Source organism: Cupressus sempervirens, chromosome 9 (assembly GCF_028749045.1).
Source record: "Cupressus sempervirens isolate cs-2001-9-10 chromosome 9, ASM2874904v1, whole genome shotgun sequence".
NCBI lineage: Eukaryota > Viridiplantae > Streptophyta > Pinopsida > Cupressales > Cupressaceae > Cupressus > Cupressus sempervirens.
In genome coordinates this window covers 619,714,926-619,787,014 of record NC_143126.1, presented here as the reverse complement: position 1 = coordinate 619,787,014, position 72,089 = coordinate 619,714,926, and positions in this window count along the sequence as shown.

The window sequence follows — 72,089 nt, the reverse complement described above, 5'->3', positions numbered from 1 at the left end:
ATGTCACCCTGTTAAAGAATTTACAAAATGGCTATTAAACCAACCTAAGTCCATAGTATTTTTTCCTAATTGATACAATTGCTAGAGAGTAATAATAAGGGCTTTTGATTTGATATAACTCACAATATAACTTGTAGATTTTGGATCTTAATTCAGTTCTCAAATTTTCCTAGCTTTTAGTCTTTGTAGCTCTTATAGCTTATCCTCCTTTCAAGCTTTGTGTCCTTGAGTCTCCATGCTCATTGTACCAATGCAATCACCTTTGTGGTCACCTATTGAAGCAGAGTCTCTATACTATGTTCTTCGCTCTTGATGCCTTCTCCTTGACACCACACTCTCTCTCCAACCTCTTTGTTTATTGACCTGTAACTCCTTAAATAGAAGTTTGGAATACTTTTCTTGCTCTTATTTTTGGTTTGAATGGATTAGGTAAGATATGATGTATCTTTTCATCTAGAAACATCATGTGAAATCCACCTATATTCGCATAAAATTGGTTAACATAGAATTCTGTGCCACCATCTCAACATTCTTATCTTCCATTTGGTTCAAAAAATTCAAGGTAACAATCTTGTTGACTCAGATCTGGCGAATCTTTGACTTTTGAAATAATGCAACAACTTGACACTATTGAATTTTTGATTCTCGGCACATACTGTGTTACTTGAAACCTACTGTGGATTCACTTGGCATCAACTAAGTTTTACTGATGCTCAACACCTATTAAATTTTATCTAGCTCAACACCTAAACTTGCTTGGCACCTTTTGTTTCACTTGACAAACACTAGGTTTTGCATTTTCTTGGCACTTACTAATAATCTGCTTGGCATGAACTAACTTGCTTGGCACCCACTAATGAATTTAGTCAAGCTTTGTAGACAAATTTGTTATAACTTATTCTTCTAGAGTTTCTAAGTGTGGCCAAACTCTATATCTTCAAGTGTATTATCAATACATCATTTTGCCATTGTGTTAACTAATCCTTGTACTTCATTACAAAACCATAACTCAACCTTTCCCTTAGGTGCTTTTGTTACATCTTATTGATTAAATCCTCCTCATCAATCAACTAAGTGATAGTACTTAACTCTTATAAGAAATTTTCATTCCAAAAATTAGTAGGTTTAACATCAGTGACAAAATAATGATTGAAAACATACTTTATCAACAATCTCCCTTCTTCAGTAATGATCTTTTCAATCAAATTTCAATGGTTTAGATCTCTGTTTAGCTTCTGATACTTATTTAATGTCTGGCCTCCATTGTCATCTCAATCTTAGATTTTCTTGGCAATCCTTCAAGAAATTAGTCTTCACTTCTTCTCAACTAAATTAAGCCTTTTGCTAAGATTTTCTAGTCAACAACTTTAGTAATAGCTCTAACTCTCTAGAACTCCTTCACACATGCACAACCTCTTTGGCCATTATTGAAAGTTTTCCTCGGTATATCTTTAAATAGTAAATTCTAATCTTTTCCCTCTTAATCAACACTATAGATCTTAGTTTTCATGATTCAATCTAGCAGATACAATGTATCTAATCACCATTCTATTTATCTCTTCTTTTCTAGAAACTTCTCCTTGAATTTATCTCTTAGATCATTTTCCTTATCCTCTCCTAAAATTAAAAGATCCAACTCATTGATCCTTATCTTCAACACATTTTCCATATCCCAAGAAATCAACTTAGTTAGATGGAAATTATGATTCTTCCCAAACAGGTAAAATGTTGTTCCTTGGCCAACACTAAGTTTTGACACTTGGTCATCATTGTATTACTCAGTCTCTATAAAACATCTTGCTCAGCATCAACACTGTCACTCAATTAAGACTAATGCTCGGTCAACACTAAGTTTTCTTGACACTTACTATGGCTCAATTTTCACTAGAATCACTAAACATGATCATGAAAATTCCTTAGTCTTTTACTTTGTTACTCGATCAAGCCTATGATACCCCATATTTTCACCAAGCTGAAATTTAAAAATTTTATGGTGAAAATATTATTAGAAAAAGAGTGTTGTGATGTTAGGGTTATATGTTATTTGTTTTCATCTGCAAAGGAGAACCCTAGCATGTGTTTTTACCCTAATCCAATTATTTTTTATTTGCCCCAAGTGTGTAATTTGGTGCCCTAGGGTTTTGTTTCCATTTGATATTACTAGAAATCTTCATAAAAATAAGAGTCTAGCACTAAACCTAGGTTTTATAGCTAAGCAGGTCTATGATGTTACAACAAAGGGGTTAGTAGAGGATTGCAGTGAAATGTTTTAGTTTCCTGAACTTTAGATGAGCAATGTGTTGTAATATTGTGGATGAGAAAGTTAAAGTCCCCGATCTTACTATTTTTCTTTGTATTGTATGATCGTATCATGGTTTGAGTAGTTTACAATTCTTCTTCTATGATGTTACAAGGAAGGTGAATGGGACATCAGGGACTGAGAAAGAAGGTGCTACAATGTTACAATGCTATGGGCATCATAAGGTGATGAAGGTAATGTTTTGATTTTGTAATGCTACAAGACACTTATGATTGTAGGATCATAAGGTGATAAATGATAGGGAAAAGTGACAGTATGCTATCAGACAGGCGATAGGTGTCTAGTTCTGATTGACCAATTGTGAAACATATATTAGGTAGATACTTAGTTGGACTAGTGGGGCGATATTTTTATGCCATATAAGTTTTTTATGCAACACAATGCGATCTTCAATTTTATGATAAACAATTTATCATAAAATCTTAAGCTAATAGATAAAATTCTCTGATGCTACAAAAAAGCCGTGATCATAAGATCATAAATGTAAAAGATAAGGTCCACGATGCTATGATAGAGAAAGGTAACACTTTCTTCTAGTATTGTAAGAGTTTGAAGGGTAACTTGAGATGTTATGAAGTGATAGATGATCGTGATCATAAGATCATAAGGTAAAATGGATTGAGGTAAGATGCTATGCCATTTCAATGTGAGTTGCCTATCATAATATCATAAAGGAAGAAACAAAATGCTCCAATATCACGATAACTAATGTGCCAAAAGGTCATAAGGGGTTTTCCTATTGGTTCACGATTGCTTGATAAGGGTTTTTTTCCAAGGTTTCATAACATCAGGGAAATATTTCTTCATCTATAAGATAATATGAGGATTTTTTCCTTCAATGATGATCATAAGATCATAGACCCTATTTTGACATAAAACATTTTAGTCACTTTTCAGAGCTGGAAATGACAATGAGCTTCTTGGCCAATGAGATTTGAATATGGTATAAAAAATGCATTGTTGGATAGTAATGGCGATGCTCTCATGAGGTGATAGAATAAGATGATCTTATGTTCCAAGTATGCTAAAAATAAATGCAAAGATGAACGCTAATAGTATGCATTGAGCTATAAAGTCTTTTTTATTTGTCAATTATAGTTCATTGTTTATAAAGAAAGATATTTTGAGTAGTTGCAGAGTTTTCAATGTATATAGATAATTTTTTTCATATCCTAAGAGCGGAGTCCATACTATAGTTTTCCAACATATTATCAGGATTTCTGATAAATAGGTAGAAGCAATTCAAGCATTGGATGTAGGGGTTGCAGAGACTTCAACTTCTAAAGTGAGAAAATTGCAACAAAGGAAACCTAATAGGTTTATTGAAGAATGGATTAAGTTTTTCCCTAGTTCCTCCAATGCCAATGCTGTAGATGACCATGCTTTTATGAACCCATATGCTCTTTGTAGAGATAATGTATGCGCTGGTGTCACTAGTTTTGAAATTTTCAAGTACTTCTACTATAACATAGAGAAGAAGATTCCTGTGTGTAATCCATGGAAGAAGAACTTGGCTAAATTGATATTTGCAAACATTTTTGTTGACGTGAAATTGATGAAGGCCCTATTTTGTTGCTACAATCTAGACACCAAATCTTTCCATAAGAAAGATGGAACTATTCTTTATACACTTGACCGTGAATCATTCATTGAAGCTTTTGGATTGGATGGAGCCATGGGTTAGCCTATAGATTTTGAAGGATTTGTAGAGGAAATTTGAGGAAAATACCAAGGCATCTACTGGGAAGTCAATGCTACAGAATATTCCCATGGATTTAAAGAATGTGGGTGATTACCCTAAAAAAGTAGAAAAAATGATGCCTTTGGAAAAATTTAAAAATTACTTTGTAAAAATAGTATATGGTGCCCACAAGGTGATTGGCAAAGATGGAACCGACATGGTATATGGAGCTAAATTCATTATTGCTAGAGATGTGCAAGAATCCTATCATGGGGGGAGTATGAATATGTAAACTACATTTTGGAGGTGATGAAAGAAAATATTGCTTGAGCTCAAAGTGGAGAATTAAAATATTTCAAGTTCCATCACTATTCACTGTTGATGCACCTGATCCTCTACAAAAATGTAGGTTATGTGAGTTCTGATTTCATTGATCATACTTCTAATGCAAATGGAGATCTATTAGTTTAGTTGTGGACATAGGTTTGGGACAATAATATCATTTTTCTAATTTTGTTTCATTCTTTCCTAATTTTAGTGCTGTAATAATGACAATGTTAGATCTAGGTTCCTTTATGACACCTGAGATTTTAAAGAGCCTTTTAAGACCAACTCTACTTCTTGAGGGTAAAAGATTAGATCATAATTGGGGGGCCATTTTCTTATTTCCAATTTTTTCTTGAATAAGAGTCTATGGTTGTCCTCAACCACCCCATATATTACCAAAGTTTATCCCTCCTAGGTTGGGTATAATAGAATTCATATGACAATTGTTTATGGTCAATAGGGAGTATCTAGGACCCAAAGTGCATAAGGGAACTTTCTTGTGTATATTTTTTAGAGTGGGGGATTTTACAGTTGGAAAAGAGGCCCTTAATTAGATCTATGCTTTCCTTCACCATTACAATATGTCAATTGGTCCTTATAGAATGTATGATCTTGACAATTGGATGAGGGTCACCCTTAAAATGATAATAAATTATATACTTCCCAGCACCAAGGAATTAACCCATGAGGATGTTATTCCAAACATAGTTGTAGAGGGTGAGGTAGGTGATCGATTAGCAAAGCTAGATGATGTCTTGAGGGTGGAAAGAGAAATGAAGAGAGCAGATCCCCAATTTATGGGATTTTATATGGATATCCCCTATCCTCAAAGGATTAGGAAGATGGTCACTAACCATGGTGAGATTATGGCCAAGATTCCTGAAGGACCTATAGGAGAGGAAGAGAGGGTATGCCTACACAACCTTGAACTTGATGTGACCCTAGAAATAGAAGAAGATGATGTCCCTAAAGTATCATGGGTCACAAAAATAAATAAAAGATAGAAAGTTGTCCATATCCCTACAAAAGTGAAACAGAGGACTTTGTAGATTTTACCTGGCAATAGTCAGTATTTTGCTGACTTAAGGTAGAGCTACCTCCAAGATAGGATTAATGTAGTTGAGAGTACACTCATTAACATAGAACTAGCAACAACAAGGCTGGATGATAGGTTCATCTAGGCCCAATAGTTCCTAGAAGATGATGAATTCATCAAATCTACTGAGTTCAAAAGTTTTCTATACAAGATAAAATAGAGTGAATTGGTGCTGAAGATGAAGCTAGGAGAAGCTAGAATTGGTGGAAAAGCTATAGGCCTATGATCTTGAGAGTGAAAAAATGACTCTAGAGGAGGCAAGAGATCTTGTATAGAGGAATGGCATGTTATTAGTGCATGGATGGTATCTGGAGCAATATTTTATGCTTGATCAAATAATTAGGCAAGAAAATGCCATTTCATATGAAGCATTTGGTGCTAATGGATTGCAAAAAGGTACATGTTTTAATATAGATACCAAATCTCTAAGACTTTCGAGCATGGCTCCATCATCAAATAAACCAAAGTTAATGCATGTGTAAAGCATTGAGTAGGGTAATATGATTTTATAGACTCTACAAGGCACCTCTGCCACATAGATTTCTAAGGCCATGAAACATTTTTCATTTATGAATGAAGCCAAGGTAGAGGAGATTGAGACTAGACTTTCTAAGTCCATACATGATTACATTGATGTAAGAAAGCTTTATGAAGATGAGCTTAGAAAGAGCCATGTATACAAAGAGAATATTGTAGAGCTTGAGGCCAAGGTCCAAGCACTTGAGAATGAGGTTGCATCTCTTAGAGAGGAAATTTTATAGGTAGCATACGTAGTTGCTATAAGATAGGGACAAAAACATGAAGATCAACATAAGCCAACTAGGAACACAGTTGAAGCCCCAACACAAATAGATGATTTAGGGGAAGAGGATACTATAGAACCAAGGAGAAAGAGAATTGATGCTCCATCTACTTAGCAAGGAGATGAGATAAGGATAGTTGTCCTTATGAGCTTGATGAGCTATAGGAGTGAAATTTTGAAAAATATGTGACAAAAGACTCATAATTTTTATATTGCTTTACAAAGTGTTGAACAATTTTGTAATGATGCACTTTCATGGCTATCACCCACATTTAATCTTTGGGGGCTATACACACAATTCTTGGAGAGGCTCATTGTACTAGTGGCTAAAAAGCCAGATTTGCCTGAAAAAATAATCATAATGAAGAAGGGTTTGGAGATAGTTAAGGAATTGATTTGTTTCTTCACTGGTAAATTACAAATTATACAAGTAAAATTAAAAGTTTTATCTCAGGGAGTACAACCCTATATACCATCAATTTTGGATTTCACTAACATAGTGATAGATTGGTAGGAATGGTCCGATTCCTTTGGTGCTATTTTAACTCAAGAGGTCACAATGTTAGTTTTTGAAGATACTTCTGATGTCCCATACAATAAATTAATTGATTCCTTTTTTAAGGTAGAAATATATTTGAATAAATTTATTGTTGAATCTAAAGCAATTATGGATGCTAGGTGGACCAAAGCCACTCATGATTTACAAGAGGTCAAAACTATAGAGTGACCCAGAAAAAGGGAGATTTATGTTTGGGAGGTGGTAGGAGAGATTAAAGCTCTAGTAATAGGAAGTATTTGAGATAATTCTCATGAAGGAAAATGAAAGACAAAGAAGAGAAAAATAAAAAATTATGACATAAATGTTCACTTATTATCTCAACTACTTTTCTTTTTTTGATCGATCTTTTGAGGAATGTTCTATATATCTTTTTGTTCCTATCTTTCCACATTTTTGTATCCATTCTTGTTTTGACATGTGTCCTCCTCTCATCTGTAGCTTGTTGCAATCCTATATATGTATTTCCAAGATGAGGAATAGAGGTTGATCATCTGTAGAATTTTCTCATTATCATGTTTTATTATGCAGTGCATCCATTTATTCTATAATTATGTAAATGAGTTCAGTTCTTGTATACTTGAATATACAAAAGTGAGCATTTGGTACTAATGGCTTATTTTTTGAGTTGTATTATGAGTCTTTGTTAGTATTAAAAACATTTTCAAAAGAAGGAATTTCCCTTAAATATCATTGTCTTTGAGTTTTTTCTCCTTTCTCATACATTCATAATCTTGAGACTAATATGAACAAGTTTCATTCAGTTTAATGCAATTCACACAAATTGTATATCTCTTATTGATTGTTGCTAATTTAAAGAATTAGGTAATTTCTTTTTGTAGTTGATAAGGTTTAGGGTTTGTGAAAATGATATGGTAAGAATGAAACTTAGAGTTTAATGTTGACAATTTTAATCACAAGTTGATTAAAAGGTTTAGAATCTACTAATCTTTGAATCTATATTTGGATGGATAAGACACTGGTTTACAAAAATTCAAGAAGAAGCTGATGATTCACTTGATTATAGGAAATACATAACAAACAAATCAATTTACCATTTTATGTACTAAGAACTAAATGTGCTGGTCATTACTTATTTGCATTTAGTTTTTGGTTATAGTTAGCTACTATGTCCAAAAAATTTATTCAGCAAATCATAGAAGAATATTGACCATTTCTATTGTAGGGAATAATATTTGAAGAACACAAATATCAAATTAGCAAGATTAATCCCTAAGTTTTTCTTGCCTTGACCTTGTAGAGCCTAAAGTGAAGTGAGTCTTGATGACTCTGTTAATGTTGGTCCATAATTGAGATTTAGCCTTGTTGAATATAGGATTTAGCTGATCCTTAGGTTTGTCCCTTTCTTATTATTTCCTGGTATTAGGTTTAAACCCACTTGATATGTTCCTTACCAGTAAGAACTACAATAGCCTACACATTTGGTCTATCTTTACTCACACTTCCAAGACTTGAACATTACTATCTTCTCCTCTCACAACATGATTTAAACAATCACTTTGTCTTCTTAAAGTCTAACTAATGAAATGTCCATTTGTAGTTTCCTCTTCATAACTCAACCTTTCCTCTAGATGATTTTGTTATGAACAACTTCTTAAATCCTCTTCATCAATCAAATAGATATGACATTTAGATCAGATATAAAACTATGTCACCAATAGATTTGACATCAATGACAACACAACAATTTTTTCGATTGTAGTTTCCAACAATAGGTTATTCATTAGTTTCCTAATTCCATACGATTCTTCTCAATATTAAATTCTCACCATGCTTACGTTCATTAGGTGATTCAAAAACTTCTTCACAAAACAAAGTGTTTCTGCTACTATGTCCAATCTTTTTGCTATATTGGTATATCTAAAGGCTCTATGTCCTTCTTCTCCACATTTAAAACAAGTGCCCTTAAAAAAAGGTCTTTCTTCTCTCTTACCACCATTATTCCTAGACCAACTAGTACAACTAACTCTAGAATAATTACCCATTTTTCCAATAGGTTCTTATTTTCATTATATCTTTGTTAGGCCCAAAATCCAAGGAGAAAAACACACCAACTATTTTTTTAAAGATTTAAAAATGAGTTACACGCATACTAACACTAGAAGGTTGTAATTAGATTAACGGTAAATAATTTTTTAAAAGTTTTCAATGTGGCCAGGCTTTAGATTCTAGTTAACATTTACATCTAGGTGACAACCTTGTAATGAGGTGAATGCATGTTCAAAGAATCTCAATTTTGTTTCCTAGGTTTAATTATAACATCAAGTTCACTTTAACATTTCACTATATTGCACGAGTCTATTTAAGAAGACATAATTGAATAATTTTGATAAGCCATACATGTCATTGCTACAGGAACATATGATGATCAGATTTAAACTACCCATTGTTTAAGTTTCAACAATTGCTTGATTATTAAATTAAACATGAAATATAGCTAGGATGTAATTAGTTTTAGGTATAAGACAATAGTTTAAGGTTCATGTAATTTACATATTTAGTAGTGCCTATAAGGTTACCTATAAAAATTGATTAGATTGTATATATATATATATATATAATGTTATTTTGATTAAATAATAAACACTAAAATAATGGGAACATTTTATAGTATAAGGTGTAATTACTATCAGTAAAAAAAACTATATTTGTTAGGTTTAATCTAAACACATTAAAACTAGTAAAGTAACTCAAATAACTCAACTATAGGCTATGTTAGAATTAGTAATCTTTCCTTGGTTGTATTTATTTATTAAATGGGATAAACCAAGGTATCCCTTATGTTAGTTGTCCTCTAGTCCACATGTGAGGACATGTCACTCGCTTGTCCTATTGTCCATGAGCATAATTTATTTTATAAGGAAAATAGTTATTCCTCCTTAGGAGGATTATGACACTTGTTATGCACACACTTATGAGTGTGGCAATCATTCACATGGGACTTACTAAATAACTCCTCTTCTCATCTCTTTATAAGAGATGCTTCTCTCTCATTCTCTTAACATATAATCACTATGTAGTTCCTATAATGAGCCTTTGGCTCCACATTATCTCATTGTCTCTTTCTCATCATTTTTTAGGCATTTGCCTCATTCATATAATTCACAAAGGGTTTTCTTTGCTTTCCCCTTTCAAAATCTTTGTCTCCTCTATTGTGTTGATCTTGGAAAGCTCATGTAAAGTATGGTAACTATTTTCATTACAAACTCTCTTGGATTAGTTTATTATTCTTCTTTTAGTTCATTTCAATTTCATTATTTCTAACATGGTGTCAGAGCTAACTAATCCTTGTTTTGAGGTTTATGTGATGAAGGTTGTTGTTCGTTGGAGCACACCTTATTAAATAATTTCTACCTAGGTAACCTTATTAAAAAAAATTAATTTTTTTGCTCTTGTTTTGGAAGGTGTGGCACCAAAACAATTAGCATTTATCAATTTTTATTTTTAATAACATTTTAAAAATTATAGTGTGTAATTTAATCAAAAAAATTACACCAACACACTATATTATTATTAATTTTTGATAAAAATTTTAAAATCACAAAATTAAATTAAATTATCCTTTCCCTAACACTTTATTGTAGGGAAAACTTAAAACAAATAATTAAATTCTTATTCAACTTCAATTAATAGGTCAAAACCTATTCTTTTAAAAAAAATAAAATATTGTCACTAATTATTTTTTTGAAAAATACTATATTGCAATATTGCTATCAGGATTTAATTATGTGATTTTTGAGTCAAACTCATTGACCCATGTTTCATGAGTAGTGATTCAACATGAATCCATCTCTCATGAGAATAAATGGAGCACTTAGCACTCAATGGATCTAGGTTATGCTTATAGGGGTGTAGCACTTGGACTTCCTAGGAGGTCACCCATCCTAGTACTACTCTAGCCTGAGCATGCTTAACTATGAAGTTTCCTCCATGGTTAAACCCAAAGCTTGCAACCCCATTTGCAAAACCTTCACCAAGTGTTCTACCTTATGAACCATTCATTAGAAAGCCCCACAACACTTGGTGAAGGTTTTACAAATGGGGTTGCAAGCTTTGGGTTTAACCATGGAGGAACTTCATAGTTAAACGTGCTCAGGCTAGAGTAATACTAGGATGGGTGCCTCCTGAGAAGTCCCAATGCTTCGCCCTTGGGAGCATCACCTAGATCCAATGAGTGCTAGCTATTTGATTTATTCTCATGAGAAATGGATTCATGTTGAATCACTACTCATGAAACATGGGTAAATAAGTTTGACCCAAAAATCACACAGTTAAAACCCAATGGGAATATCGCAATTTGACTTGCTATGGAAATTATCTCCTACTTATCAAATATAATATTTTTCTCACCTTTAAAAAAAAGATTTAATCCTAATTTTAAATTCTTTAAGAAAGCATGAACATTTCTATTTTGATCTTTCCTTAATTTGTTTATCTTTCTATTTTTAAACAGTTTTTGTTAGTTATTTTCCTTTTATCTCCCTTGTTTTTCTTTGCTCAACTTCATTTAATTAAGATTGGGTCTACATTCTTCATTTTTTTGGTGTTCAATTTTTTCAGAGCTGATTGCACTTGCTTGCTGTTGCTATACTTCTCCTTGCTTTTGCATGAGTCGACCGATTGCCTCTCTCTTTTCTTGTTTTGAGTGTTTTTTTTTGGATTTTGATTTATCCATGTGAGTTCCTTGTGGCTTCCCATCTCCCCCTTACAACTGCTATTTTTTTGCTGTATCGATATCTTGGGAACTCTGGAATGAATCAAGCTGAGTTTTTTTTGCATGTCAATTGTGAACTGTAAATACTAAGATTTAGAAGGCATCATTAATCATATTTTATCTCCATCTGCCAAACTCTACCCATTTTTAAAAAACCATCATTAGTAGAGATCTCCTTTGCAAAATTTGGACCTACTCCATTCCAATTTTGCCCCATTATTGAGTAGATTTCTTTGTTTTACATGTGTGTTACTCTTTAAAGTTTTTAAAAAATAGTTATAAATTTCAAACCTTCCTTAAATTCATATTCTCATTCTCTAAAAGCAATGTGGTTCTCTTGCAAGGTTAAAGTCCTATGAGATAATGTATTTTATATTTGTTTGACTTTCCTTTTCCTTAAAACTTAAGCCACGTAGTTCTTCATTATTTAATCTACTTTAGAAAATAAGTCATTCAAACTTTTTTTAATAAAGTCTTTATAAAAGTCTTTTGGTTTTTTTAAAACTTTGAAAAGTTATTTGTTAAAATGTTTTTTCTATATGATTGATAATTTTTTTTAATATTAAAAAAAACATTTCCTTATGTAATTTTTTTAAAATTTCATGGGTTTACTTTATTTTTTCCTCAAGTAATTCGTTCTAATAGGACATATCTTATTTGCTTATATATATGGTATAAACATATAACTTTCATTCTGGAAATTAATTAGCTTAATCACACTTTATTTTTTTTAATTCTAATTTAAAATTAAAACTCTTTGAATAGATAGTCCTTCCATCCTTTCTTTATATTACTTTGAGGTATAATTTTTTATCTTTGTATTCTGATAACTTTTTCTAAATCTAGTGTATATCTTTTTACTAAACATAATATATACTAAAGTTTTAGTTTAGCTTCTTAATTTTTGAAAATTAATTGATTGTACCTTTTGATATTCCTTATACTTAAGTTTTGGCATAAATTATTATTTTTATTAATTTAAATTGCAAATTTCTATGTATTTTTCTTTTACATTAGATAAATCCACTTTTTATCATCATTTCTACCTTTAGAGGAAATTTATTTCAAGCCATTCCATTTCTCACTTATTTGTGTCCCCTTGTAAGTTTCTACAAATAAATCTTTCACTTATTTTTGCTTGTGCTATACAATTTTTAGAGTTCATCGTGTTTACTAACATTAAATGTCCCACATTATTTATACTTACCATTTTTGAAGTTTAATTTCTTCAGAGCTTATTATTATCCTAAGGAATTCTCATGCCTTATTCTTGAAAGCTTATAATTATAACCATGTGACCTCACACTATGTATTTGTAGGTAGATTTATTCAAGTATATATGGGTGCACACATATATATAGACAAATATACAAACTACTGTGACTGTGATAGTTAGTAAAGTCTCTTAGTATATAATTATGTCAAATAAACATACTTCAATTAATAAATAAATTAAGTACCCATGTTTACCCTCAATGAACTTTTCTACCTGATACCTATACATTGTTTATTACTCATCAATCTTCCTTGGATCACTACATTTACCATAATATATTTTTTGGATTATGAGATATCTCACACATTTGCCTTCAACTTTATTATGATCTATTAATGTGCACATAGTTGCATCTTTATGCTTTTATAACATCATTTTATGCCCATGTTGGCACTTTATGGTTTTATACCATTGATTTATATGAATTTTTTTTTAAAAGTTGCATAGGGAGCCAATTTTTCAAGGTTAACTATGAATGTCCCATTAGTTATATATGATTCATATTATGAACGTCCCCTCAGTATGACTAATACATAGTTTCCTTATCTAGCCGATGGAGTATCCCTCCATCCTATATTGGTGTGCACTCATTTTATATGGAGTTTCCCTGCTTTTGGTTCTATTTGTTCCACTTTGAAAGGATGATATTTATATAGAGTTTCACTCCATTTGGTTCTATTTGTTCCACTTTGAAAGGATAATATTTTATATGGAGTTTCCCTCCATTTGGTTATATTTGTTCCACTTTGAAAGGATGATATTTATATGGAGTTTCCCTCCATTTGGTTCTATATGCTCTACCTTGAAGGTCAACATTTGTGGAGTTTCCCTCCATATTGTTCTATTTTGTTCCTAATGAAGAGGATGTTATTCTTGGAGTTTCCCTCTTATTTAAGATGGTTTGATCCAATTTGAAGGCAATATGTTGTTAATTCTCATAATCCTTCCCTTTAGTAATCTACAAAAATCATGATGTGATAATACTTATTTGATTGTCTCTCATTTTAATTTAATTCTTATACTAATGTGATAATGCTCTACATACTTTATTGCTTAGATCATGAGTCATGTAAGTTATGGTGCTAGAGCCCATTAACTTGCAGTGGGATGATTCATTAGTGGACTGTCTATATCCATGTGATTGATGCATTATTCATGAAGGTATCATTAGTTGGCCTTTTTTGTGGTCATTTATGCATTGGTATATCTTTTTTTCATGAGAGCATTGATCAATACCTTCATCTCTAAATTGTTATTCTCTTGATATTTTGAGCACATGATTTATCTTGATATCAGGTTAACTCCCTTACTTTGTGGTGACATGTCACATTTTCATCTCTATCCTATTTTTTCTCTATGAGAATTTTCTTATCCTTATTCAAAAGGATTTCTAATTTGAATATTAGATGAGATCCTCCTTGTGGATAGTTGTCTTGTTTCTTGTGTTTGTTTTTTAGGTGATCCATCCAGGCACATACAAGATATTATTTTTTGGTGTACACATCCTATGCACCATGATTCAACTTGTCGATGCAACTCATTCAAATGACCTATCCACTTCTCTTGGTTCTACAAATATCTACCCACACTCACAAGAGACCTCTTGCACAATTGAAGACATTCTCAAAGATCAAGTTGTTGATATTTTGACAAAGCTTCCTTCTAGAGAGAAATTAGAATTTCATTGTAAAAATTTGGGTTTAATACCCTTTGATGTAATTTCCCTAAGCAAATATTAAAGGGGGATTCTAGAATTAGTAATCTTTCCTTGGTTGTATTTATTTTTTAAATGGGATAAACCAAGGTATCCATTATGTTATGTGTCCTCTAGTTCACATGTGAGGACATGTTGCTTGTTCTATTGCCCATGTGTGAGGACACTCTTTTTTGTAATTCCTTTATAAGAAAAATAATTATTCCTCCTTAAGAGGATTATGACACTTTTTATGCACACACTTATGAATGTGGCAATCATTCACATGGGAGTTACTAAATAACTCCTCTTCTCATCTCTTTATAAGAGATGTTTCTCTCTCATTCTCTCAACAGATAATCACTATGTAGTTCCTATAATGAGCCTTTGGCTCCACATTATCTCATTATCTCATTCTCATCATTCTTTAGACATTTTTCTCATTCATAATTCACAAGGGGTTTTCTTTGCTTTCCCCTTTCATAATATTTGTCTCCTCTATTGTGTTGATCTTAGAAAGCTCATGTAAAGTATGGTAACTATTGTCATTACAAACTCTCTTGGATTAATTTATTGTTCTTCTTTTATTTGATTTCAATTTCATGATTTCTAACATGCTAACTATATACAAATAAAATAAAATAATTTAATCTATAGCAAACCCAACAATATAAATACATTAAATCATACAGTAACAAATTAAATATCTTAACTATGAAACTTCCTTGATAAATCACCTACTAACTAAACTAATAGCTTACTAACTAAATAAATGCATTCACTAACTAACATAACTATATATACAAGATGATTTAATTACCTTGATAACTAATCAATTTACTAAATTTACTAAGAAAATGAATTTAATTACATACCAATTAAATCCTACTTGTCCTTAACCGTCTATCCCTACCTAATCCTACCCAACATGGGAAAGGAAGGACTGAGGTGGTTGGAGGGTGGTGGGGCCCATGTGGGTCAGATCCCCATCCCATCCACTTGTGAATTTAATTAATATTTATTATTTTTTTATTGATAGGTCTAAAGGGAATTTTAGAAGTCTTGTGTCTATTGATTTTTATTTGGTTTTCCTTTAATATAGAAACCCATATTTTGAAAGGGTAATATCTTATTGGAATATTCTTTGTGGTAACCTTATGGGGATGAATTAAGTCCCTCCCCATACATTTTCCTAATTTTCTCTCCCAGAAAATGTATGGGGTATGTTATTTTTCTTTATCTACTTATCTCTCTTATTTTGGCTTATATTTTTTGTATGCCAATGTGATTTATTTATTTAGGAGGTTTTGAGATTTTAGTATAATGTATTACTAGTGACTGTTTTTATACTTGCTCCAATATATTTACTTTGTAAATTTAATCTAATGGTTAAAACTATAGAAACATGACTTGGTGCATATGATATTCACTTCTTCAATTTAAGAATGCTATTGGGCTTAATATCCTAATATAAATACATTATTGGCATGGATAATTTTTCTTGAACAAATAAAATGACATAACCTCTTATTTGATAGGGTCATCTATTCATTTGCAAACTTTCTTTATATCATATATTGAAAACTAAAATTCAATAAAAACTTTACTCTTAATACACATATTTTACAACCAAATCAAATGCAACCTTACTCATTCCATACACTATATATCACAATGAAATTGGAATCCTTAAATATTTAAGGCATAGTCGTACACTTTTATTAATGAAACATGTTTCCATCCTTTCACTTCTATTACAAAAATAAAGAGATTCACATAAGGATTTCAACCAATGATATCAACAAAATGCATCTTTATTTCAAATTAATGATTCATACAATGCAAGAAGATTAATATATGGAGTGAGATTTTCATCACTCAACTCATAACAATACGTGGAAAATAAAAATAAGAAATGAAGGACTCTCTGACACCAATTTGGCTCACAAAATAACCACAAACTTTTTCTTCACAAGGCTCCAATAGGAGGTTCAAAGATTCCCAAGCTATCCAACATGAATCCACAACCAACAAATAAGATAGAGTACAATCATGGAGATCTCACCTCCCAACCTATGCCTAGGAGACCACCCACCAATCTTGGATAACTAAGGAAAAATGGGTCACAGATACGAACAAGTAAAAAATGCAAGAACATCATAAGAACACCCAATCTAAGGATTTATAATGGGTTTCACCTAATAACCCATGAATAAGGGTGAAGGTGGGCTGATAAAGAAGGAGATGCCAATGCCACATTAAAATTTCATGCCTTCAAAAGGGTCATAGTAATCACATTTATTCCATACACACTCTCCCCTTATCAACCCCAAATGACATCAAAAATTATTGGCAAAAAAGGGCCCATATACCTTGCTTATTTTCCCTCTTCTCCATGAGAAGAGACTCTACACTACAATGGAAGCCAAAACTAACCCCTTCACCCAAGGCTACTTCTTCCCTCCCAAGGATGAGTAATGTTTTTACACCCATAAGAAAAACCCTCAAATAAAATTGCAAGAAAAACAAATTTCAAAATCATCATTCCCATCCCTTCTCAAGAACAATAACAACAATACATAAAATGCATAAAATACATGAACAATTATCACAAACATGCTAATTTATTGAAAGAATTAAGAAAAATCTTGGAAAGAGCCACCAATCTTTTTAAAAATGTGATGGAAATTTATAGTTGAGAATAAAAATCTCCTTTTTTCTCTAATCTTCAAACCCTAATTACTCTAAAACTAGAGAGTGGGTGAACACACACTACTTTGTCCAAGGCTCTTTGAAAAGGACTCAAAATCCAACCCACCCATTGGCAATAATGTTTTGAGTTGACCCCTAGTCCTTGGTCCTCAATCTTTTCTCCTATCAGAAATGCTAGTTTGGGAAAGTGTGTGGGTAAGGGTAAGCACATAAGACTTCTCCATTTTCACAACTTTTAGAAAATGGGTTGTTTGGAGGATCCCTAAAGTTGCTTGGGCCTTCTATTAGTAAAATTAGGTTACTAACTCATATCTCTACCACATGGGCACTTAATTTCTATTAAATTAATCTCCTAGGACCACTTTTTAGCCCTCAAAAGTGAACTATAAATTTTAATTCAATCTCGAATTTGTTGGGACTTCGCATAATACCTCTTCACAAATGTGATTAAGTAAGGAGTCAATTAAGTTTGGTTTTATGCTAATGGTCTCTTGCAAAACCCTAATTTGACATGTCACATACACATAAACATTATAAGTGTCAAGTGACACCATAAAATTATATTACATAATACAAGTGACATGTCACTAATTATAGAATGAATTAATCTAATACATACATTGAATTTTATGTTTACAAATTAAAATACATAACAAAAAGGTTCGAATCTCTTCATTAGATTCAATGTTGGTTTCACTATTTGCACATAGGTTTAGCCCTTAGTTCTCTAATTTAGTACCAGGGTTAAATTTCCTACACACTCAATTCAAATATCAATAGCTCGAGAAAATCACATATATATTAATTAAACTTGAGTAATCAAAGTAAAATTTAGACATTCCTAATTTGATTCCAATAATATTTTCATTTCTAAACAATGATTAAATATAAAAAAAATGAATAATTGAAACATCACAACATATTTATCAATTTAATTTTAAATTATCGAAATAAACCATCAAAATGTATGCACACACACACACACACACACACACACACACACACACACACACACACACACAAACACACACACACACATCATAAGTAAAACATACTAAAGTAATGATAACATGACATTAATAATACAGATCAATGACTAATTTGTCAAAAAATGTCTCAAAATCTTGAATCAAAATGTATCAAAAAATAAATCTATTAGCTAAACTATGATGGATAGGGTGAGACCTGATAGTTTTGCCTTTATCTTTTATAGTACTGTTAGATTTTCTACTTTCTCCATAGGTTCTACTTCTGTGTCTTTGAAATTTCCACTCTTCCTCTTTGTGTTTGATGATGTTTCTTTGCCAAATTATCCTTAGCCTTCAAGGTATACTTATATGCTTCTTCCACACTATCAAGCATATCATAACTAATATCATCTTGAATTTATGTCCTCAAACCATTTAGGTATCTATCCACTTTCTCAACTTCATCATCATTTCTAGATATGATATCCAATTTTTATAATTCTTCAGTGTATTCTTTCACAATCATATGCTTTAGTCTTAGGTTTTGCATTTTCCTTAACAAATTAACTTGGTAATCAATAGGAAGGAACTTCTTCTTCATTTTTCCAATCATCTTTTCCTATGTCTTGATCTTTTCCTTTCCTCTTTTCTCCCTTTTACTCTACAAATGATCCCACCAAAGTGAAGCATGACCCTTCAACTTGGTGACATCTATCTTTACCTTCTTATTATTAGGGGTATTTTCATAGTCAAATAATTCCTTTGTTTTAGAGATTTAATCCAACACTATATTAATCTCAAGTCTTCCATCATAGAAAACAACTTCAACAAAAAGTCTAGAGTTTTCCCTAGAAAAAACTCTTAAAAAGACTCTCCTCATCTTGTTACACCTTAGGTTTAGGCTTTGGATTAGGGGACACTTCTTCATCATCACTAACATCCTCAATATATGAAACTCTTGTCTAGGATATCTCAATAGCTTCAAGTCTTAGTGCAATCTATCTCAAATTATCCATATTGGAATTATCTAAATTTGTTCTACCTCAATCCATCTTGGCAATAGTCCTTAGAAGATTTAAAATTTCTACAAGTTATAGGTCAAATTCTTGATCTGTCACCTTACAACCAATCCAATTAAGGTTCTCCATAGTCCTAATATTCATAAGGAAAGAAAATTTTCTCTGAGATCACCTAACACAAGATTGGAAGGAGAAAGGAACAACATCCAATCATGTAAAAACTTTAAAAGAGTGCAGACAAAAGAAAACACATATTCAACAACAAGAACACCTTAATTCATGAACATATTTATTGATTGATGATACAACTTGCATGATAAAATATATTATTAACATCCAATATTCTAGGCTATGATGCCTTTTGGGTTGCGGTTTCTACAAAGAAATTAAAATTAGAGATATAGAAGCTTTTCTTCTTCATCTTCCATCTATTCTCTACTACCTTCCTCTTCTATTTGATGATTCTCTAAAGTTAATCCATTTTCTTATACAACCAACATAAGAAATTAATTACAATATCAGTCCTACCTTGGAGGAGCAAATATAAATGAGTCAATGTGCATCAATTTAACATGAGATATTAAGGGTAGGTCCTCAAATGAGCAATGAGTTGGCTCCTAGTTGCACAAGACACAACACCATCACATAAAACCATTCTAAAAGAAATAGCACACCATGCTAGATGTAATCATAGCAAATAAAGGCCAGAGAAATTGACACATAACTCAAAGAATAGGGCACATTAACTTATGTGCTCTTAGGGTAAGGACTAAAAATAGGTCCTCAAAAATATGACAACTTCCCACAACCTAAAACCACAATAAGTAATGACTCTTTTACAAACAACAAGTAGATACAAAAAATAGAGCAATGTCTTTTGTTTATGCAAGATTTCTCATTGACCCAAGATCCTCCTACATTATATAATCACTGCTTCTTCAAATTCTTTTCAATTCTTCATATAGATCTCCCATTATAAGTATCGCCCTAGTCTTTTTTCCTTAATAGTGGTTCGAATCTCTTCTGAATATCTTAAAGTTTACTTTCATCTTCTATAATGTGAAGTTTTTGGATAAAATTTTCTCTCATCTTTTTTTCCTCTTCAATTTCTTTCTTCTTTCTTTCCTTCAAACTCTCATAAAGTTCTTCTGGTATATTTCCGTGAAGGTGTATGAATTGTTGTTTAAAGTCTATCATATACCCAATCATTGCATTTTCCAATTGTATCTTCTCTAAAGGATCATACAATTAATGGTACTTGTTTAGCTAAGCTAGGTTACACTCATTAATAATAATTTGATTCATTCCACCTATTTTAGGTTTCCAACTTTTCCTCTTCTTTCCACTACTATGTTTTTTCTATGTTTATCCTATGGTGTAGATATTTTACCTCTCATTTTCTTAATTTGTACATTTTCCTCTTCTTGTGCTTTATTTATTTTTCCAATATGTAGCTAATACCTTTGGCATCTTCCTTGGTCCGTGCCCATGCTAGACATTTTCTTAATTCTCCTAGATCTTTTAAGAGTTTCCTCCTCATTTTCTTGTTTGGCTATGACCTCTAGTGTTTTTGTTAGTGTTGATGAAGATCTTATAGTCTTTATTGTAGATATAACTGGTGTAGGATAAACATCAATAATTTTGAATTCTTCCTCTATTGCATGATGATATGTTGTGGCTAGGGGTGCTACAGGTGTAGTAACTATTTTTGGAGTTCCGTGCTACAGGGGTGCTGAAGGTTCCATACATAAAGACTTAACTAATAAGATGTTTCTTTTTCCAAGTACCTTCATTTCAAAGATAGCTTATTTTGCTTTTGTAAATTCCTCCTTAGTCATTTGTGTGTATTTTAACATTTTCTTCATTACATTGACAACCTTCTTGTTGGCTTCCTTAAATATTTGTGATTTTTGTACATATGCTAATCTCTATTCAAATGTACCCCATATGTCATCGTTCTCATCTATATTAGATTCTAGTATACAATCATTTCTTTTGTTACCTCATATCCTAATGGTTCAAAAAACTTAATTCTAGTCTCTACTACTACCATTCATGTTTTGTTAGTTTCTATAATGAAATAGATATCATATTTATACTTTTCCACAATAGATTTGTGAATCCTTATTCTCTTCTTCATCCCTATTTCTTGTTATGTTTAGGTCATATACGCTTCTGAAGATTTTTTGAAATAATAATTCACAAACTCCTTAGGTTATAGTGCATGTTTGGATTAAGAATTTAAATTTAAGATTTTGTGTAAATTCATTATTCTCTAACTATTAAAATATTTTTTTCTCATTATCAATCAATTCTATTGTACTTCATTAATGTAGCCTAATTAGGCCTATAAATCCACTCATTTAGTGAAATCTTGGAAGAGTATTTTTGAATTTTGATTCCTATACATCAAGGCTTGAAATATTTTTCCCTATTTGAATGTATAGAATTAGTATCTAATAATAACTTTTATGTATTAAAATTTAGTTATACCCATTCATATTTCACGTCAAAGTCAATCTAGACATCTCAAGTTTGTTTATGTAGATTGGAAGGCTAGGGTATAAACTAGATAAGACTTGTGATTCATTGAGAACACTATCATGCATTATATCTTCCTTTTTCATAGTGACATTCAAAGAGACAAAAAGTATACTAGAAATGGAGAGTGGTAGTTTTAGTCAAAGGTGAGAGTTTCTTTCAAACCAATATTACAACCCACGAGGATATTAAGAAGAAATATTTGAAAGGAAATTTGGGTTGGCATAGTGGGTCTAGATCTAGTACAAATGTAAGACAACATTGCATACTATATTTTAAGCAAGGCTTTGGGTACATATTTAACAATATGTTTGAGAACTTCACCAATTGATAGGATAGGTTGGATATCAACAGTGACCCTCAATATAGAGGGTATTTGGGGTTTGTGTAGTTTTAGGTGTTCATTATTACAAGAATGGAAGCTTTTGGATTGGTTATTTTAAGAATTATAAAGGCGTTATTTGTATTCAATGCTTCATGGAGATGTGTAGTAACAAACAAGATATGTTTCTTTCATCCAAATGAATGTTTGGAGTCTACACTTGCATGTTATTTAATACATTTTTAACCAATTCTACATTTAGTTGAAATAATCATTCTTGTACCCATTAGGAACTGATGGAGGATGCTCTCCTTAATATCACAAAAACATAAATAGAAATAGAGAAACAACAAAAACAATTTGCAAGAATAGAAAAAGGGCTTCCTATTATCTCCAAAAATATGGAATTAATTTTTTTAATCAATAGAACATGAAAAGCCACATGGGAATTTTCTTTACAATATTCTATAAGATAGAGCTACTAATAAGCACCTAGAACTACTCTAGACAACCATAAGGCTTATTTATATAGGAAATTATGTACATTGCTTGAAGGTTATGTAATTTAGTCCTAACCCTTGAGGTTATCTAACCCTAAAATAATTTTATTTTTCATATTTATTATATTATATTTGGCTCAAAATAATTTGAAATTATAATTTGATCTAGCCCAACTTCTAGAGGCCATAAAATTTTAACTATAGCTCTAATTAACTCTTATAACCACTTTTCATAAATGAAAAAATCCTAATCTAAAATACCCTAATCACATAAGCATTGTCAATTGGGGTTCAACCTCATTCGAGAGGCTTTGAGGCCTTTAAAAACAAGCTCAAAGATTTTGTACCAGAAATCCTTAAGAACTTCACCAATATAGTGGTATGATAATGAAAATCAACAAATACACCAATACATCTAAGATGAACCTCCACCTATGAAATGAGAACATTCTAAGCTTGTATGAATAACTTACTAAAAATAGTAAGTTTCCACAAATAGAAACTTTTCATTGAAACAACACTTATAAAAAAATAGAAATATTTATGGGTGATTCAAGATTTCCCTTGCACCTAGGATTCTTGTGCATCATACACTCAAGGTAATTAGAAAAGTGACCATGTCATGTCTCAGGTATTTAGTGGAAAACCAAGATGGGTAACCTACTCCCTTTTTCAATTATGATGAATCTTCTATAGGTTGTCATTTCCATTTGTCTACATATTCTTCATATGTTATGTTCCTTATGTTTCTACCAACATGAATGTCCAATATTTATTCAATCTCTTTTAAAACTAAAGTAGTTGTTAGAATACTCCATTGTGCTTCTATGCTATTGATCTCTCTAAGTTTTGTTGTCTATTAGTATCAAATGCTTAGTCATATATAAGACATATTTGGTCACTCATCATTGTGACCAAGTCACTCTATATAGGCTGAGTTATCTATTTGTAAAGACTTGTAGATAATCATGTAAATGCTGACCTCTATAGGAGATGAGCAAGTCTTTGGTCATAGAGTATTCCTATATAAGTCAAGCTTAGTAAATGCCAAGTAAATAGAGCATATAGATGCCAAGTCACAAAGAAGGAGCCAAGTTAGTTGAGGTTGAGTATTAGTAGGAAGATTAGTTACAAACAAGCATCAAAAATAGTATGTGTCGAGTAACAACATGTGAAAAAGAGAAAGTATGAAATGTTACAAACTTTGAGGTAAACCATATTTGAGTTGACATATAAACAACATTTAACAGTTGTAATTTTTTTTTATAGTGGTTGTAATGCATTTTGATATGGATCATTGGTGTAGGGCACCTCCCTTATTTTTGGTTTTTGGAATTGTTAAGGGTTATTTAAGAGGTTGTGTGTGTTTAATAAGTTCTAAGGGTCCATGGAATTCAACTAGTCCCAATGTGTTTGTAAAAGAGAAAAAATTGCTCATTAGGTCCTAAGTTGGTCAAAAGTTGTTTAGTGAGCTAAAAGTTGCTCAATAGGTAAAAAATTGTTAGGAATGGGAAACTAAGGTATTAATAGGTCCTAGGAATCTTAACAGGGGCCCTAGAATAGTCCTAGATGGACCCATTTAATCAAAAGATGTAAAGAGCAAAAATTGCTCAAAAGTTGCAAAGTTGCTTAAAAAGTTGCTTGAGCAACTTTTGCAATTTTTGCAAAAAGTTACAAATGGAAGTTTGGGATGTTTTAACTACCCATGCTTAGGAATTTGAGCATGGGGAAACACATTTTGGAAGCTTAGAAGGTTTTAGTTAGATTCCACATGTGTGTGCCTATTGTATAGACTGTTACAATATTTTACATTATTTTTGTAGAGTTTTGATGCCAGTTGTAGACGGATTGGGACAGATGTTCTAAATTTTGGTTTTTGTAGAGTAATGTTTTATTATTATTTTTCACAATCAAACTTATTTTGAAGTTGTTAAGTTAGTAAGTTGGTGACTAGTCCGTGATTATCCTTTATAGGGCTATTACCACAATAATGGCTCTAACCTGATCATCCACAGTGGAAAATGTGTGAAACCTTGTGGGATGATAGGTTAGACCCATAAGTAATTTTTTTTTCTTTTTTTTGAATTCTTGTGACTAGATTCCAAGCTATGGAGTGATGCCCTATGTTGACTACTAGGAGTAGGTGAGCTAGGACAATATGAAGATATTGTTAAGGAGCACACCCATGATCAGTTTGGGCCGAATCAATGTCATGTTCTAAAGATTTAGGAAGTTACCTTGAATGAGAAAGTGGTTGGTAGGATTTATTTGAAGTTTGAAAGAATTTAAAAGCCTTTTAGTGAAAACTGGTTCAGAGGCCTAAAAGAAAGGCTAGAAACTAGGGCTTGAGAGTGAATAGGGCTGTGGGTATTTTGATGCTCTATAAATTTGGATTCTAGAAGTTTTGGGTGTTATATTTCATATTCCTAAGGTCTTCCATGAGGTTGTTTGGAAGGATTCAGAGTAATAAACTAAAATATTGTTAGTAGACCTAACGAAAATAGGCCTAATTAGCCCTATTTGAAGATAGCGAGTTCTAATTGGTTGTTGATGTGACCAGAAGTATTGGTGAAGGTCAAGAAGGATATGGAGGGTATATAAAAAAATATTAGAAACCAAGGAAGTGAGGGAGAAATATCCTAAGAAAGGGCTAGATTTCTAGGGGAAGGATGGACTAATAGGACTAGTACCTTGATAAGGGAGATTAAGTCTACACCAATCCAACTATACCTAGGAAGAAAGTTGGGGAAAGAGTCTTGGAGGCTAATATTGGTGGAAAGATTAAAGAAACAAGAGCCATTGGATGGTTCAAGGATTGGATCCTTAATTAGGAGCAACTAAGTGTTAGAACCCTAGACCTACTACATCAGAGTGGTATCAGAGCCAACTTTCAGTTTGGTGCATGTCTGACATGGAAGATAGCCAAAAAGTTGATAGTATGACACCCAAGGCAGTGAGAAAGGCTCTAATAGTGGATTTGGTCAAGGATTTATTGGCCAAGGCCAATTAGGCATAGAAAAAAAGTAAAAATAAAATCATAGAATGGGGAGATGAGAGTGAGGAAGAAGATGAAAGTCTAATAGGGGAGACATCTGAAAGGGGCAAGGATCTAGAGATGGAGGTGAAAAAGGTGTTCTTGGATGCATTTAAATCTCTTAACAAAGACAATATAGAGCATATTTCTTATTATAGAGGGAGTTTGAATGGATAAAAATTGTTGGATTGGTTGGAGGCCATAGCCAATCTATTTGATTACAAGGAAGTCCAAGAGCAGAAGAGAGTCAGCTATGTCAAGGCTAGACTTAAGGGATCAACATTTGTATGGTGGAACATGATGAAGGATGATAGATTAGCACTATGGAAGAATAAAATAGTTTCTTGGGATAGGATAAAGATCAAATTAAGGGCATAATTCATACCCACATACTATGAAATACAAATATATGAAAGGTTGCAAAATCTAAGGCAAAGGGATCTCACTGTGAGTGCCTACACTAAAGAGTTAAATAAAATAATCCTAAGAGAAATAAGACAAGAAGAATAAGTGGAAAGAGTGGCAAGATACCTCAATGGATTGAGACAAGGGATTCAAGATGAGATCAACATGATGGTTCTTGATAGTATGCATAAATGTTTCCAATTAGCCTTGAAGGAAGAAGAGAAGGCTTCGGGAAGACATGATTGACAAAAAAGACACAAAGCTAATAGAAGTTTTAGGGGCAGGGGTAACTTTGGTAGAGGACAAGGATCAATTAGGCCAGAGGAGACTCAAGAAAATGACAATGGGCATAATTAGAATAGGAACATATTTTAGAGAGGAGGATATAAAGGAAGAGGACCATCTAGAGGTAGGTTTCAATCCCAAGGAAAAGGTAGTTCAATCTTCACTGTAGATGTTATAATTGTAATTAGGTTAGCCACATTATTGGTAGATGTCATGAGAAGGGTTTCACCTCATCCATGGGAGAGAGGAGAACATAATTGGTACAAAATGATGATACCCAAAGCACCATATCCCCTATTTCCAAAGCAAGTCTAATATTGGATGGTGAGAATTTAATGTTGAGAAGGACTTTTTTGAAGGTTCCTAATGTGGTTGAACCACCTTAGAGGAAGATCTTATTTAAGACCACTTGCAAGTCATATGGAAATACTTGCAGAGTGATAGTGGACTCTGGCTCCATTGAAAATATAGTGTCAATAGAGATGGTAGATAAGTTGAACCTTAAGAGGATACCCCACATCAATCCCTATAAGGTTTCTTGGTTGAATAAGGGCCAAAAAATACTTGTGGATGAACAAACATTTGGGGAGTTTGAAATAGGAGAATATTGAGACAATGTGCTATGTCACATAATGCCTATGGATGCTTGTCATCTCTTTTTATGTTATTGAATGATGTTCTTGAGTGAGAAGGAGTTTTTAAAGGCTATGAAGAAGGAGGAAGGAGTTTTTGGAAATATAATAGGGAAAGTAAACTTTGAGAGGGTGGGGGGTGAATTAGTACTTAAAAACTTTATCCATTAAAACATTCACCACACATCCATCTCACAATTTTCATGTAAATTGAAATACCAAACTAATCATATTCATCCATAGCATGAAAACAATAAACATCCAACATATATATGACACAAGATATTTGGTTACCTAGAAACCTTCCAATGAGAAGTTAAAACTAGGATGGGGATGACACTCACAAATCTTCACTACTGCAATTGTAAAGTGTATGCAATGAAGGTTATAATATTTGATCATAAACTATGATCTACCTGTTAGATTGTGGTGACTGATAAGGAAAGTACTATAAATACCTCATAAAAATTTTTGGGCCGTGGCCGACATGGTAGCCGACATATTATGGCCGACATATGGGTGACATGTTATAACCCTAAAGCGGTCTAATACTTGTATAAAAGGGCTTAAGGTTGGGTATTTTTCATTATGTTGTGATGCAAAATTAGTTCTTGCGGCAGCATTGAGCTGTAAGGGATTATGGATTGTAATCAGGTTGTAACCACTGGATTGTAATAAGATCAGACTTGCTATTTGGTGGACATACCCCAGGGATTGGGTGAACCATGTTAAATCTTGGTGCCTTCTATTCATTTCTGTGTGATCTATTATTTTTGTTATTGGTTATATTTGCATGTAGTTTTTATTTTTGTCCGTGGTTTATCCTAACAAGTGGTATCAGAGCGAGGTTGTCTTTCAGTTATCCTTTGCAGGAAAGTCTCACGGTTAAGTGGGAGTCTCACGGTTGAGTGGGAGCAATGGAAAATGAGGGTAAGCTGAGGGTTGACAAGTTTAATGGGAAAAACTTCCAGTTATGGAAGATGCAAATGGAATACTATCTATATCAAAAGAATTTATGGAAGCCGTTGGAAGGCAAAGCCAAGAATTAGGGAACTATGTCAGAGGCTAAATGGGATCTTTTGGATAGAAAGGCACTCGAAAGCATTCGATTATGCTTGGCACCATCGGTGGCATTTAATATTACACAAGCAAAGATGACATAAGATTTGATGAAAACCCTAGCAACACTGTATGAAAAGCCCTCTGCTTCAAACAAGGTATTTCTCATGAAGTGTTCATTTAATATGAAAATGGCAGAAGGTGGATCTATTGCAGATCATTTAAATGAGTTTAATACTATTACTAGTTAGTTATCTTCTATGGGTATCAATTTTGATGAAGAAATTAGGGCTCTCTTGATTTTTTGTTCTTTTCCTGAAAGCTGGAATGGCTTGGTAATGGTGGTGAGTAATTCTGTTCCTGGATCTAGTACCCTAAAATATGATGATGTGATCGGTGTTATTTTAAGTGAGGAAACTCATAGAAAATCCTCAAGTGGATCTACATCAGGAAGTGCTTTGAATGCACAAAGCAGGGGCAGAACAATTGAGAGAGGAAATACCTCTGGAAATTGTGGGAAATCAAGAGGAAAGTCAAAGGGGAGGAGGTCTCAATTGAGAGGACCAAATGATTGCTAGTACTGTGGGAAACCAGGGCACAAAAAGAAAGATTGCTGGAATCAAAAGAAAAATGAAGGAGATAAATTAGATGGAGACAAGGAGGCAAATATGGTCAGTAACAAATTCGAAGAGGATGCTTTGCTTCTATCTTTAGAGAGTGTTGATCATTCATGGGTTTTAGATTCTGGTGCTTCATTTCATGCTACATCTCATAGAGGTTATTTTATTGATTATGTCCAAGGGGATTTTGGGCTTGTTTATTTGGGGGATAATGAACCCTATCAGATTGTTGGAAAGGGAAAAATTAAGATTAAGTTGCAGAATGGGAATCATTGGCTACTACATGAGGTAAGGCATGTTCCAAGGCTGAGTAGAAATTTAATTTCAGCCGGGCAACTCGGTGATGAGGGTTGTGTAGTTACTTTTAATGATAAAAATTGGAAGGTTTCAAAAGGTTCCCTTGTAGTAGAAAAAGGTGTGAAAGTAGGCACCTTATATCTTTGTATAGGTCATATTGTTCCTTCTACTTTGATTGTTTCAAAGAAAAATGAATGTTCTGGAACAATTGTTGCAGTTGAGCAGGTAGAACAAATAGCTGCTATAGATTCTGATACAGTGTTGTGGCACAATAGACCTGGGCACATGAGTGAGAAAGGTATCAAAGTACTTCATTCAAAGAAAGGTTTACCAGGTCTGAAATGTATGAATATGGATTTCCGTGAGAGTTGTGTGTATGGAAAACAAAAGAGAGTGAGTTTTGTAAAGACAGGGAAGGAAAACAAAAAGGAGAAACTAGAGCTTGTGCATACAGAGGTATGGGGACCAGCTTAGGTATCTCCCTTTGTGGCTCTCATTATTATGTTACATTTATTGATGACGCAACTAGGAAAGTATGGGTTTATTTTCTTAGACAGAAATCTGATGTATTTCAAACTTTTAAGAAATGGAAATGCTTGGTTGAAAATGAGACTGGTAAGAAATTAAAATGTCTCAGATTTGATAATGGTGGTGAGTATTGCAGTCATGAATTTGAAGATTATTTCTCCACTAATGGTATTCATAGACAAAAAATTGTTCCAAGGACTCCACAGGAAAATGGAGTGGCTGAACGCATGAACATGACTATAATGGGGCGTGCAAGGAGCATGAGGTTGCATGCTGGGTTGCCCTTACACATTTGGGCAGAGGCTATCAATACTATAGTATATTTGATTAATAAAAGTCCCTCTACTCCTTTGGGCTATGGTATTCCAGAGGAAGCATGGATTGGTAAGAAGGTGAGTTATTCTTTTCTCAAGACCTTCGGTTGTGAAGCTTTTGCTCATATAGACTCTGAAAATAGAACCAAGCTAGAAGCTAAATCAAAGAAATGTGTCTTTGTTGGATATGGCATTAATGAATTTGGTTATAGGCTTTGGGATTTTGAAAATCTTAAAATTGTTAGAAGTTGAGATGTCATATTCAATGAGAAAGTGTTGTACAAAGATCTATTGCAGCAACATCAGAAGAAAGAAGATGATTATGTAGTGCTGGATGATACTCCAAAAGCTGATGTTCCAGCCATTCCTCATGATGTGCAACAACTGCAACAACAAATACCACACACACCAGTGAATGTTAGATGGTCAACAAGAAAAATTAGACCTCCACAAAGGTTTTCTCCCTCTTTGTATTCTATTTTACTTACTGATGTTGGTGAACCTAAAAGTTATGATGAAGTTTTGCAGGTGGATACTAAGATTCAGTGGGAGTTTGCAATGAAAGATGAAATGGACTCTTTGCTGAAAAATAAGACATGGGATTTGTGCAAGTTGCCTGCAGGTAAAAAGGCTTTACAGAATAAGTGGGTTTATAGGCTTTACAGAATAAGACGAAGGAGGTAAGAAAAGATTTAAGGCTAGGTTAGTTGTAAAAGGATTTGCACAGAAAAAGGGAATTGATTTTGATGAGATATTTTCTCCTGTTGTTAAAATGACTTGTATTCATATTATTTTAAGTCTTGTGGCTACTGAAGATTTTCATTTAGAGTAGTTGGATGTTAAAATAGCCTTTCTTCATGGTGATTTGGATGAAGAAATATCTATGGCTCAGCCATAGGGTTTTGAGGTCAAAGGTAAAGAGAACTTAGTGTGCAAATTGAAGAAAAGTTTATATGGCTTGAAGCAAGCACCTCCGCAATGGTATCTAAAATTTGACAGTTTTATGCATGAGCATGGATATAACAGTTGTCATTTAGATTACTGTGTTTATTTTAAGAGGTTGGATGATGATAGCTACATTATTTTATGTTTATATGTTGATGATATGCTTGTAGCTGGGTCTAACATGGATCATATTAAGGGGCTGAAATGCTAGTTAGCACATGCATTTTCTATGAAGGATTTGGGGGCAGAAAAAAAAATCCTTGGTATGAAGATTTGCAGAGATACGAAGAACAGAACATTGATGCTATCTAAAGCTGATTATGTTGAGAAGGTGTTGCAATGTTTCTCTATGGAGAATGCTAAAGCTGTCAGCACACCTTTACCCAGTCATTTGAAATTGACTAAGGAAATGTGTCCCAAGACACAGGAAGAGGAGGATAAGATTTCCATCTTCAGCTGTAGGAAGCTTGATGTATCCTATGGTATGCACTAGGCCAGATATTGCACATGCAGTGGGAGTCATTAGCAAGTATATGAGTCATCCAGGATTTGAGCATTGGAATGCTGTCAAGTGGATTCTCAGATATTTGAGAGGAACATCCAATAAGTGTTTACACTTTGGGGGCTCTACTACTGATTTACAGGGCTATGTTGACTCAGATTTAGTTGGGGATATTGATACCAGGCGGAGTACTACAGGTTATGTCTTTACTGTTGGTGGGGCAGCCATGAGCTGGGTTTCTAGGTTACAAAAGATTAATGCTCTATCCACTACAGTGGCAGAGTATGTTGCTGCTATAGAGACAACCAAGGAGATGATATGGCTTTATTTCTTCTTGGAAGAATTGGGACATCCTCAGAAGGATAATTATTTGTTCATAGATAGTCAGAGTGCCATTCATCTTGCTAAGAATTTAGCTCTACATTCTAAGACCAAACACATACAGTTGTGGTACCATTTCATTCAATCAATTTTAGAGGATGGACAGTTAAAGCTGGAGAAGATACATACCAACGACAATCCAATAGATATGTTGACAAAGGTTGTAACAAGGGAGAAGCTGAACTCCTCTTCAGCTTTGGTTGGTCTTTTAGACTGAACATGAATAAAAGAACAGTAGAGTCCAGGGTGGTTTGCTCCAGTGGGAGCCCTATGTGGTAGTGGTATTGCTACAAAATGAGTCTCCAAGTGGGAGATTGTTGTTTAGTGTGGAGCTTGATCAGTCCCCAAGTGGGAGATTGTTAGGTTGTGGTGACTGATAAGGAAAGTATTGTTAGACATGGTAGCTGGCATATTATGGCCGACATATGGCTGACATGTTATAACTCTAAATCAGTTTAATACTTGTATAAAAGGGCTTAGGGTTGGGTATTTTTTATTATGTCGTGATGCAAAATTGGTTCTTGCGGTGGTATTGAGCTGTAAGGGATTACAGATTGTAATCAGGTTGTAATCACTGGATTGTAATAAGATCGGACTTGCTATTTGGTGGAAGTAGCCCAAGGATTGGGTGAACCATGTTAAATCTTGGTACCTTTTTTTCATTTTTGTGTGATCTATTATTTTTGTTATTGGTTATATTTGCGTGTAGTTTTTATTTCTTTTTGTGGTTTATCCTAACACTACCCTATTAAAGGCTTACACAAATTGTTAGATTTTACCTTGTTAAAGGATTTCAACATCCTATTAGAAGTGTGCCTAGTTAAAGGACTTCAACTTACAATGAAGTAAGCACCTTGTTAAAGGAATTACAAAAACCTAGTAGGACTACTCAGTTAAGAATTTTTTACTAATTCACCTATTAGAATGTCTCAGCCTTGATCCTTCAGTTAGCACCTCCCTACTAGATATCAAATCATCTCTTTGCTGATGTGTACTTGATCCTTTTTGATCAAATGTTTCACTTATGTCCTCTTCTCTTCTTTCCTCTATTCTCTCTAACTAATTTTGCAATTCATATCTCAATCATAAATCCTTAGTTACCATGAATGCTCTTTCTTTGCATGAAAACTTCTCTCTTTGCTCATAAACTCTTTAGGGTTTGTCCTCCTTAAGAAGATCTAGGTGACTTAGGGTTAGGTAGGAATCAACAATTTTGATTCACCCATTTTTCCTCTTGGAACATCCCTCAATATGATTCATTGCATGTACTGCATAGGGATTCTCAATAAAAATTCTTTTTTGTCATCTAGAATCGCAAAATAATCCTTAAGTAAGCTCAAAAAAAATTTACATAGGAGTTTGTGCCATTAAAAACAACTATGTCCAAAACTATTTACTTGACACTTGAAGCCTCTGATGCTTGAAATCTATTATATCTTCAATGTTATAACTTGGCCTCTTAATGACATGACATCCACTATTCACTCAACATCTAAATCACTAAACATATACTAACTTTCTCAACATTGGAGTGGCTCGACACTAACTATCTACTTAGTACATATTGGTGCTTGGCACACACTATATATCTTTCTTGGCATGCACTACTTACTCGACATGCACTTTGTGAATATAACTAAGTGTGGTGTCACTCATATGTCAAAACCAATATGAGATTAATAATCTCCCCCTTTGACATGAGTGGAAAAACACTTTGCATGCATGTATGACCTTAACTTGAGCATAACTTAGATAATCTATAATCTTTACTCAACTCGCATACAAAATTTCAAAATTTTACAAAACTTATGACTTATTAATCATACCTCAAAACTCCATAACTCCCCTTGAGTTGATTGTTTTGTGTTGTATCTGAATCTAATACTCCTGCTGAGTAAATTTTCTTAGCTTGATGGCATACTCTATTTCTAACTGTACTCCCTCTTTGTGTAATCTCTTCTTTTCTTCAATATTTGCTTGTTCTTCATTATCCCCCTTTTCCTCAATTCCCCCTTTTTTGACACTTATGTCATGGGTGGTACAAGAATAGTGTGTTTGTCCAAAAATGTTTGATGGACCTCTAGTATAATCTTAAGTGTTGCATGCCAATCATTGCACACCACCTCCAGAGATTGGATCTGAACATCTAGCTTGGCAGAAAGGTCTACTAGGTCTTCATGAGTAGAAAGATGAGCATCTTTCTTCACCAATGTTTCTACAAAGGCTAGTTCCTTGTGCAACACCTCCATGTGTGGGGTCAACATGGCTTGAGTATTTATAAAGGTAGCCCTAGTATTTACATCTTGTGCTTGTAGTGCAACTAGATAACCTTGAGTAGATAATAACCTTTGAAAATGAGTCTGACTATGACCAAGAGACAACTTAAGAATATTACCTATTGTCTTTAAATCTCCCTATAACTGGTCAATATCCCTCTGTGCTTCTTGTGTGAACAAGTTCACATCAAAAATATTTGTGTATAGAGAAAATATATTCTCTAACACCTTTTTCACACCTTCCATATTGGTTTCTAAGTCAACTTGTCTTAGTGCAATGGCACTAGAAATCTTCTCATCTATGTTTGTTAAAAATCTCTTCTAAGACCATTCTAAAAGTTTAGTGTTTGTGTCCAAGTCTGCATCATTGATCTTATCCACTAAATTCACTAGTTGATTAAGAATAGGTTTATTTGCATCAGGTTTTGGGAGGCTAAATGCATTGAGAAATATTTCTTTGATGTCATATAGCACTTGTCTTTTCTTGTGCTCCCTTCTGGATAACTCTTGATTCTTCTTCCTTGCTAGAGTTTCTTGCAATATGCTCATATGTTTTATGGTGATTGTTGCTAGATCAAATTTTGAAGTTTAATCACCTCATCTAAGTTGACATCTCCATAAGATGTTCCTTCTCCAACCTTAGATATATTAGGACTAGGCCTTGATGACTGTAATGGTGTAGCATCTACACTTGGCCTTTGAAGAGTTTGACAAGGAATAGGAAATGCAGAGCTTGATAGAGTAACCAATGTCTGAATTGCTATCTGTTTCTTTATTTTTAGTCAAAACTAACTCTTTAGTTCTATTCTTCTCCTTCTCTATGTTTTCTTCAACTTGAATCAATGATCTAGGTGCAGGATTGCCTTCTTGAACTATATGGACTTGTTTCCCATCCTTCTTAACTGTCAATACTGCTTGCACTAAAGCATTTGACGCCAATGTGCTGATAGTTGATGTCATTATGTCCTTCCTTTGATATACCACAATGGGAATTAGAACATGAATATTAGTGGTGACACCCAATTGTGCTTCTGGACCTCTTGTCTCTATAGATGCAAAGGGAACACTAGATGTGTCAGTATTCTTTTTCTCCTTGTTCAATCCCTTGTTGATTTCATTTGTATTGATTAATGTAGGATTATTGCAAAGTTTAGTAGCTAAATTTGAATCTCATAGAATCCTCTTCAAATCATCCTTTGTAAAAGGATTAATATTTTGTATAGTGTTATCAAAAACATCCTTTATCTTGATAGTTTTTGTTGATTTTCTTGTTTAGCATGAGGGGGACTGGCACTCGACATATGTACCTCAGGTACATTTTGATCTTATTTCTACTTTTCTTTAGCTATAGCTTCTATAAATATTTCCTTTTCTAAGCCTCCCTCATGTCCAAATTTGATAGATCCATCCTTGGTAATCTCAACTACCTCTTGTTCATATTGTTCCTTACCTACCTCCTCAAGTGCTTGCTCAATTTCCCTTTCTATCTGCAACCCATAGATAACTTTTCATATTTGGGTGCTCTATTTGACAACCTCCTCAATTTTATTTTGCAAAATGTTGAAAGCTATGTATTTGGGAGAAAATTTTCCCTTGTATTTGTTTATGGCCTTAGTCATAGATGGATTCTCCAATTTTGGCATTACTCTAGCTAGAGTAGTTTCCCTTATATTCCTTATAGTAGTTAAAATGTATTTCCACCTTTTCTCAACTCTATCATATAGACTTTTGGGTAAAGAGTTGGAAATCTCAATAGGGGTATTCTTGAATGTGTCCATCATTGTGTATATAGATTCATCAACTATATTCATTTCTACCTTTCCTAGTTTGTCAAACTCAACATGTGTGAACCCTAAAAAATCTATATTATTCTTAATGTAATCGTGCAAGTTGTCTAAATTAGAAGAAGGACTATGGCTTACCTCTTGGAATTGATTTTTTTCATCTAATTCAGCCTTCTACTCATCTAACTAAACTAGAGCTATATACTTCCTCCTCTTTAGTTGATCTTGCTGACTCTTCTTTGTAGCAATAGTTGTTCTTTTGCCTTTGGGTTTGTTAGATTCCTATGTTTTCCTTGTAGTAGCCCTTGTGCTAGCCCTAGTGATAGGTACTACTAGATTTTGTCATGTTGGATTTACAACTTTCTTTGGTTTCTTTACTAAAGGCTCCTTATATTTTCTTTTCTTCTTCTCTAGCTTCACTGGCTTCTTCTCCCTTGACACCTTCAACATATTCCACTTCCTCTTCTTCTTGGTCCTCTCCTTGACCTTGTGTTAGTGCAAGTGGGGCTTGAGCTGGTTGCTCATCTTCTTCATCCTCATGATGATCATCTTCTTCTTCTTCCTCTTTTCCCCCCCACCAAATCTTTCCTATAGCTTCTTCACAATTTTTTTTTCTTTCTCACCATTGAAGTTGTCTTCAAATCTACTATGATTCTAGATTGGTCTCCTCATAATTAACAAATGAGGTTGCACCATTGTCTACTTCTTCTATTAATAGTTTTGTAATGGTTAATAATGCCTCATCCACATTGATTTCATAGTGTAATGGCCTAAGCCATCTAACCCTAGGAACAACTACTTGTACATATGTAAAATCAACATCAACTAGAAAAAAAACATCATCATAATATTTCTCTACTATTGACACTAGTATTCTCAATCTTTGTTTCATAGACTTCTTGAAGTATTCAAAATTGCTTGTCATGATTAACTCCATTTTGTCCCCAAGTTTCTCTATGAACTCTCCAATTTGAACTGCAAAAAACTTGTTGGTCTTCCAAGAAACTTTTCCAAATAAAGAAAATGTGTTCTACATATAGAAGAATATGCAAACTAGTATTGAACCAAATTTTCCCCAATATTAAATAATTATATCAAATATTATCACAATGCTACAATATTGTTGGAATTCTTTTAGAATAACTAAGAGAGGGACGTGAATCAGTTATTCAAGTTCCAGATGTACAAATGAAACTTCTCTCACAATTTAGTGAACCCATAAAACATCATACCCATGCATGCATTCATTGTGCATCAATTAAAACTTATATGTTACTGTCAAGTCAATTTACAAAAATATGAAGCATGAAACACAACACATTCATCAACACATTTGACATAATGATTTAATGTGAAAACCCAATTTGGGAAAAACCACAAGTAACATGCTACTCCTTTTTCACTCTTTTGAAGTGCTACCCTGTTAAAGGCCAACCCTATTAAAGGTTACAATGCACACTATTAAAAGTGACCCAGTTAAGGAATTTCAATCACCCTATTAAAAGTGAGCTTGGTTAGAGGACTTTAGACCATTCAATTGGAGTTCCAACCTATTAAAGGATTTCCCAATGACTATTAAGTCAACCTTACTCCAAAGGATTTACCCTAGATTGATACAATTGTTAAAAAGTAATAGTAGAGCTTTGATTTGATAAAACTCACAACTTCACTTGTAAATTATAGATCTCTATTTAGTCCTCAATTCTTCTTGGCTTCCATTCTTTTTAGCTCTAACAGTTTGTTCACCCTTCAAGAATTCATCTTCTTAAGCCTTCTTTCTTAGTACGCCAATGTAGACACTTCTCTTGGGTCACTTGATGAAGAAAAACCCCTTTTTTTCTCTCCTTCTTAGGTTCTCACACCAAAACTCTCTAACTCTTTTGCTTCATGACCAAAAATTCCTATATATAGGAAATTAGAATATTTTTCTACTCATCATCCATTGCCTAAATTAGGGTTTTGTATGTATTAGGTAGGATACAATGTATCTAACCCACATCTTGTCTTATCTAGAAACTTCTCATAGAATCCATTTGAATTTGTCTCCAAAATGGTTTACATAAGATTCTGTGCCACCAGCTCATCAATATTATCTTTCTCTTGATTCACAAGTTCCAAGAAGACAAAATTGTTGGCTTTTATTTGGTGATTCTTCAATCTTTGTCATAATGTAGCAACTTAGCATTATCAATCTTCTAATTCTTGGCACATACTATGTCACTCAACATCAACTGTAAAATCACTTAGCATCAACTAGATTTTACTGATGCTTGACATCAACTAAAAGTTACTCAACATTTATTGTCTTACTAGGCATCCACTAGAATTTTCCTTCACTCAACTTCAACTGACTTTTTTCTCGGCTTGAACTAACTTTTCTCAACACCTACTATCCACTTGGTCAAGCTTGACACATGAAATTTCTTTAAATTATTCCTCTAAACTTTCTAAGTGTAGCCAGCTATTTTGTAACCTTAAGTAGATCATCACTACATTATGTTATCACTATCTTAATTGATCCTTGTACTTCATTAAATAATTATAACTCAACCTTTCCTCTAGGTGCTTTTGTTATATCTTGTTGATCAAATCCTCCTCATCAATCAACTAAGTGATAGTACTTGAAAAATATAAGCAATTTTATTACCAACAAATAGTTTGTTTGACATCAGTGACAAAACAATGGTTGAAACATATAACAATCTCCCTTATAAAAATCAATGATATTTTCAATTAGATACCAACAATCTCCCTTTTTGGCATTGATGGCAAACAATCAAATGATTAACATCTTGTTCAATCATACTAACTAGGCTAAAACAATAAGACAATACCAAAAAAGGAAAACTTGTATTGAAATTTCTCCCTCTATTGACAACTTCCATCTTCTGATTGGGGTACAAAATATAACTCCCTTAGATAATGATCCTTTCAATTCTCTGATCAATGTCTCCCTCTTTGTTCTAATCCTTTCTCTGATTGCTTTCTCCCTCTTTGATCCTTTGATTAGTTTTTGCTATTTCTCCCTCTTTATTTCTTAATCTTCTGATGATGTACTTTCTCCATTGTTCCTCTAGCACTTGATTAGTTTAATGTACTTTCTCCCTCTTTGACAATAATGCCAAATACATATACTAAATAGTTGGCATCTTTAATAATGCAGGTAAAGGCTTTTTTAGGTTCTTCAATTTCTCACCCTCTATCACCTTGCTTGTGACTGATTTGTAATTCTAGTTTTGTGATTACTTTAGATAGTTCCTAAAGAAAGATCCACTGCATCAATTTGTATTGAATGAACGTAAGCTTTTTTGATGTAGGGCACTTCCTCTATCTCTCACATAGCCTTTGATAGGGGCATCACCCCTAGTTTACCTCTTAGATACTCCTAAGCATCCTTAGGTAATTCTTTTGTGAAGATATCAACAATTTGCTCCTTCGTGTTAATGTATTCCATCTTCAGCTCTTTATCTTGAACCAATTACCTTACATAATGATACTTGATTGTAATGTGCTTTATCTTTGTAGGAATCATAGGATTCTTTGATATATTGATAGCACTTGTATTATCACAATAAAGTGTCACTGGTTTTGTGATTTCTTCCTTCATTCCCTTTAGTAGCTATTTGACCCATACAATGTTTGTGTAGTTTATAGTAGCATCAACATACTCTGCTTCAGCAGTAGATTGGGAAGTACAACTCTACTTCTTGCTAGTCCATGTAACTAGTCTTTTACCTAAGAAGAATGCTCCTCCATTGGTGCTCTTTAAGTCATCAGTGTTTCTAGCCCAATTAGCATTAGTGTAGTCTCTTAGTTCAAACTTTTCATTCTTCTTATAGTGTAAACCAAACTCTTCTATTCCTTTCAAGTATCTAATTATACTCTTTATAGTCATCAAGTGATTCTCTCTAGGATTTGTAGAGAATCTTGCAACTATTCCCACAACTAATGCAATATTAGGTCTACTGTGTACTACATATTGCAATTTGCCAATCATGGATCTATATAATGTTTGATTCACTTCAGCTGAATCATCATTCTTTGATAGCTTAGTCATGTCAACATAGGTGTACTTACTAGTTTGGAATCCTCTAGTCCAAATGTCTTCAATATATGTTTGACATATTTTTACTAAGTTATATATACCATACTTCATCTAATGTACTTGTAATCCCATAAAGAATTTGATCTCTCCAAACATTGACATTTTAAATTCTTGCTTCATTTGATTTGCAAAGTCTTTACACAAAGCATCTTGTCCTCCAAATATGATATCATCAACAAATATTTTAGATAATAGTATAGCTTTTTCCTTAGCTATCTTCATGTACAAATTGATGTTATCATGACTCTTTTCAAATCCAATTTTTATAAGATAAGTATGAAGTCTCTCATACCATGCTCTTGGTGCTTGTTTCAATCCATATAAGGCTTTGTGTAGTCTACATTCCATGTTCTTATTATTTTTATCAACAAATCCTTTTGGCTATTCTATGTAGACTTCCTCTTCTAGTATGCCATTTAGAAATGCAGATTTGACATCCATTTGATAAACTTTGAAACCTTTATATGCAACCTAAGCAAGAAAAATTCTCACTCCTTCCATTCTTGCAATAGGGGAAAATGTCTCACCATAGTCAATTCCTTCTTCCTGTGCATATCCTTTGCAAAATAATATTGCTTTGTTCCTTGTGACTTCACCATTCTCATCTAGCTTGTTTCTAAATACCCATTTGGTGCCAATCACATTCTTGTCTTCTAGTCTAGGAACAAGACTCCATGTTTTGTTCTTCTCTATCTACTAAATTTCTTCTTCCATAGCCTTGTACCAGTCATCATCTTCTAATGCATCTTTTACTTTCTTAGATTCCTTCATGCTTAACAAACATGACCACTTCTTAATCTATTTCTTGTCATTGGACTTGCATCTTTGTCTCCAATGATTTAATCTATAGGATGATGTCTTTTGATGTATTTGGACAACCTTGGATCAGTTCTTGTAACTACATTTTGTCTCTTAGCTTCAATGTCACTATGTACATCTCTATTAGGTATTTCAGCATCTCTTTCATGTATACTAATCTTAAAATTAGAATGTGCATTTTCTTCATTCTGTAACTCAACATCTAATGGAGCTCAATTCTTGAATGCAACTTGGCATTCATAGGTTGTGACTCGATAGTTACTAAGACTTCTTGCTGGTTTGTGACTTGATTTGTAGCATCTTCTTTAGTAGGCATTCTTTCATAGAAGTATACAAATGATTTGTATTCTTCAGGTTCTTTTGTAGGTTCAACCTCATGTACTTCTATAAATTCATCAAAATTCACATTTGCACTTTCCACAATTTTGTTAGTGTTAGTATTTAAACACTTTTAAGCCTTACTTCTTATGGAGTAACCAAGGAATATTCCTTCTTCACTTTTTGCATCAAACTTTCCACTCCTAACATCTTTAAGAATATAAATTTTTCTTTCAAATACCTTAAAGTATTTGACATTAGGTGGATATCCATACCATAGTTCAAAAGGTGTTGAATGAGTACCTTTCTTGACTTGCACATAGTTCAAAGTATATACAACAGTACTTATAGCATCTCTCCAGTATTTTAGAGAAACACTCTTCTTCATCATGAGTGTTATGGCATAGTCCATTATAGAACTGTTTCTTCTTTCAACAATTCCATTTTGTGGAGGGGTCTTACATGTAGATGTCTATCTTTTGATTCCTCTATCATTACAAAACATCTCAAACTCATTTAAAGTGAATTCTCCTCCTTTGTTTGATCTCAAGAAATTCAAACTTTTACCTATTTCTTTTTCAACTCTTGCCAAGTACCACTTAAACATTTGAAAAGCATCAATTTTCTGTTTTAGAAAGAAGACTATCATCATCCTAGAGTAATCATTAACAAATAGCATTATGTACTTATCTCCTCTATAGATTTTGCACTTCAATAGGTCCACACAAGTTAGTATGAACAATTTCTAGTATTCCTTTAGAGGTATGAGCTTTACCCTTAAAGCTTGACTTTGTCATTTTGCCTAGCTAACATTGTTTGCATATTATATTATAAGGTTTCTTAAACTTAGGCAAACCTCTAACTATTTTCATGTTATTGATATTAACCAAAATATCAAAATTAACATGACATAATCTCTTGTGCCAAATCCATACATCATCAAATTTTGCAATAAGACAAGTAGCATCCTCTATATCCAAATAGAATAGATTACTTCTAGTTTGATTGGCTTTTTCAATCAAGTTTCCATTTGTGTCATATATCTTGGCAGTTTTATTTTCAAACTCAACTTTTCATCCCAAATTATTCAATTGTGACACACTTAACAAGTTATAATTCAATCCTTTAACATATTAAGCATTATCACATGAAATCTTGTCTGTGAGTTTTATAGACCCTTTTCCCTTTATTAAACATGGTGCATTATTACCAAACCTTACACTATTTCCATCATAACTAGTCAAGGTAATGAACTTACTTTTGTCTCCAGTCATGTGATGTGAGGATCCACTATTAAAGATCCATTTATCATTCTTGTTCACACAAATCACAAGTGCATTTGCCTCGTCCTCATTAGATTCATCTTTCATTGCAACATATACCACTCCATCATCATGTTCATCAAAATCATGTTCATCAGTAATGTAGCATGATTTCTTGCTCTGCCATCATCTTCTCTTCTATTTTTATGATTGTTTCCTTCTCTGTAGTTCTTCTTTTGTGTACATCTTGTAACAATATGACCAACTTCATTGCAATTGAAAAAAATGATGGGTAACATACCTTTGAACTTGCCTTTTCCTCTGTGAAATCTTCTTGCCAATAGTGCTTCCAATTGTTCAATGTCTTCCTCATCTATGTTGCTATCACTGGATGCATATTTTATCTTTCTTTTATTTTCTTCTATTTTACCTCCTCAAAATCCTGCAATAAAAATTTAGCTTTGAAAGCTGATTCAATACTCTCTGGTTTGTAGTTGTCAATATTAGATAGCTAAAAGCTAGTGAGTCTACCTACCAAACCTTCAAAGGTTGGATCATCTCCTGGTATACATCTTAACTCTTGGATTGCAAAAACTCTAATGGCATAAATAGGTAGTAATGTCCTCAATACTTTACATAGCACAATATTATCATCTATTTTACTAGTAGCACCTTTCATTGCACTAACAACTTCTTTTATCCTAGCAACATATTGAGCAATATTCTCACCTTCTTCCATTCTCATGTCATCAAACTTACCTCTAAGGCTTTTTGACTTAGCTCTTTGAACATTTTTGTCTCCTCCATAGATGGTGGCTAGGGCATCCCACATTTTCTTTGCATTGTCACATCCTTTGATATCATCAAATTCAACATAGCTTAGAGGAGAGGCAATCTCCAACATTGCCTGATTGTGTTCTTTATTTTTCTTCATATCTTTAGTAGTTAGGGCTCCTGCTGGATTAACATGCTCCACTGAAATGGAAGATTGTGCATGATCTCCAAGTCCTCTAAGGTGTGGCTTCATCAAACTTTTCCATGCAAGAAAGTCATCTCTATTGAGGTTGAGTACTTCTTTTTTTTGACATCTTGATCTTTGTGCTTTTAGTACCTTAAAACTAGTCCTCTTATGCAGATTTCTTTGATACCAATTAATAGAATTCTTTTAGAATAACTGGGGGGAGGGGGGAGGGGGGTGAATTAGTTATTCAAGGTCTAGATTTAAAAATAAAACTTCTCTCCCAATTCAATGAACCCATAAAACATCATAGCCATACATGTATTCATTGTGCATCAACTAAAACTTGTATGTTACTGTCAAGTCAATTTGCAAAAACATAAAGCTTGAAACACAACACATTCATTAGCACATTTGACACAATGATTTAACATGGAAACCCAATTTGGTAAAAACCACCAGCAAAATGCTACTCCTTTTTCACTCTTCTAAAGTGATGCCCTATTAAAGGCCAACCTTATTAAAGGTTACAATGCACACTATTAAATGTGACTCGATTAAGGAATTTGAATCACACTATTAAAAGTGAGCCTTGTTAGAGGACTTTAGGCCATTCACTTGGAATGCCACCCTATTAAAGGATTTTTTAATGACTGCTAAGTCAACCTTACTCTAAAGGATTTACCCTAGACTGATACAATTGTTAGAAAGTAATAGTAAAGCTTTGATCCGATACAACTTAAAAATTCACTTGTAGATTACATATATCTATTCAATCCTCAATTCTACTTAGCTTTCATTCTTTGTAGCTTTGAAAACTTGTTCATCCTTCAAGCATTCATCTTCTTAAGCATTCCTGCTTAGTATGCCGATGTAGACAGTTCTCATGGGTCACTTGATGAAGCAAAACCCCTTTTTCTTTCTCCTTCTCAGGTTCTCACACCAAAACTCTCTAACTCTTTTGCTTCATGCCCAGACATTCCTAGATATAGGAAATTAGAACATTTTCCCACTCATCATCCATCATCTAAATTAGGGTTTTGGATAGATTAGGTAGGATACAATGTATCTAGCCCACATCTTGTCTTCTCTAGAAATTTCTCTTAGAATCCATTTGAATTCACTTGCAAAATGGTTTACATAAGATTTTGTGCCACCAGCTCATCAATATTATCTTCCTCTTGATTCACAAGTTCCAAGAAGACAAACTTGTCAGCTTTTATTTGGTAAATCTTCAATCTTTTTCATAATGCAGTAGCTCAAAATTATCAATCTTCTGATGCTTGGGACATACTATGTCACTCGACATCAACTATAAAATCTCTCAGCATCAACTAGATTTTATTGGTGCTCGACATCAACTAAAAGTTAGTCGGTATCTATTGTCTTGCTCGGCATCCACTAGAATTTTCTTTCACTCGGCTCCAACTGAATTTTTGCTTGGCACCTACTATCCACTTGGTCAAGTTTAGTAGATGAACTTTGTTTAATTTATTCTTTTGAACTTTCTATGTGTAGCCAGCCATTTTGTTACCTTAAGTAGATCATCACTACATTATGTTATCACTATCTTAATTGATCCTTGTACTTTATTACATAATCATAACTCAACCTTTCCTTTAGGTACTTTTGTTACAACTTGTTGATCAAATCCTCCTCATCAATCAACTAAGTGATAGTACTTGAAACATATAAGCAATTATCTTACTAGAAAATAGCAGGTTTGACATCAGTGACAAAATAATGTTTGAAACATATAACAATCAATGATATTTTAAATCAGATATCAACATCACAATGTTACAATACAACCCATCAAGTATATCCCATGTGAATCTTTTACATGTTGCATGTCCATCTAGGTGTAATATTACATAATAAAATAAAATAAAATAAGATAAAAATATTATGCAATGTGTGCAACACCCATTATTGCAACATTGTGCACTCTTAGTCTTTCTTATGGCTCCCAAGTTTTCTGATAATTGTTGGAGTTGTAACTCAAAAAGTTCATAAGAGTGATCCTTCTTCACTACTTGTAGCCTAAATCCACATCCATACAAGACACATTGTTCAATATGCTAGATTGATAGAACTTGTGAGTAATTATTCTCACTACAAATGTAATCAGGGGATTTGAAATTGTGTCTATTGTCATCCCTCTTTTATTCCATGCATCCCCTGTATTCTTCTCAATTACCTCCTTAGCATCACTTTGCATGGTCTTAGGTATATCAATGGTAGGATACCTTGTTACTCATTGAACGATCCTTTTAGTGATCTTAGTAGGGCCATTTTCCAACCATACAGAGTGATAATGTATTCTTCTCAACACTATCTTAATCCATTCTATTTTGAACACATTTGGAAAATTTAGGGCATGGGTTAACCCTTTTCTCTCTACAATCTTGTTTTCCTCCATCAACACTCCATCAACACATAGTTTTCCATACAAATCTCTAATTTCCATGTCACCAATACTTCCAACCTTACAAGCGTAACAACATCTTACATCTTGTATCATCAAAACCTATGGTGGTATCATAGATAGTGCACCAATTGGATCTCCTTTGTATGCAATCTTGGGAATCGCTTGGAAGGGTGGTTGTCCAACCTCTTTGCTAATTAATTGAATATTTAAAACCTCTTTTCCTTCCTTTCTAAGAATAGTAGAATAAATAGACACCATAATAGATAACTAGGGTTTGTGATAATTTAGACAACATAGCTCAACACATGTTAAATACCTTATGAGTTTGATGATTGGTGACAAGTAGCAACTGAATCTAGTTCACAAATTCTTGAATCCTTTTCCTTAGTTTTTCTTAATCTCTTTGTGCTCTCTTCCATCTTGAATGAATTCAAATGAGTCAAAAATTGACCATATAGCCCTTAAAACTTAACAATAAATGCTCAGTGCTTATACAACTATAAGCTTAGCTATCATAGAAATTTCAACTTACTCGACTTATACATGATTTCCACTTTTCTTGGAAACCACAATGAGCTTGACTAATACTATTACCTTTAATAGCTCGGCACCAATTGAGTTATTTTTCATCCTCGACAACAACATGAAAACTAACAAAACTAATAGTTTTCTTCCAGGTTCTAACCAATAAATTTCATCTTAATTCATGCATATATAACTCTTTTTGGACTTTATATTCTTGAAATTGATGTAAAATATATCAATGAATATTAGTCCCACATACCTTTTGATTTCCTAGTTGGGGGTGATGTGATCACCTTATCCATTGGATGAGGTGACCTCATCTAAACTTGATGTATTGCAATCTTCCTTTTTCTTTCATGTCTTATTCATTTGCACTTTGACATTCTCAACATCAATCTTCCCTTTTCCTTTGTTGAATTCACCACTAGGTGCTTTTGACCTTGTTGGATAGTTCCTACTTATGTAACTAGTCTTTAGACACCTAAAACATGTGGTTTGCCTCAACCATCTACTATAATCAGTTCTAAATTTTTTTCTAATGCAATTCTTAGCAACATGTCCATAATCTTGATAATAGTGACAACTATACATTGTATTGTAATCCCAATTGTAGGATTTGTTAGTATGGTTTACTTTTTCTTGCTTGTTTGATGACTTGTTAGGCTTGGATCTGCACTCATATGCTCTATGTCCATACTTCTTATAGTTATTGTAGTAACCTTCAAATCTTTGTGTGCTTGTAATCTTGGTCTTGCATTCATGTGCCTAATGTCCTTGCTTGTTGTAGTTATGATAGTTACCCATGAATTTCTTCTTAGGGTTCTGATTTGTAATCTTTCTCTTACAAACATTTTCTATATGACCTATATTTACAAAATTATGATAGGTGGTTTTGTAGGTCTTACCTCAGTTTCTTCTTTATTCACCACTCTAAGATGATTCTCCTTCCTCAGTACTCTATCCTAATCCAATAGTATTATCATTAGATCTAGGAGATCTCATCAGCTTCTCAAAGTACTTGATGGCTTCACTAAGTTTGTTGAAACTTTCAACAAATTATTTCTATCTCTTAAGATAATTTCCTAGTTGTTCATTCTATAATTTCAGGGTTGTGATCTCAATATCCTTTCCATTCAATTCATGACTAGCAATCATCACTTGATTCATTTTTCCCAATTACATGCTAACAATCCTATGTACTTCTGATATCTTCTCTTGTAGTCCATTTGTCAATATCCTTTTTTCATCCTAAACTTTTTTCTCCTGCTCAGTCACCTCACATAGAAATACTGATTAGATTTCTTATTCTATCTTAAGATTTTTGACCTCTTGATTTAAGGTACCATTCTTTTGCATTAGATCTACAAGTACTACATCAAATTCACATGAGTTTCCATCTACAAAGAATTCATTAGTGTCTTTTTCTTGGTATTGTGTATCATTCTCCTCATTAGCTATCTCTTTCCTTCTCTTCAATGAGTGATTCAAATCATCTCTTGCTTCATTCAGTTGATGTAGGGCAAGCTAGATTTCAATCTTCTAGTTATCAATAACTTTTCCCAACTTGTAGATTTCCATCTTCATGATCTTTCCTCAAAGTTGCAAAGCTTTCCTTTCTAGAGAACTAATTCTCTGATACTGATTCTTAGAAATACAATAGGGAAGGTAAACTCTAAGAGGGGGAGGGGGAGGTGAATCAGTACTTCAAAACTTTATCCATTAAAACATTGACCATAACTCCATCTCATAATTTGCATGTATATTGAAATACCAAACTAAGCATGTTTATCCAGCATAAAAATAATAAACATTCAACACATATATGAAACAAGATATTTGGTTACCTAGAAACCCTCCAATGAGAAGGTAAAATTGGGGTGGGGATAAAACCCATAAATCTTCACTATTGTAGTTGTAAACTGTATCCAATGAAGGTTACAATGATTGATCATAAACTAAGAACTGCCCTATGAAAGGTCTACCCTATTAAAGGATTACAAAGATTGTTAGGTCTTACCTTGTTAAAGGATTTCAACACCCTATTAGAAGTGTACCTCATTAAAGGAATTCAACTTAAAATGAAGTAAGTGCCCTGTTAAAGGATTTATAAAAGCCTGCTAGGACTACCTGATTAAAAGATTTTCACCGATTCACCTATAAGAATGTCTTAACCTTGATCCTTCAATTAGTACCTCTTTGATAGATATCAAATCACCTCTTTCATTATTTGTACTTGATCCTATTTGATTAGATGTATCACTTCTATCATCTTCTCTTCTTTCCTCTATTCTCTCTAACTGATTCTACAATTTATATCTCAATCATAATTCCTTAGTTACCATGAATGCTTTATTTGCACATGCAAATTTCTCTCTTCACTCATAAATTCTTTAGGGTTTTTCCTTCTTAATAAGACCTAGGTGACTTAGGGTTAGGTAGGAATCAACAATTGTGATTCACTCATTTTTTCACTTAGAACATCCCTCAATCTAATTGGTTGCATGTACTACATAGAAATTCTCAATATAGATTCATTCTTATCATCTAGAATCATAAAAAATCCTTAAGTCAACTCAAAAATTCTTTAGATAAGATTTTGTGCCATTAAAAATAACTATGTCCAAAATAATTTACTCGACACTATAGCTTCAATATTGTAACTCAACCTCAAAATAACTTAGCATCCACTATTCACTTAACACTTGAATCACTCAATATATACTAAGTTTCTTAACACTGGAGTGACTCAACACTTACTATCTAGTCGATACATACTATATATCTTTATCGACATGCATTATCCAACAACTTATGCTTAGCATGCACTACTTACTTGACATGCACTTTGTGAATATGACTAAGTGTGTAGTCACTCATATGCCAAAACCAATCTAAGATTAATAGGATTTTGTTATTTAGTAGTGGTAAGACCTAGGGAAGAAATAAGGAGAAGGTCCATGTACCTTAAGAAGTACAATAGTTATTATAGAAGTACCATGAAATAGTTGACAATGGGCTACCTAGTGCATTACAACCTATGAGAGAGGTAAGTCATCAAATAGACTTGATTCCAAGAGAAAATCTACCTTACAAGGAAACTTACAAGATGACACCAAGTCAGAATGTTGAATTGTAGAACAAATAAAAGATTTGTTGGAAAAATGCCTAATAAGGAAGAGCTTAAGCCCTTGTGCTATACCAACTATCCTTGCACCTAAGAAAGATGAAAAATGGAGAATGTGTACTAACTCTAGGGAAATTAACAAGATCACCATTAGATATGGATTTCCTATGCCTTGGATTGAGTATTTTTTAGATAATTTGGAAGGCTCTTGCTACTTCTCTAAGGTGGATTTGAAACTATGATATCATCAAATTAGAGTTGGGCTAGGTGAAAAATGGAAGACAACCTTAAAAATAAATGAAGGGTTGTATGAGTGGCTAGTAATGCCCTTTGTCTTGACAAATTCCCAAAGTATCTTCACGAGGCTAATGAATGAGGTGCTAGTAGACTTCATAGGTAAGTTTGTCATTGTGTATTTGGATGACATTTTGATTTTTATCAGGTCCAAAGAGGAGCATATGAAGCACTTGGAGATGGTCTTGAGGAGGCTACATCAAGAGAAGCTGATGATTAATTAAGAAAAGTGTGAGTTTTTAAAATTGAATTAGTATATCTTGGGTTTGTTGTTTCCAATGGGTGTATTAAGATGGATCCTAATAAGGCCAAGTCCATATTGGAGTGGCCAAAACTAAATGCATAGGAGATGTTAGGAGTTTTCATGGGTTGGCATCCTACAATAGGAAGTTTGTGAGAGGATTCAGTTATCTATGTGCACCTATTTTCAACACTATCAAAGGAGGTATAAAATTTTAGTTCAAATGGATTGAGGCATTAGATAAGGGTTTGAACTATTCAAAAAGAGGATTGTAGACCTACCTACCCTAAGGTTTCCAAACTTATACCAACTCTTTGTTGTAGAGTGAGATGCTAGTAAACTAGCCATTGGAGCAATGCTAAGTCAAGAAGGACACCCTATGGAATTCTTTTTTGAAAAATTGAATGAGGCAAAATACAGATACTCCACTTATAACCTTGAGATATATACAATGGTTGAATCCTTGAAAAAGTGGAGGCACTACCTCCTACAAAAGAAATTTTTAGTGTATACAGACAATCATGCCCTTAGCTTCTTGAATGGATAGGAGAAGTTAAATTAGAGACACCTCAAGTGGGTGGAGTATTTATAGGAATTTACCTTTGTGATCAAACACAAGAAAGGTGTGATAAAAAAAGTTGCAGATGCTCTTAGTAGGAGAGTACTAGCTATATAGGAGATACAATTGCAGAGTGTTAGGATGGATGATCTAAGAGACCTCTACAAACAGGATAAAGACTTCAAAGATTCTTATGAGGTATGTGAGAAATTCAAAAAAGGTTTTAAAGTTGATTTCACTGATCATATGTTGTAGGAAGGTTTACTATTCAAAGGTCACTTATTCTCCATTCCCAAAGGTTCTATAAGGGAGAACATAATCAAGGAAAAGCATCAAGGCATTTTAGGGGGACATTTTGGGATAGACAAGACACTTGAGCAAGTCACTAGGTACTATCATTGGCCTAAGTTGTAGTTAGATGTAAGGAGGTTTGTGGAGAAATGCTAGGTGTATCAGAAGGCCAAAGGATATAAAAAAAATGTAGGGTTATGTCAGCCCCTAACTATACGATAGAGGCCATGGGAGTGCTTAAGTATGGATTTTGTTTTAGGACTCCCTAAAACACCTAGAGGGCATGACAATGTAGTATTGTTGTGGATCATTTTAGCAAGATGGAACACTTCATCCCTTGAAAGAAAAATAATGATGCTTCACATATAGAAGGCATATTCTTCAGTGATATAGTGAGAATCCATGGGTTGCCACTCTACATAGTGAGTGATAGAGACAATAAATTTGTAGGACACTTTTGGAGGACCCTTTGAAAGATGCTAGGGAAAAATTTGTCTTTTTCTTTAACTTACCATTCTCAGTTAGATGGGAGAATTCAGGTAGTGAATATGTCTTTGGTCAACTTATTGTGGTGTTTGACCAAGCAACATGGTTAATCATGAGACCACATAATAGGGTATGCATACTATGCTTACAATGACTCCATTAATAGGAGTACTCATAAGAGCCCATTTGAAATTGTATATTTGACTCACCCCAGGTGGATTTTGGAGTTGAGGGATCTCAGTTTACATGATAAGAGGAGTGCACAAGGGGATTCATTTCCTAAGAAAATAAAAGAGCTTCATGAATAGGTTAGAAAGACTTTGCAACATCATGTGGAAAAGTATAAAGCAAGGGAAGATAAAAAAATGAGGGAATTGTAGTTTATGGTGGGGATTTGATGCTTGCTTACGTTAGAAAGGAGAGATTACCAAAGGGGCAACTAACTAAATTTTTGATGAAGAAGATAGGACCTCAAAAAATCTTACACAAGTTTGGGAACAATGCCTATGAAGTAGAACTTCCTCCTAACTTGGGCATTTCTCCCATTTTCAATATAAGTGATCTGTTTCCCTACAAAGGTACTCATGTCAATGCTAGTTAGCACACCATTGTAGATTTAGAGGCAACTAATTGGGTTAAAGACTTACCCAGTCCCCAAGCTTTGAAACTAGATGACATAGTGGATTCTAAGGTGATGAAGAAGACTAGGAAGGGCACCTACAAGACCTATTTGGTGAAGCAGAAAGGACTACTAGATCTTGAAGACACTTGGTTAAATGAAGCAGATATTTTGAAGCATGGGGTCACCATTGAAGACCTCCTAACTCAAGGGACTTGAGTTCTTTGTCCCAGGGGAATATGATGCGTGGAACCTCCCTTATTATTTTTTTAAGAATTGTTTGGAAGGATTTGGATTAATGGAATATAACAGTGTTAGCAAACCTAAAGCAAATAGGCCTAATTATCCCTATTTGAAGATAATGAGTTCTAAATGGTTCTTGATGTGACCAAAAGTGTTGTTGAGGTCAAGAAGGATGTGAAGGGTATAGATAAAATTATTAGGAACCAAGGAAGTAAGGGAGAAATATCCTAAGAAAGGGCTTGGGTTCTAGGGGAAGGAAGGACTAGTAGGACTAGTGCCTTGATAAGGGAGATTAGGTCTACACCAATCTAACTATACCTAGGAGGAAAGTTGGAGAAAGAGTCTTGGAGGCTAAGATTGGTGGAAAGATTAAAGAAACAAGATCCATTGGATGGATCAAGGATTGGATCGTTAATTAGGAGTGATTAAGTGTTCGAACCCTAGACCATCTGCATTAATTGCTAATCCCTATGAAAGTGGGAGAACTAATTAGGAGAAAAGGCAAAAAAGGGAAACATCTAGATCATTGATCTTATTCTAGAAGGTTTTTATAGATGTATTCATAAGGGTAGATCCAAATCTTATTTCATATAGTGTGAGTGTTTACGAGAGCAAGGAAGCAAAGTATTGTGCAAAGGAGTTAGGTTTTGGAGGCTGCAAGCGAAAGTTGTAAAGTAACAAAGTTTAGTGACCTAGTAAAGTAGTGAAGGATATAGTAAAGATATATTAGATTAGAGATTGGAAAGAGGAGATCCATAATTAGAATTCTAAGTGTAGATTGATGGATCAGATACTGAATCATTTTTTGGCAAAGTGAATCAGGGTAAATCTCTTAACTGAGTGGCCCTAATAGGTCTATGAAAATATCTTAACAAATTCCTTAATTCATTGTAAGTGTTAAATCCTTTAAACAAGCTAGACCTAATAGTCTTTTTAAAGTTCCTAAAAAGGTAGATCCCTCATAGGATAGATCATAAGAAGTGATCAAATTTGTAGTCCTAACAAGCTAACTTTGTTACTGCAGTAGTGAAGATTTGTGCCTATCATCCCCGCTCCAATTTTAACTTCACCTTGGAGGGTTTCTAGGTAACTAAAATATTTATGTTATGTGTTTTAATTTCATGAATGTGATGTTGATCTGAGATTATTTTGAAGAAAATAACTTGTAATAGAATAGCCATTATTTTGTCAATGATGTCAAACCTACTACCCACTGGTGAGACAATTACTTTTTGGTCTGAAAGATATCATTTAGTTTATTGATAAAGAGAATTTGAGAAGAGGAGATAACAATATGACCTAAAGAAAGGATGAATTATTTGGTATGTAGAAGAAGCCTTAAGACCAAGTAAGGTATTGATACTATAGTGTATTTTTTATCTACTTATAGTTTGAAATGAAAGAAAGATTACTCAAGTTAACACTGGAATAAGATCAAGTATAAAATGTGTTTTCCAAGCCTTGCCAAGTAGCCAGTGCAAGCCAAGTAGAAATTAGTGGAAGACAAGTGAAAAACAAGTGGTGTCAAGAAAAGATAAAATTTAGTGCAATCCAAGAGATTTTTGGTATATGCCAAGTAAAGTTTAGTTGATGTCAAGCATCAATCAACTTTAGTGTTTGCCAAGTGAGCTTGTGTTGGTCAGGTGAAAGAATAGTATAGAATTTGAGCGACAACATATTGATACCAAGTGCCAATATTCATGTTAAATCATATATTTGACAAATTTGAGATGACTATTTTATTTTCTTGAATTGTGTGAAGTGTGTGGAAGATAACTATGATGAGCTAGTGGAACATAATTCAAGGTAAATTGTTGTTGAATTCAAGATTGTAGAAGAAGTTTCTAGATGAACCAAATGGAAAAGTGGGTAGATTCATTGTATCCTACCTAATCCTACCTAACCCTAAAATGGATGATTATGGCTAAGTGGAAAAATATCTTAAATCTCTATTTATAGAGAGAACTAGTTAGAAGCAAAGGTTGTCATGTGCAAGAATCCAAGGAAGACAAGGAGTCTAGGGTATTACTTCATTCATTGGCTGAATAGAATAGAATATAATTGGAATGAAAATAAAGACTGCTAAAGAGTATAAATGCTTGAAAGGTGAACAAGATATCAAAGTGGAAGTGTGTGAAAGCCAAGAAGAATGGAGGACTAAAACAAAGATCTATAATCTGCAAGTGAGTTATAATTTATTATCAGATCAAGCCTTACTATTAGTTTCTAATCATTGTATTAGTCTCGGCTAGATCCTTTGGATTAAGGTTGACCTAAGAGTCATTTTGAAATCCTTTAACTGGGTGACATTCCAAGTGAATGGTCTAAAGTCCTATAACAAGGCTCACTCCTAATACAATGATTGAAATCCTCTAACCAAGTCACATTTAACAGTGTATATTGTAACCTTTAATTATCACTTTAGAAGAGTGAGAACTAGTAGAATGTTAATGGTGGTTTTTCCCAAATTAGGTTTTCACATAAATTCCTTGTGTCAAATATGTTATTGAATCTATTATGTTTCATGTTTACATTTCTACAAAGTTGTTTTGACCTAGGATAGTAACCTGCAAATTTTATGTATTATATGATCTAATGGATGCATGTATGACAAGGTTTTATGGATATGGGCCTATTCAACATTGCAAAGTTTTATTTGTACATAAAGACCTTGGATAAGTAATTCATCCCCCCCTCTCAGTTATTCTAAAGAATTACAACATGTAATACATAGTTAGATCTATTAAAACATTTAAAGTTATACGTTATGCATAATTTAGATATGAGATGGTTAATGTGGTGAATGTAGTTAGGTTGTTTTGAAAGATAAAAGTTTTTGTGATCCTGATTCACCCCCCTTTGCCCCTCTTAGTATTTAAATTTCCCAATAAACCTCCAACAATTGGTATTGGGGAAAAGTTCTCTTAGGAGAAATTTTAACAACTTGAGAGTTGAGATCTTGGAGATATAGGCTTACAAACTGGGAAAGATCATTGACAACCACATGAATGACATGCAACTCATGCTGGAGAAACTTGAAACAAAAAGAGAGAAACTAAGGAAATACCTAAATAAAAGAAATGCAATGGCTATTTAGTAGAATGACACACTCTACCAAGAAGTTGATACCCAATAATTTATTGATAATGAAAATTCCAATGAAAGTGATGCAACTATTGCATATCTATTGGAAATGAAGAATATTCTAAATGAAGAAGTTAGAGGATTGAAAAGAGAACATGAAATCTAGTCAGTAAGGCTATGTGAAGTGACTGAAAAAAAAGAAAGCTAAAGAAGATAAAATTTTAGTTGAAGAAGATAAAAGAAAAATGGCTACTAGTCTTAAAGAAAGGTCATTTGACATGTACAAAAGCTTACAAACACTCAATTAGACATGATGAATCATTTTTTACTTACAAATTAGGAACTAAATAGGAAAGACACGGAGATAGAAAACCTAATACCACAAAGTGGGTAAATGAGGAATGAGTTAAAAGAACTCATGGAAAGGATGAACAAGTCCAGTGAAACAATAAGATATTTTGAAGAATTGATGAGATCACCTAAGTCATCTAGTGACACCTCTAGATTAAGGCATATCAAGAACCTTTCATCTATTGAAGAAGGATAGTCATCCAAGAGTAGAGAGAAAAGAAATGAATATTCAAAAGAAAAACTTGTATGCTATCATTTTGGTAAACTTGGACACACAACAAACATTTACAGAAGAAAGATTGGTACTTGAAAAACCCTAAACCTAAGTTTACTAGTAAATATTTTAATTGCAAGAAGCAAGGTCATCAAGCACATGAATGTAGATCAAAGGTGAGAAATACACCTACTACTCCTAGCTTTAAGAGATATTGTTACAATTGTTAAAGTATGGACATAGTGCATTTGAATGAAAATCATGGGAAAAGTATATTTGGACAACCAAAAGGCAAGACAATGCACCTAAGAAAGGTAACTCTTACAATTGTGATTATAATACATGGTATAATTGTCATTTTTGTGGAGACCATGGTCATATTCTAGAAAAAAATTTAAGAACACATTTTAGAGGCAATTAGAAGAAATGGTTGAATAGAAATATAGTTTGTTTTAGTTTTCATGAGATTGGACATGTGAGAAAGAATTTTAGGACTCAAACACCTACACCAAACAATGAACACATCAAGGGAAAAGACAAAATGGATTTTGAACAAACAGAGAAGGAGATGAATCAAACCTAGAAGAAAAAAGGTAGAAGGTGGAAGCAGTGGAAAAAATGAAGATCACCCAATCCAATGGAGAAGGCGATCACACTATCTCAAACTAATCAAGAAAGGTATGTAAGGGATTTCTGTAATGACCCTTTTTAGGTCATTCATTTATTTACGAATTTTTCTTAAATAATTACTTCAATAATTGCTCTGCGCAAATATGTTTTTGATTAAAAGCTCAAAGCTATTGAAATATGTTAGAATCTACTAATTGATGAATAAACCAAGATTGATAACATAAACCATCACTATTTGATTGAATAAATAGTTTGTAGAGATTTTCATAATCATCACCTGGCAATGTGAATTAGAGGGCTACCTTCAAGAACATTGATCCTATGAGATGAAATACTAGCAACAATACTCAAGATTCCAATGAAAATGGATGCTTCAAATATACCAAACCTACATCACATCCCTCGTTGTTCATCCAGTGTGGCTACATTACTTATTCCCCTCTTCATTCTTATTCCCTCCATGAAAGTTTCATGCCACTTTCACTTTCACACGAGCCCTCTCTATGCAGTTAACAAATTCTTTTTCCATCATCACACAAATATTTGTTTTGGGTCTACAATCATCCAACATAGTTGTGAAGAGTACGAGAAATTCAAAGGAAACATCTATAAGCTTGTGTATCAATCACAAGTTTCTTCCTCAATACATAGACATCTGCAAATAAATAATCTCCAGCATTAATTGTTGTTTGACTGTAAGTAATTTTGCGTGTGTATACTAGCTTCTCCTTAATTCTTCATAGTCACTACTTCCCTTCTTTGCTTCTTAGTCATTGTATATTATTCTCTGACCTAGTTTTCTATTATTCCCATGAATATATTTGTGGTGGCAATCTTCATACATATATATCCCATGACCTTTTTTTCCTTAGATGCAATCAATTTCCAATTTATATTGTTCTGACTAGATAGGCGTATTTGAAAGGTGTGTCTATACAGTGTTCATGCCCCTTCATAAGAGGTCATTCTCTATCATAAAAATTTGCTATTTATTAATTATCATTAACTTTAATCACTAGTGGGAGTATAACCAATTTAAAAACAATATATAATATAGTAATTTTTATATTATATTTCTATTATATTCTTCCTTGGTCTGAAAGGTATTATTATATAGAGAATCATATTATGATGTCATTGTATAATTATTTATTTAATGAGATATATGTGGTTGTATTATTATTTTAGTAACTATAATAAAATATTTTATTATTACAGTTAATATATTTTATTATAATAATAATTGATTTACTATTATTATTAGTCTATTTAATATTTGACTTCTATTTAATCTATTGAGATAAACTATTTTAATCTTATAATTACTATCAAGAGGGGTCATGCCAAAGTGACCATTTTGCATGTGTTTTAATTCATTTTTTAAAAATTATTTAGTTATTATCATTTTATAATATGTTATTTGAATATTCATATATTCTTTTAATTTGGGCTCATGACAAGTCTACCCTTCCTCAAATTGCTTGCCCTCAAGCAATTCCTAATTTCTACTCAACTTATAATCTTGAAATCGATGGCCTATTCCTTGATCATTTTACTTGGATTATTAAAATAATGATTATGCTAACAAAATTATGAAACATAAATAGATACAATGTATAAACATTAATGCATGAAGACACAAAGTAGACAAGAGGTATACACATTAATGCAAGAAGACACGAAGCAAGCATGAAGTAGACACATGAATGCATGAAAACACAAAGCATACACGATGCAGAGACATCATACATTCTTTGTTGATTTTTAGAATGAAGTAGAATAAAGGAAATGATGTATAAAATATACTTCCCAAATATGCCTTTTGATCATGGACCTGCAACACAAATAATTATTAGCATATAATAGTTCTAAAGAAAGATGAGTCTTGTGGTGATCCTTCTTCTCATTTACATAATCCTTTGGAAGGAATCTTTCTCTCTCTCCTTATTATGATCATCATAAGATGGTAGATTTATGGTGGAAAGGGTGCGTGAAACAAGCTACAAGCAGTTTCCTGGAGGATATTCGTCATGTGCTCAAATTTACTTTTCCTCTCCCTCCACCCACTCCCTACCTTAGGATATCATAATGTGGATGAGAAGATTAATCTAATGAACATAGTTTTTTGGCATAGGAATCTTTCTCTCTCCATATTATGATCATCTTGAGATGGTAGATTGACGATGCAAAGGGCACGTGAAACAAGCTACAAGTGGTTCCCTAGAGGATATCCATCATGTGCTCGAATTTACTCCGCCTCTCCCTCCACCCACTCCCTATCTTAAGATATCATAATGTGGATGAGAAGATGACTCTTTGTACTATAATTGAAATGTATTCTAATTACTATGTTTTCCTTAAATCAACATTTATTTATATGTCATTTTTTCATTTTTCATATATTCTGATTTCATTTCTTTGTAACTAGAATCATTGATAGACTATTCAATATTCTTCACAATAACAAATGTGTCAGTAATAAGAAAGACACTATCAATTTTTTCATAGCAAAATATGCACAAAATATATATCTTACCTCATTACCCTTATGTGTTGAAGTGGTGATTATAGGATATTTATCCATTATTTACTCTTAACTACCTTAAGGATCCTTATAGATTCAACCACCTTTGTTGAATAGTTCCCCACTTCTATGTGAATTAAGCACTTTGGGAGAATCGGTCAATCATGGAGATGTATTGAAATACTTTTACACTAATGACTTTCCCTTGTGTATTTCCCTTTCTTTACAAGCTTGCCTCTAATGAAGTTTTAGGCTCCTTTACCTTGGAAGTGTCAAACTCCCTCTGAATTTGATATCAATATCCCCTTTTCTACAAGACATACTCGAAAGAAAAGATCAAAGCAAGTGCTTGTAGAGAAAAACAAGAAATAAGAGAAAGATTTATATTATACTCAAGAATAAAAAAATTTGCACAATAAATAATTCTAATAATATATATAATAATCTAATTGAAATATATACTTTAATACATATCTTTCCAACATTTTGTTTCCTTATCAAATAACTAACTATGATTATGAAATTCTAATTCAAAAGTGAATAAGGAAACATTACATACATAGTTAGTTATCTACATAATTTGAATAATTTATTATTCATCATTTAATGATAATATAATAGTTCTATTGATAATATTAAACATGACTTTCTTATTTATCATTAACTCTATTATATTCAGGTTCATATAATGTTAGAAATAATAGTAATGATAAATTTCAATAACCCCTATAAAAATATATGTACCTCATGTACTTTACACTTACCTATCTACTAATTGTAGTGATTGCCAACACAACACAAGCGGTCATTGAGAGTTTGATGCACATTGTACACCTTGGGAAAATCTCAATATTGTCAAATGCTTATTTACTAAGGGGCAACGTTATTGTAGCACCATGACACCTCTCCACTTTGTAGTTGAAGGAGAGCATGACAGATTTTTTGTAGAATGAGCCCCGAGCATGATAGAGTTGTTTATGAAACAAGATAATTGCAGAGTGAGCCCCAATTTGGCTTTTGTGAATTCCATGTGCCTTGGTTTTGTTGGTGCGTAGTTTGTGTTTATTCCAAATTTATTGATCCTCTCTTTTCTCCATTTTACATTTATTTGTCGCAGATGCTCCAATCAATTGTGACTACTGTTCCTATCATCACTGATGGAGGCTATTATTATATTCCAGTTGAGATTCCAATTGTTGTTTGTTGAGTACATTGGACCACTGAGATTAAATGAAGGCCAATACGCTATCCAAGACACTTACAAAAAACTTCTCTCTAACTCATACACGCCATCTGTGCCTTTTATTCATTAATTTATGTAGTTATACTATATTCTATGGCTCCTATCTTCTATCAGACCGTCAAATGTAGATTAAACTCTAGCGTTGTTGGAGCTTTAATGCAAGAATGTATATTCTCTTCAGGCCAAGGAAATATGCAGTGACCAATGTTATCTCTCATAATACCATCTCTTATTATTAATGCTTATGTACTTCAAAATTTAGAGACGTTGGAGATTTGACATCGAAACCAGTTTGGGTAATCAAGAGTCCTATCCGGTTGACTTTGTTGGCTGCAAAGCCATTTCAAAAAATTGGTGGCTTCTTACCAACATCACAATTTATATTTGAAACCTTAAGATGATATGATTCTTAAGGAGAAGAAACAAAAATCAAGAAAATGAAGCTAAAAATGGCTAGAATGCCAATCTTCCACCATGACTGTCTAAGATAAATATTTTTATTGACCCTGTTGAAATCTGCATTTTGGGCACATATTTCTCATGTATTTAAAACATCAACTACATTGCAATTTGTGGGAATATTCTGAGAGCTTCTGAGAGTATTTCTCATGTATTTAAAATATCATCTATATTGACTAAGTATTTTAATATGGACCAAATACCCCTAATGACCAAACTAATGTATAGGTTGAGTTAGATGGTATTGATTTAGCTATACAATGGAGACTATGTTAAAAGTTTAATGATGACTAAGACAAATGGATTCCACCTAACTGAGTACAAAAAATTTATAAGAACCCTAATTTGAATGAAAGAAGGCATATATCATAACTTTGAAGGCATTTTATGCACCTTGCATAAATATTTCAAATTTTTAAGGCAATTAAAAGTTGATTTGTTGTTGAAGTGTAATTGAGTATTGATTACCAATCATGCTAAGTTGTTCAAAAAGAAAATTTCAAAACCCTAATGCAAAAATGGTATCATCATCATCATCATCATCATCAATGGCAAAGAATTAAGGAGAAGAGGTAGACAATGTTCAATTGGTGAAGAGTGATACTTGTCCTCCACCTAAATAGCATGCTATTCTTGAAATTGCTATGAAAGGAGATTCAATGGGTGTGTTATCATGAATATCACCAAAGATAATTATGATTCATGATGTATGAAGTTGTTATATGTGTAAAATTGGTGAAGTAGGAGATTATGAAATTCATCTAGCATACTAGAAATTGTGTGATGGAGTATTGAAGGATGAATTCAAGATTGTAGAGAGGAAAGAGTTAGCACATGCCCTAGATTTTCCAAGAAATTTAAAAATTGAATGGATCAAGGTTGTACTAAGCTGAATTCACAACATGGAGTTATGGGTAGAGAATGGACCAATCAAGATCATAAAGAATATTATCCATGCTATCACAAGATACCCAAAATTTGATAAAAAGAAGAATATGTGATGCTATAGTAAAGAAAAAAATGAAGAAAACACCAATTCCAAGTGGAATGTATATTTCAAACATCACTGATCCATTGATTGAGTTTGCAGTGAAAGTGATCATGCACAAATTCTACTAGAGAGGCCAACTGAACAATGTGTCATGTATGCCTATAGATCAGGCTTGGAAGATTGTGATCAAAGATCATGAATATGATCTTGTCAAGCTTTGATGCTTACAACTAGAAGAGAAGTTGTTATCAATAAAAAAAAAGAGGAATTCAACATGTAACTTTGGATCATAGATAATGTGCATTTTATTTTATGTACAATGTTATTTTCCTACTATTGGAAATGTTGAATGGGATAACCTACTATCAAGAAGATAAGTGAATATATTGCTAACATGGAAGATAGTTTTGAGAATGTTTTAGAAGGCTATTTTGATGAGTTAAAATAGAAATGAGAAAAAGATCAAGGATTCCTACATCCCTAGTTGAAAAGTACTATAATGATGTGTATTTTCTAGTTGACAATGATTACACATATGTTTAGGAAGTTAAGCCAAGGGTAGCCTAGCTTATGCCTTTAGGATATGAAATTGATGTCGATGATGTGAGTGTGGCAATTACTACACTACTTACTAAAGAAGTTAATGCAAAGGTTGAGCCCTTTGGGAAATATGAAGAAGCAAAAGCAAGAATAACTATGGATATTAAGATTGCTTCTATTAAAAAGAAGAGAAAGAAAATGATTGAAGACCTAGAAGGAAAACTAGGCACACAAACTTAAGGAAAATGACCTATAATGATCACACAAGGTCTTGGAGAGGATAACTATAGTAAAGGTGATGCAGAGAAAGAGGAGGAAAGTGCAGAGAAATAGGAAAAGCCCTAACACTTGTCACATACCCACAAAGAAGGCCAAAATAGTCAAAATCATGGTACCTAAGGTGAGGAAGAATGAAGGGAAGGTAACATGTAAGCCCCTCTCTCCTCCTTCACCAATAAGAACAAGAACTAGGGCATCAACAAAAGCTAGTGCTGAACCACCATTGAAAAGGGGTGTTGTCAAAATTACCAAACTAAGTGAAGGTTCTAGTGGCACAAGTATAGTGAAAGGAAAATTTCCAGCCACTAAGGTCAGATAAACAGAGAAAAATTGAAAGCACAAAAGGATGTTGAAGAGAAAGATGTGGAGAAGACTGAATCTGATGAACTAGGTCACTATCAAGTCACTATTTATATAAATCCTAATACTATTGATGAGGTATGTGACAACATTAGAAACTCTATAGGTTTATCAGGTTTCAAATTTATAAAGTATGGAACATTAAGTGATGTTGATAAGTCTAAGGTAGAAGAAGCTATAATAGTGACGTTGACTAAGTTCAAATCAACACCTATAGAGATGGAAAATAATATTCCTACTAAATTATATAATAGAATTAATGTCAAGTGGCAAAAGGTGACAATAACTGGAAAAGAAAAGAGAAGGGACATTAGCTAAAATTATGCCTAAGATAACAACTAAGAAAAACTCAATATTTTTGGAGAAGTATAGGAATAGATTTGTTCCTAAATACAAAGAATTTATGGTATTGCAAAATAAAGTAGAGGCTATTGTATAGAAAAATGAACTCCTATGGATGAGATTTTTTGGACTAACTATAGATGATACTAACAAGAATGGGAAAGGTAAAGGAAGTGAATAGGAGAAAGAAAAGGAAATTGTAACTATTGAGGATGATCATATTGATGAAGAAGATATAGGTGTTTCGAGCCCATAGAGCAATGTATCCCCTATTCATGTCACAATGCTTGACACTCTTGTGATTCAACAGATAAAGCACTATCCTTGGACATGAGAAATTTGAGTTCAAGTTATTTATTTCAATGAACAAGTAAAACAGATTGAGCAACAACTTCAACAAGCCTCATAGACCAAAAAATTGATAATAGATGTTGAGGAACTAGAAAAGGAGAAAGAACAAAAAGAGAGAGACAAGTAATCAAATGTAGATCAGTCTACTACAGGTCAAGAAGGACTAAAAGTCTCAGGACCTCTAGATGAGAGATGAAAAGAGACAGAACCGTAGGAAATGGAGAAGGAAATGAGAACATAGTTTCATAACAGAGTCGAGTGTGCAAGGTCACACTCCACCCCCAACAATATCAAATCCCACATCTACACAACAAGTGAAAGACCCTATAGATCAAACCATACTAAGTTCTATTATTGTTGTCTTTGGCACTAATACACAAGTTAGACTGAGTAGTGAAACCCCTTCACCTACTCTAGCTCTATTTGTGCTAAGAAACAAAACTCCTAAGAAGGAGAAAGGGAAGAAGAAGAAGGTTATTTCTCTAGGTAAAGTTTTTACCTTAGATGAAACTATTGAATTACCTTATTAGGGTTTGAAGAATCTCATGTTTGAACAAATTGTTATGTTGCAAGAGATTTTGACAAGAAAGAAAAGACAAAAGGAGATGAGGAGAGAGAAACAACAAAGGCAAGTCTTGCATGATATCAAAGATATATTTGTTGATGTGTTTGATATCCAAAACATTGATGCACACGCCCCTTTTACTTCTTAGTTAGTGTAAATTGTTAAGAAAGTCTATTAGTGTCAAATACTTGGTCATATATAAGGTAGAGTTGGTTCGTCATCATTGCTACCAAGTCACTCTATATAGGTTGAGTAATTTAATTGTAATGACTTATAAATAATCATGTATATCCCAAACTCTATAGGAGATGAGCAAGTATTTGGTCACCAAGTATTCCTATATAAGTTGATTTGAGTAAATGTTGCGTAAATAGAGCATATAGATGTTAAGTCATACAAAAGTCCAGCTAAGTTAGTTGGGGCCAAGTATTAAGAGGAAGATCAGTTATGATCGAGCATTAGAGATAGTATGTGACAAGTAATACAGTGCGAACAAAAATGTTTGAATGTTACAAAATTTAAGGTAAACCATTTTTGAGCTGACATATAAACAACATTTAATGGTTATAGAGTTTTTTACAATGGTTGTCACATGCTTTGATGTGGATCATTGATCCATATGAAGTTGGGATAACCAATTAGGTGAAGAGGCAAAAAGGGAAATATCTAGATCATTGATCTTATTCTAGAAGACTCTATAGATGTCTTTATAAGGGAAAATCCAAACCTTATTTCATATAGTGTGAGTGTATATGAGAGTAAGGTAATGAAGTATTGTGCAAAGGAGTTAGGTTTTGGAGGATACAAAAGAAAGCTAAGAAGTAATAGAGTTTAGTGACCTAGTGAAGCATGATAGTACATAATAAAGATATATTAGATTAGAGTTTGGTATGAGGAGATATATAATCAACATTGCGAGTGCAAATTGCAAGATCAAGTTCTGAATCATTTTTTGGAAAAAGTATTTAGGGTAAATCTCTTAACTAAGTGGTCCTAATAGGTTATGTAAATTTATTAACAGAGTCCTTAATTTATTGTAAGTGTTAAATCCTTTAACCAAGATAGACCTAATAGTCTTTGTCAAGATTCTAACACAACGAACCCCTCATAGCATAGATCATTAGAAGTGATCAAGTTTGTAGTCCTAACAGGCTAACTTTGTTGTTGCAGTGGTGAAGATTTGTGGCTGTCATTCCCACACTAGTTTTACCTTCACCATGGAGAGTTTTTGGCAAACCAAAATCTTTGTGTTATGTGTTTACATTCTCATGGGTGTGATACATAGTTAGATCTATTACAACATTTAAAGTTATATGCTATGTTATGCATAATCTAGATATGAGATGGTTAATGTGGTGAATGCAGTGAGGCTTTTTTGAAAGATAAATGTTTTAGTGATCTTGATTAACCCCTCTCTCCCTCCCCCTCTTAGTATCTCAATTTCTCAATAAACTTCCAATATTGACCTCATCTTTAATTTCCCCTTCATGATACTCAATCATATCTAAAATGTTAAATATTGGTGAAATATTTAGTTCAGTTGGAAACTCTATGTCATAAGCATTTCTCGAATTATGCTTCTTCTATATTTTGCATGGTCCAAACTTATTCATTTTCAACTTATTATATGTACCTCCAAGAAATTACTCCTTTTTCAAATGGACCATGACTTAATCTCTTACCTAAAATTTCTTATACCTCATTTTCTCATCTACCTTAGCCTTGTACTATGTATTCATTTTTGTAATGTTCTTCCTCAACTCCCTATGAATGTTCTTCAAGAGTTCTACAAAATTCTTAGCTTTAACACTACGTATCTCCCCTTAGTCCAACTTCATCAGTTTAGAAGAATTTTTGGGACTACTTCCATACACTATTTGGAATGGTGATTTACCAGTACTCCTATTTAAAAAATTATTATATGGAAATTTTGCATGTGGTAAAATCAAATCCCATCATCTTGGCTTATCTCCAACAAAATATCTTAGTGAATTCCCCAATATCATATTCCCCACCTTTGTTTGTCCATATTTTGTGGAATATGTAATAAGTTGAACTTCAATTTTGTCTTTAACTTCTTCCACAATGTGCACCAAAAATACCCAACAAAATTGGTGTCTCAATATGAAATTATGCTCTTTGGTAGACCATGTAGCCTCATCACTTCTTAGAAAATTAATTCTACCACATTGACAACATCATTAATATTCTTGCAATCAATACAATGTGACATCTTTAAAAGCCTATTATCCCTGCAAAGATTGAATTATGTCCTCATTGAGTCCTTGGTAAACTAAGAATAAAGTCCATAGTGATATCCTCCCATGACTTCTTTGGTATAGGTAGTGGATGATATAAACTTTTATTTTTCTTTTCTTTTTTTTTTCCATCTAACATACTCTAAAACTTTGTACACACTTCTTGACATCTTTCTACAATTAAGGCATGTAATAATTCTCACTAACTGGAGAAATGATTTTAGCTTGACCAAAATATCCAACTAACCCTCTACTATGCTTCTCCTTGATGATGTTTTCCCTTATAGAACTCCTTGGAATGCACACCTAACTTCCCTTGAATAGCATACAATCTTGGATGATAAAGTCCAACTAATTGATTTTGTTCAGGGTAATAGGTTTCATACAATATTTCCAAGCTTCACCAAAATCAAGATCTCCTAGATATAAACTCTTGAGTTCCTTGAATCCAAAAACATCAATCTTCATCATTGTTAGTAAAAGACATCTCGTGCTAAGAGCATTTGTAACCTTGTTAGACTTCCCACTCATGTTTTTTAAAACAAATGTATAGCTTTACAAACTAAACCTATTTGAAATACATATCATATAACTTTACTTGACTATTCAAATATTCAAATTCTTGATGATCATTATAAAAAAACTAGAGAAGAAGATAGTGTCTCTACTTCTACTATGTCTAAACTATACCATAAAATTCCTAATCATAAATAAAATATTTTTTTTGGTATTATTTAACTTCTCACTAAATTAATTAGCATGTCTACCTCCTTGGCTTAAAATAAACCATATTACAATACCACTAGCACCATAGGCTACTTGAAACACCTTATTAAAATTTTGAAGTGCTAAAATAGGTTCTTATGTAACCCTCTATTTTAACAACTAAAACTCTTATTTTCTCCTATATTTCCCTCTCATTGTTTTAGTCAAGGGTCCAAAAACATTGATAAACTTTCTTTAGAATCTAGCCAAACCATAAAAAATATTTTATCTTAGTAGCACTCCTTGGAGTAGGCCATTTGAGGATAGTTGCACCTTCTTTGGGTCCATTCTTAGACCTTCAGTTGAAACTACAAATCCTAGATAAACTAACTCTTTCTTAACAAAACTGCACTTCTTCAAATTAATCAACAATTTCTCTTCCCTTAAATTTTCAAATACACTACAAATATTCATTATATGCTCCTTCTTACTTAAAATCAAAGTATCTAAATTCTTAGAGAAATAATTATCCCAAAAGGGATGACTAACAACTTATATAACCTTTCCATTATCTTGAAGAAACAATTCCATTCATCTCCTTCTTTGATCCAATTATGGTGATATCTACTCTTCAAATCTATTTTTGTGAAATTACATAGTGTTGGAATGTTTAGAATAACTGAGAGTGGGGGGGGGGGGGGTGAACTAGTTACCCAAGGTCCAAATGTACAAATAAAAAAATTGAGTACTTCAGCTTATACTTATGCATGCAATGATCATTCAATATCTTACTTTTTCATTTTGTTGTTTTAGGTCAAAATAAACTTTTCATAAATGTAAACATGAAATACCACAAAATCAATCACACATTTTGACACAAGGATTTGACATGCAAATGAAATTTTGGAAAAACCACTAGTGACATGCTACCAATTTTCACTCTTCTGAAGTGAGCCCTATGAAGAGCCAACCATGTTATAGGTTACAATGCAAATATTAAAAGTGACCTTGATTAAAGGATTTCAATCACCCTATTAGGAGTGAGCCTTCTTCATTAGAACATTCCATTATAATGTAACCTTATTAAAGGATTTACTTATGACTATTAGGTGAACCTTAGTCCAAAGGATTTATCTAGACTGAAACAAGTGTTAGAAAGTAACATTAAGACTTGGTCAAATAATAAAACAACTCACTTATAGATTATAGATCTCATATTCAGTCCTCCATTCTTCTTGGCATTCATCCTCTTCATCTCTAATAGCTTGTTCACTCTTCAAACATTCATCTCCTTAAGACTTCTTTCTTAGTATGTCAACTATAGACTCTTTCATTCAACCACCATATGAAGAAATACCCTAGACTTCTTATCTATCTTAGGTTCACACTCTTGACAAATGTATTTTGGCCTATTGTCTCCTTATATAGAGAATTTAGATCTTTTGTTGCTTAACAAACATCGAATCTTCCCATCTTTCCATTTTGTTCATCCTACAAACTTCCCTTACAATCCTCTTTGAATTCATCTTAAAATGGTTTATCTTGAATTTTGTGCCACCAAATCATCATAGTTATCTTCCACATGCTTCACAAAATTCAAGAAATCAACTTTGTCGGCTCAAATTCATCAAATCTTTGATCAAACTCATTTTACTGTCACTCGACAATAATTTATCATTTGCTTGGCAAATATTACCTTTTGATGCTTAGACAATATGGGGTTTCTTGGCATACAATAAGTTTCACTCGGTCATTGTTGCCATCTTTTGATGCTTGACAAATGCTAATATTTCTCTTTGCTTGGCACATGCTAAACTTTATCGATCACAACTAACTTTCTACTTGGCCTAAACTAAATTATTCAATTTCCACTATTTTCTCAATCAGGCTTGGCATACACATTTCTTTTCTTAGGCTTCTTCTAATCTTTTCTCAAGTATCCTTTCATTATAGCCTTAAGTAGATAAACAATACACTATATTATAAAAGTCTTGCTTGGTCTTAGTGCTTCTTTTATACACCATATAACTCAACCTTTCTCTAGATTCTCTTGTTATCCTTTCTTTTCAAATCTTCCTCATCAATCAATCAAATGATAGCATTCAAACCAACGTAAGCAATTATCATACCAACAAGTAGCAAGTTTGACATCAATGACAAAATAATGATTATCCCATGATAGGTTTCATCAATCTTATTTCAACAATCTCCCTCTTTGACATTGATGAAAAATCAATACCAACAATAATACGAAAAAGAAACTTGATACCTTTTATTGAGATCTCTTCTTCATCTGGTCTTGTCCCTCTTTGACAACAATAATTCTCCTTCCTTCTTTAATCTCTCTAATATCTCCATGATTTCTATGATATTCCCTCTTTGACAACAATGCCAAAGAGTTGAAATCTATACATGCATATATAATTAATTCAGGTTTTCCCTCTGTCACCTTGCGTGTGACTATAAATCTTCTATTTTCAGCTCCTTTATTTTAGGTAGGTCAGAAAGTAAGATCCACTACATCAAGTTGTAAAATATGTCATTCAACTTAGTTGATGCAGGGCACTACTCTTACTTCTCAAGTATCCTTGGATAGGGGTATCACCCCTAGTTTACCTCTAATATATTCATGTGCATCCTTAGGTAAAGCCTTTATGAATATATAAATTATAAATTTTTTTTGTATTCATATATTCCATTCTCACTTCTTTGTCTTGAACCAATTATCTCAAGTAATGATACTTGATTGCAATGTGCTTTGTCTTTGTGTGCGTCACATAATTCTTATATATGTTTATAGCACTTGTATTGTCATAGTAGAGTACCACAAGTTTAGTGATTTATTCCTTCATTCCTTTGAGTAACTATTTAATCCATACCACATTTGTACAATTCACTGCAACAACTACATATTCAACTTCAAAAGTAGATTGTGAAATAAAATTTTGTTTCTTGCTAGTTCAAGAGACTAATCTTTTTCCTAATAAAAATGCTCCATCACTTGTACTTTTCCTATCATCAATGTTTATAGCCCAATCAACATTTGTATAGGCTCTCAATTCAAACTTGTCAATTTTCTTGTAGTATAGACCATAATCTTCTATCCTTTCAAGTATCTCATAATCCATTTAACATCCATTAAGTGGTTCTCCTTAGGATTTTCACAAAACCTTGCAATTACCCCAACAACTAGTGTAATATCAAGTCTATTATGAACTACATATTGCAATTTGCCAATCATTGACAATACAATGTTTGATTTACTTTAGCAGAATCATCAATTTTGGATAGTTTATGTCCTGTTACCATAAGAGTACTAACTGGTTTTGAATCTTCCCATACCAAAAGTTTTCAAGATTTTTTTCACATACTTGGGCTAAGTGATGTAAATATCATCTTTCATCTAATATAACCGCAATCCAACAAAGAAATTTATAGCTCCAAACATAGACATGTCAAACTCTTTCATCATTTCATTTGCAAATATCTTACACAATGCATTTGTCCTCCATATATGAAATCGTCAACAAATATTTTAGCTAGTAAAATTCCCTTACCTCCTTTTGTCTTCAAGTATAGATTTTTGTTGTCATCAATCTTCTCAAAACCAATCTTCACAAGATAGTTGTGAAGTCTTTCATACCATGCTCTAGGAGCTTGTTTCAAACCATATAAAGCTCTGTGCAATCTACACACCATGTTCTCATTGTTTGGATCAAAAAATCCTTTAGGTTGTTAAATATAAACCTCCTCTTCTAGTATGCCATTTAGAAAAGTTGACTTAACATCCATTTGATATACTTTAAATAATTTGTAAGAAGAGTAAGATATAAGGTTTCTTACTCCTTCCAATCTTGCAGTTGGGGAAAATGTTTCTCCATAGTCAATTCCCTCTTTTTGTTCATATCATTTGCATAATAACCTTTCCTTATTCCTTGTTACTTCACCATTCTCATCAAATTTATTTTTTGTACATTTTCTTGGTTCTAATAATATTCTTTTTCTTAGGTCTAGGTACTATTGTCTAGGTTTTGTTCTTGTCAATCTAATCAATTTATTCTTTCATGCCTTGATCCAATTCTTTATTTTTTAATGCATCCTTCACTATATTAGGCTCATCCATGCTTAAAAAATTGTTGAAAGAATGAATGCTAATGATATTCTTATGGGAGAGTATTGTAAATATGTTACTATGATGATATGTTAGATTCATGACTAAGTTTGTCATTGATGTCAACATAGCAGTCTTTTGTGGTATTTGACAAAAGAACAATGGAAAGATCAAGTTGGTATAGACAGCTAGCTAAGTATTCTCACTATCTGAGGTTATGAGAGATACTTCTAAGTATCTAGTATATGTAGTTAATGTTGGATGAAGAAATGATAAGTCTGGAAGAAGTTATGTAAGTTCTGGTGATGTCTATTTTGAGATAGAGTTTACCAAGGCATGTTCTAGTAAACTTGTTATATCTCTTAGCATAATTTTTATTCTTAGAATAAAGGTTGAGGATATAAAGAAGACATGTTGATGATTATGTGGCTAATTTTTCTCATCATAATATTGAATGTACGAAAAGTTATTCAAGTTGCAAGGTAGAAGATTGATGTAATGTGTTCTTAATGTGGTCCTATAATGATTAAGTGAGAAGGTATAACAACCGACTGAGGGAATTATTTTATGGACTTGGTATGAAGGAAGGAAATTTTCCTTTATCATGATATATGCATGGATGAGATAAAGAAGTTATTGTAAGTAGCAGAGAGTGGAATGTGAAGTTGAGAAGAGTAGAGCAAAAGTGAAGGAAGCTTCATTGTCAAGGTTTTGTTGAGTGATCTGAGGTTTAATATTTGGATTTATGGTTTGTGACCTAGTATACAAGGTCTAATAGTGATTGATTAGGTCAAAAGAACAAAGGAAAGAAGAACATAACAATAAATTGTATGTTTGAGTAGTGAGCTATTATTGTAGTTGAAATTGCATGTTTCGGCAATGGGTTCTTCCTACATATGTACCACAACTCCTAACAAGGTTGGAATCTCCTAATAGGGATTCAAAGTTTCCTAATAGGGACTTTATGTACTAGATGTTGTAATAAACTCCAATTAGGGTCCATCCTCTAACAAGGAATATTTATATTAGTACATCATCTTGTGGGCATTATTCCCACCGAGGTTTTTCCTTTGATTAAGGGTTTTCCTAGTTAACATATCTAGCGTAATTGTCTATGTGCGTAACGCTACTAAAATGGCATGTTTGGTTGCTAAGGTAGATGAAAGTTGGTTATGGCATAAGAGATTTTTTCATATA